This window comes from Bubalus kerabau, chromosome 4, assembly GCF_029407905.1.
Source record: "Bubalus kerabau isolate K-KA32 ecotype Philippines breed swamp buffalo chromosome 4, PCC_UOA_SB_1v2, whole genome shotgun sequence".
NCBI lineage: Eukaryota > Metazoa > Chordata > Mammalia > Artiodactyla > Bovidae > Bubalus > Bubalus kerabau.
The window spans coordinates 107154576-107221989 of NC_073627.1; the positions used below are offsets into that span (position 1 = coordinate 107154576).

The 67414-nt window shown below is 42.5% G+C and overlaps 1 protein-coding gene across 1 annotated transcript; it reads right to left on the bottom strand.

Annotated features, from left to right (window-relative positions):
• Window positions 1-3475: 3475 nt before the first annotated feature.
• Window positions 3476-17021, bottom strand: KCNV2 (potassium voltage-gated channel modifier subfamily V member 2). The gene is made up of 2 exons (XM_055578201.1): window positions 15603-17021; window positions 3476-3757 (listed from the first exon to the last, which is right to left on the bottom strand). The coding sequence occupies exons 1-2, from the start codon at window positions 17019-17021 to the stop codon at window positions 3476-3478; spliced, it is 1701 nt and encodes a 566-aa protein (XP_055434176.1).
• Between the last annotated feature and the right edge of the window lie 50393 nt (window positions 17022-67414).

Consider the following 67414-nt stretch of genomic DNA (forward strand, 5'->3'; position numbering starts at 1 on the left):
GAATTGCTGGATACTCCAGTGTTCTTTGGAGAAGGCGATGACACCCCACTCCAGTACTCTCGCCTGGAAAATCCCATGGACGGAGGAGCCTGGTAGGCTGCAGTCTATGGGGTCACTAAGAGTCGGACACGACTGAGCGACTTCACTTTCACTTCTCACTTTCATGCATTGGAGAAGGAAATGGCAACCCACTCCAGTGTTCTTGCCTGGAGAATCCCAGGGATGGGGGAGCCTGGTGGGCTGCCGTCTATGGGGTCACACGGAGTTGGACATGACTGAAGCGACTTAGCAGCAGCAGCAGCAGCATGGTAGTTCTATTTTTAATTTTTTGAGGACACTCCATACAGTGTGTGAGGGTTCCCTTTTCTCCTAATTCTCGCCAGCACTTGTCATTTCTTGTCTTTTTGACAATAGCCATGCTGACAGGTATGAGGTGATACTTCATTGTGGGATATATACACAGTGGAAAGTTACTCAGCCATAAAAAAGAATAAAATGTTGTCCTTTGTGACAATGCATGGACCTGGAAGGTATTATGCTTAGCGAAAAAAGTCAGAGAAAGAAAAATACTATATGTTTTCACTTGTAGAATTTAAAAAATGAAAAAACAAAAGCAGACTCAGATACAGAGAACAAGCTAGTGTTACCAGGGGCAGGGGTGGGGGAAGGGCAAAACAAGTGGAGGGGATTAAGTGGTACAAACTACTAGGTATAAAAGAAATAAGTTTCAGGGTTGTAATGCATAGCACAGGGAATATACTCAGTATTTTATAATAACTGTATGAAGTAGAATCTATGAAAATATTGAACTACTGTGTTGCACACCTGAAACAAATCTTATTTTACTAGTCAATTATACTAAACTAAACAAAACGAAAAATTCAGATCCCGAGTCCCACTAGCCACATTTCAAGGGCTCAGTAGCCACACATGGCTTGTGGCCATTATGCAGTATTAGTACATTGATCCATCATCATTGATGACTTTATTGGACAGACTGGTCTGGATTCTTGTGCACAGCCCTGGATGGCAAGATGGCTAGCAACAGGATTCTGACTAAACCCATAGAATTCTCTCCCTGATGATAAACAACCTTCTTTGGGCTGGTACAATTTTTCTATTACATATTTTTCTGTACATCCAGCAAAATAGCAGAGATAATGATAATTGCAGCCACATGTATTTAGTTCTTAATATGTGCTAAACAGGGTGTTAAGGTTTTTTAAAGACATTATGTCCTTTAATCACTCCCACAACCCTAAGGAAGACACCACTACTGTCTCCATTTTAACGTTGCAAAAACTGAGACTCAGAGAAATTAAGTGACCACATAGCTATTCAGTTACACCATATGAAACCACCAATATTTATCTTTTTTTTTTTTTTAAGAAAATAGCAATTTTATATTGTTAAACTTCATAGTGGTTAGTGGAGTCAGATTTTGAATCCAGTTTCATTGTCAAGGTCAATGTGACTGAACCTTTTTAAGGGACCACCTGGAAAACTGCTTTCTTAGGACTGTTCAAGTATTAAGTGAAATAACACTGATTCTGTTCCTGGTGCATGGTTGGGCTCATAAAATGATACTTCTTTTTGTTTTTTCACCCTTTGGTCAGTCCCGCTGTCTCAGGAGGCAGAGCACAGCTGTATAAGCAGATAGGGCCAGCGAGACTGGGAAGAGGAGGCCTCTGCCATTGACCAGATTTCCTCCCAGGGACCTGGAAAAGTTCATCTTCCTCATCAAGACCTCCCCACCCTTCCCTCTGCCACTCCTGCCCCTATCTCTCATGGAGCCTGTTCTGCTCGGAAGGGTCAGGGTCATTTCCTCTGGGTCTTGAGCAGAGGGAGGGGTGACAAACACTGGCCCTTCCTATCCCTCATGCCTCAACAGCCCCAGAACATGCATTTCATCAGCACACCCCTCCCGGAGAAGGGCTGGCTGTGGCACTGAGCCCATCAGCTGGTGTAAGAAGGCACACAATGCTTACTCTTATTTTTTTTAAACTTAAAAAAAAAATATTTAATGTTCTGGTCACACCATGTAGTGTGTGGGAATCTTAATTCCCTGACCAGGATCGAACCCATGTCCCCTGTATTTGAAGCGTGGAGTCTTAACCACTGGACCACCAGGGAAATCCCTTTTACTCTTATTTTTACAACACAAGTGGAGGTCTGATCCTGCCCTGAGACAAAATTGATGGTCAGCATGGCAAGCCCCTTGTTACAGAGGGAATTTCTTTTTGTTCCATTCAAAAGTGCCTCTAATGCCCAGGACTTTACTTGCCAACAGTCCTGTGCAGGGAGGAAAGAATTAAAAGGACAAGGGGACAGGGAGAGAAAGAACCTGTAGGAATTGGTTTTCTGACCCACAGAGTATACCCAGAACAGAGGGCCATGCTCACTTAATTCACTTTGTTCAGTGCTTAGCTCAGAACAGTTGTCCAAAGGCAGAGGATTTTTCTGTTTGCTTTTGTCTGTTCATGGAAAGGAGAAGGAAAGAAGGCTCTGAGAGGTGAGGACACGTAGGGACTCCTGTCAAGGGAGGGGGTTAACCCCCTCAGGCATGTTTCACAAGTCAAGTCTGGGGCGCCCACATTACAGCTAGCCCAGGGTTCTCAACTTTGGCACTACTGATGTTTTGGGACAGATAATTCTTTGCGATAGGGTTGTCCAGAGCATGTTGAGCAGTAACTCAGGTCTCTACCTACCAGTGCGAGTAGCCCCTCCAATCTTCTATCACAGTGTTGACAGTCAAAACCATCTCTAGACTTTGCCAAATGTACTGGGGCAAGGGGTGAGGAGGAGTTGTCAAAATCTCCCTTGAATGAGAATCACCAGTCAAGGATCAACCACACAATACCTGCTCTAACAATTTTAACAGCTACCATTTATTGAGCATTTGTAAGGATCATCTCCAGTCCCCATGCTGATATTGTAAGGAAAGCTTTCCTTTTAAAGTGTAATTTAAAGTTGAAACTGAGGCTCTGACAGTCAAAAGTAACTTGTCCCAAATCGAACAGCTGGGAGACCTGGACTTCTGACTGAGGTTGGTCTAAATCCAAAGCTCAGCGAGTTCCTGGGGCAACACTCCCTCTCTCTAGACAATTAGGAATGTTTTTTAATTTCAACCAGGAAATTCAAGTCAGCTCAAGTCCAAAAGTATTTACTGAAAAGCCACAAGAAGCTACAAGAGAAATACAAGGAACTGTTGCTCCTCTTGAGGAGTTTTCAATATCAGTGTCATTGAGCAGGCCAGACTCTTATACGACATCACTGAAGAGTAGCAGGAGGCAGTCTGAGTTTGGGCCAAAATGAACATTTCTAGAGGTAGAACTTTGCGAACTGAATGCCTTTTGTGTGTGTCTGCTTCACATGCCCTTTCACTGTCATTCCTATAATAAAAAACAACAAAAAAGGAAAGTGGAATGAAGCCTTGAAGTTCATGGCTTCAACCAGCCACATGTACTAAGAGATATTAATTATTTAGCCTTGGGGTGGCCTGTGAGTTGCTTCCAGCCAAGCACTCTGCTATCTTCTTTCTGGCTCTTTGCAAGAACTCCACATTCCCCCTCTCCCTCCGTATGGCTGTGTACTCGTAAGCCTTGAGCTTGCTGTAGTAATCAGAGAATTTGTTGTAGAGGATGGATATGGGCATTCCATTGAGGATGATTCCAAAAGCAATGCAGAGGAAGGCAAAAAGCCTGCCCAGGTGGGTCTCTGGGTACATGTCTCCATAGCCCACAGTGGAGATGCTCACCTGTGAGGGAGGGAAAGTAGAATGGAATTGTTAGCATCGAGAGGGAGAAGTAGGAGAAGAGAGAACCAGGTAGGAAGGTGCCTTCCACCCCCCTGAAGGTGCCTGTTGGTCGTGTAACAGCTCCCCGTGGGGCCAGCTTTCGAAGGTACCAGGAATTTTGCCTGCAAGACTTGTGTCATGGAAAGAATACAAGCTTTGGAGCCGAAAGGCTTGGGTTTAAATCCTGACCGTCATGTATACATTTTCTTACAATACAGCGGAGGTAATACCTTTAAAGGGTTGTCGTGAAGGTCACAGAGGAGCATGCGCATGAAGTTCCCAGCGTAGAACATGCTCAAGGAATGCAGGCCTCTGCCTCCTTCATCTGGGGCCAAATTTAGAACAGGGCCCCTGGGTTTGCCTACATGGTACATGTACTAGAAAGAGCTTGGGCTTAGAACCAGTCAGACCTGGGTTCAAGTCCTCACTCTGACCCTTCCCAGCTGAGAGACCTTGGGCAAAGCATTCGGAATTTCTAAGCCTTGGTTCTTGCATCTAAAACAGGAAGATAGAAGGTATGGTAGCGATAAACAATGGAATACTACTCAACCATAGAAAGGAATGAAATTGAGTGATTTGTAGTGATGTGGATGAACCTAGAGCCTGTTATACAGACTGAAGTAAGTCAGAAAGAAAAACAAATATCGTATTACATATTAACACATATATGTGGAATCTAGAAAAATGGTACAGCAGAAATAAAGACAGAGACATAGAGAACAAACATATGGACACCAAGGTGGGGAAGGGAGGAGGTGGGAGGAATTGGGGTTGACATATATACACTACTGTTATAAAATGGAGAACTAATGAGAACCTGCTGAGCAGCACAGGGAACTCAGTGCTCCATGGTGACCTAGAAGGCTGGGGTGGGGGATGGGTGCGAGGGGCCCTCGAGAGGGAGGGAATATATGCATACTTATGGCTGAGTCATGGAGTTGTACAGCAGAAACCAACACAACATTATAAAGCAATTATACTCCAATTAAATAAATTTAAAAAATAAAACAGGAGGCTAATAACTAAGTCTCAGGGTTCTCATGAAGGCTACATTAAAAAAATGATTATATGTATATATATGGCTGAGTCCCTTCACTGTTCACCTGAAATTACCACAACATTGCTAATTGACTACACCCCAACACGGGCTTCCCTGGTAGCTCAGATGGTAAAGAATCGGCCTTCAGTGTGGGAGACCCAGGTTCCCTCTCTGGGTCAGGAAGATCCCCTGGAGAAGAGCATGGCTACCCACTCCAGCTTTCCTGCCTGGAGAATTCCATGGACAGAGGAGCCTGGTGGGCTACAGTCCATGCGGTTGCAAAGAGTTGGGCATGACTGAGTGACTAACACTTTACTTCATACCCTAATACAAAATAAAAAGTATAAAGTTCAGGGAAAAAAGATTATAAAGTGCTTTGTACTATCAGGCACACAAAAGACATTAAAATCAGCCTCCTCTCTTGTCCTCCTCTCATCCTTAAAATAGGGGCAACTTTAATACTTCTCATACAGCATATTAAAAAGTAGAGACATTACTTTGTCAACAAAGGTCCGTCTAGTCAAGGCTATGGTTTTTCCAGTGGTCATGTATGGATGTGAGAGTTGGACTGTGAAGAAGGCTGAGCGCTGAAGAATTGATGCTTTTGAACTGTTGTGTTGGAGAAGACTCTTGAGAGTCCCTTGGACTGCAAGGAGACCCAACCAGTCCATTCTAAAGGAGATCAGTCCTGGGTGTTCATTGGTAGGACTGATGTTGAAGCTGAAACTCCAATACTTTGGCCACCTGATGCAAAGAGCTGACTCATTGGAAAAGACCCTGATGCTGGGAAAGATTGAAGGTAGGAGAAGAAGGGGATGACAGAGGATGAGATGATTAGATGGCGTCACCGACTCAATGGACATGGGTTTGGGTAAACTCCAGGAGTTGGTGATGGACAGGGAGGCCTGGCGTGCTGCGGTTCATGGGGTCACAAAGAGTTGGACACAACTGAGTGACTGAACTGAACTCATACTTCTCAGAGCTGTTAGGTAGTTCGAATGAGATATTTTATCTTTAAGGTGGTTTAATTGCCAATGTCTGGAGAAACACACTCATTATTCTTCAAAGGGACTTTTGTAAGACATCACCGACCACAAATAGGTTCACCCTGCATGAAATCCTTCCTATCACACTTGTTACTGCTTTAAATTCCACTAATTAGAGATTTATTTAGGTTAACAAGCTTCTGTTTTAAAATGCAGATACCCATGGGACTAGTTATCAGTCAATGTAGCCAGAGAAAGCCCAGGAAAATCTCTCGGGGCCTGTTTTTTATGCCTCATATACTAAGACTCCCGTTAGTCCCCAGACTCTTGGCAGAATTACTAGAAGTCTTTTAGGCAGGGCTGTTGATTACAGTTGAAAAGACTGTGGGTTGCACAACTCCAGGGGGCAGTGTCAGCTTTATTGATTTGTGTTGCACAATTTTCCAGCATACGGTATAAATGTACAGATCTGATCACCCTGTGGGTCTGTACAGAGACAGCCTCTAGCTTAGAAATGTAAACCTTTTTGTTTCGATGACGTAAGGGTCAGTTTGAACTTAAAGTGTGATTGATGAGTTAGAATGAAATGGACAAGTAGGCCAGCTGGGCAAATCTGGTGGCCCTGATAAGAACCAGAGCTTCATGCAGCCTATCAAAGAGGGAGGATGCAACTCCTCTTGGGACAGGTGACATGCCACCTCTCACTACTCCATCTCCAGAGAGAGACCTGCAGAGGGTGTGCGTGTGTTGGAGGGGTTGGGGGTGGAGTGTGGGAATGCTCCTCTCCTAGTAGGAAAATTCAAGCCTGCATTTGAGAGAGGCAGGAGGGCATAGACTAGGTTAGGAAGCAGATATGGCCCTAGGCCACAGCTGTGGGACTGGGGTAAGTGGCCTGAATGCTGTCTACCTCAGTTTCTACTTTTGAAATATGGAGAAGAATCATAGTGTGTACCTCTGAGGGTTGTTAGGGAATTAAAGGAGTGGCTGCTGCTGCTGTTGCTAAGTCGCTTCAGTTGTGTCTGACTCTTTGCGATCCCATGGACTGTAGCCCGCCACGCTCCTCCGTCCATGGAATTTTCCAGACAAGAATACTGGAGTGGATTGCCATTCCTTTCTCCAGGGGATCTTCCCCACTCAGGGATTGAACCCCCATCTCTTACATCTCCTGCACTGGCAGACAGGTTCTTTACCACTAGCGCACCTGAAGGAGTGTCTGGCACTGGTATATAAGGGATAATGTTAGTTGTGCTCATTAGTCCAACAGACTGGGGAAGAGACTCATGCTGAATGCTGTTAGGGGAGACTGGATGGTACACCATGTCTCCAGTACAGAGTCTCCTTTTCCTACCTTCTGGTTAAAGGGTGATGAGAGACAGTGATAAAATAAGATCATGGGCTAATCTTAAAAGTTTGCATTGTGTGTGTATGTTTCTTGTCATTGGCCACGCAGAACGTAAAAGAACCTGAGTAGTTAGGGAGTTTGGGATGGATATGTACACACTGCTATACTTAAAATGGATAACCAGCAAGGCCCTATAGCACAGCACGTGGTACTCTGCTCAATGTTATGTGGCAGCCTGAGGGGAGGGGAGAATGGATGCATGGATACCTATGGCTGAGTCCCTCTGCTGTGCACCTGGGACGATCACAGCATTGTTAATCAGCTGCAAGCCAATATATAATAAAAAGTTAAAAACTGCATCGGCTCTCTATCCAGGTGTGTGAACAGCTTCCATACGTCACTAGCCCCGTTACTCACACCTCTCTGTGAGTGTTTAGTCAGTCAACTTAGCTGGAGTCTGGATGAAAGGGTGAGTGACAGGAAGGGGTAGTTCAGATCAGGAAGCACCCACAAAAGGCCAAAGCAGAGACTTTGGTCTAAACCAGCCCCTCAAGGATCCAGGACTGAGAGGGTGGGGGTGGGTTTGAAACATGAGGATACACAGGAAGGAAAATCACTGAGACAAAGTGCCTGATTTAAACCTTTGCTCAGTCCCCACAGTTGGCTTTGATTCTCTCCCAACCCCAGCTTCTTTCTTTTTTAATTTTTCTTGGCTGAACTTTGAGTGAAAAGTCAGAAGCAAAGAGAATTGGCTGAAGAAAGATTAAATATTTGATGTGCATAATATGATCTAAATATTTTTGTATGTCTTGGATCTCTATTTTTAGACAAGAGATCTCTTCTGCTAGGAGACGGTATGACTGATTCTGAAGAGTTTGTTCCAAATGCAGAGCTAATTTATGCACTGCTTGTCTGGGGGATAATCTGATTTAACTGGTGATCTGGTTCTTGCTTCTTGGCTCCAGAGGAACCCAGGATTCCTTGGCTTATGGAAACTTCTTCTCCACATTCTACAGGCCAAACCATTTCTCCCTGAGAGAGCATTAAAAATGGAAGGTTTCAGAATGACTCCAGTGACCTCACAGAGCGAGTTCTCTCATTAGCAGGATTTGGGTTTGGACATGTGACCGAAATTTCCACCATCCATCTTAATATCCTGAAAATATTGGCTGGCTCAGCCACTCTACCATTCTGTTGAAAATTTACATATTTTTCCCAGCTCTTGGGTTCCCAAAGCCAGAAGGTAGCCTTTCCCCAGCAGCTCACCCACTGGTCAGCAAATCCTGACCTGCTAAATGTTACAAGGAGGACAAGCATCCAATTTGTCTCTGAAACTTTAGAATAACTATACTTGAATTTCTCCTTCAGCAAGGAATGTTTAGTTCCTTCATAGTGTCCTCGTCATAAATTACATCTTGTGTTCAGTCGCTCAGTTGTGGCTGACTCTTTGTGACCCTGTGGACTATAGCCCACCAGGCTCCTCTGTCTATGGAATTTTCCAGGGAAGATTACTAGAATGGGTTGCCGTTTTCTACTCCAAGATTATGTCTTAGCACCTAGTAATCCCTACATCCAGGAATAATGATTTCAAGGAACAAAACTGATTTCCCAAAGAATTAATTCCTCTTCTTAATTCCCAAAGAATTTGAGGTAGTAAAGACCAACATTTTCTGGCTCAGATTATCACATACTTCATGTTGTCCTTTAATGAATTTAGCTTCAAAGACTATACTTAGCCTACCCATGTGGCTGTGGCTACTACAAATATTTTAGGAATTCCTTCTTGGGATTATAATCTATACAGAGAATTCAGTGGTATGATTTTGAAACAAGTGTTCTTATCCACCTTGAGGATTAACCTTTGGGCTGGTTTTAAACTCAAGGATCTTAACTATTTAAAAACATTAAATCCAGCCTCATAAAGGGAAGGATGTAACTCCACTATGAAGAAGTAAGTGGACATGTCGCAGATGTTGTGGCACGTGCTCAGTGGAACAATTCCTCAGTGGAATTCAAAAAATGTGTTGATCAGTGGAAGCCCTGTTAGAATGAGGTCATGGGTAATCTCCTGGAAGAGCACAACCAGTCTCCTGTGTGTATGAAAGTTCTGAGATGTACATGAATTGTACCATCATGGGGAGGCTGTCCAGAGGCTAAGGCCAGTTTGGACTCTGTCCCTAGAAAGGCATACAAGAATGATGATGCCGTCACATTCTCAGCTTACTTGGCACTTCTCCCTATCCTCTACAATTCTATCATGTCCCACTCGAGTTATATTGGCCAACAGGGAGAGCTTACAGAGCTAAAAGGGGACCACCTCAAAATCAGGAGTCCACCAGACCAAAAGCCACAGAAGTGCCTAAGAGCCTTTGCCCAGTTGATGGCTCCTGTGCTATTTCTGAAGGAGCCAGGAGAACTTCAATGCCTTCTGTGCCAAACCTTTACTCCTTATTTCTCGGCTCCAAGCCCCATTCCCTTCTGTGCGCTTTTCTGTAATTCAGCAACTGGAAGGATGCAAACCATATTTTCCAGGTTCCCTTGCTTGCTGTCTCGTGGTGAGGTTCTGCCAATGAGAGACACTGTTGGGAGACCAGAAGATAGAATGAGGAAGTGAGGGCCTCTCTTGCTGCATCTGGTTTCTGTCATCATCCCTCAACAATGACAGAGAGCCACAGCTCAGGCCTCTTTTAGCACACCCAGCACCAGCCTCGTGGTGCCATCTTGGGTGTCCTGATGTCAGGACACAGCCATAGCGGCTCCTGCTCTGTACTCCTAGGTTCCAGTAACTCTGCTGCTGCTGCTAAGCCGCTTCAGTCGTGTCCGACTCTGTGTGACCCCATAGACGGCAGCCCACCAGGCTCCCCCATCCCTGGGATTCTCCAGGCAAGAACACTGGAGTGGGTTGCCATTTCCTTCTCCAATGCATGAAAGTGAAAAGTGAAAGTGAAGTCGCTCAGTCGTGTCCGACTCTTCGCGACCCCATGGACTGCAGCCCACCAGGCTCCTCTGTCCACAGGATTTCCCAGGCAAGAGCACTGGAGTGGGGTGCCATCGCCTTCTCCAGTAACTCTACCCTCTCCTATTTGCTCGCCTAATTCCGGGGCCAACATTGTTTCCTATACTCACCAATCTTTAGGTTATCTCACTTTCCCCCTTTTGCTCTTCCAGCCTATGTATCAATCTCCCTGTATCAAATGCCCTCTGTTTAAAATACCGTGGTTTTGTTTCTGTTTTCCTGATTCACCTTTCAAATGGGCCTTCTCCAAGAAAGCAGGTGATAAGAATAAAATGAATCTCAGTGATCCTGTAAGAGCCACCTATTTGCAAGGAAATGATAACAGACTTGAGGAAAACAGAAACAAGAACAAAGTCTGTGGGCCACAATTATGTGAAGCCTCAGCCAGAGATAAATTTTCTTTTTTAAGAGATTTTGTTAGTTTTTAAAGACATGAGTTCATGATATAATTTCCTATCTGGTTTCTGCAGCTTTGACTTGCTCTGCCAAGCTCAGAAGGAAACGGTCTGTTCAACCATCCCGTTGTTGCTTTTCTCCTCAGAAACACAGCCGCAACGGAGGCCGATGCTTACAGCTTGATCACAGAGCTAACTGTGCTTGTTAAGCTGTGCCATGCATTCCCCACACCCAGGCAACCCAGGGAGCCTCCACACGGCTGGAGCTCCTCTGGGCCTGGGCCTGTTTATCTGCATGCTCAGAAGCTCTCCCAGGATCGAACAGCTGACCCTCTTGTGCATCTTATAGTCTCTCTTTTTTCCCCAGGAGAGAAGGAATCACTTCTGTTTTATTTTCCCCCAAATGAATCTGGAAGCAGAGATGATTGTTTCCATGTGATAAAGACTATCAACTAGTCAGATATGGTAGCTTCTATTTACTGTGGATAGCGTATGAGCTAGTACTTTACATATGTTTCCTATTACATTATGCTTACAAATAACCTACATTTGACAGATGAGCAGGGACTGTCTTCTAATGCATGAGCATCTCCAGACATGAGTGTACATGAGGGATTTGTTCTGCAGCTGTAGGAGAATTCACAATAATGAAAATTGCCATGCTTCTCTTAAAAACCCTGAGTTGAATTACTAAGGAAAGTTGCAGGATCCTTGGCATAGAGACAGAGGAGATTATTAAAAACAAGTCAGATGCTGGGTTGTCTGAGAGCACTAAAAGCACATGGAAGGAGGGATTAGAGAACGCATTCCTAATGTGGGTGAGTACACCACAAAGGCTACAGCACTGCAGTGGGCCAAGAAAATATCAATACTAGTTTTCTTTACTTCATCTTTACATTTTCAATGTGGGAGTGTATGTTTTCTGAACTATATAATATATTTGAGAGGTAATATCTTAATGCAGTAGGTTGATTATATTGCAAGACTCTCTGTCTTCCTGTATCCAGGTTCTTTGCCATACAACTTTGTGGTGCTTTCCTATGGGGAGTGGGCTAATTTGCTCTGCCCTTTGACTCTGAGTTTGGCCTTGTGATTTACTTTGGCCAATGCGTTGAGCATGTGACAAGAACAAAAGCTTATCAGAGTTTGCATGATTGGGCTTGCACACTCTGTCTCTCTTGCTCTTTGCCACAGCCATGGATACATGCCACCTGGATGAGGAAAGACCTAGTCGCCCTCTTCATCCCAGATGTCAGCCAGGTGACCATCAGACTGGGACATGAGTGGCTGACATCAGTCCAAATGACAAGAATCTTGTGGTTGAAACCAGCCTGAGTTGCTGACTTGAAAACTCATGAGCCAAAAAGATGCTTGACATTTTAAGCCATAGAATTTTGGGGTGGTTTGTAATGCATCATTATTACAGCAATAAATAGCTTATAACTTATGAATAACTACACATTTATCATGCGTGTGTGCTCAAAATTTTTTAAATTATGAGATGTATGATCTCATAATCATACATTAGGATTCTACTTCTCAGATTCTTATGTCTGCTCAGTCATGCCTATTTAGATGAGCTTCTTCTCATCATTCAAGCTCTTTTTTTCTTTTAGTATATGTACACACTGTTATGTTTATGTATGTATTTGCTTTTGGCTGTGCTGGATCTTCATTGCTGAGTGAGGGCTTTCTCTAGTTGCGGAGAGCGGGGGCTGCTTTCTAGCTGCAGTGCGTGGGCTCCTCACTGCGGTGACTTCTCTTGTGGGAGAGCACAGGCTCTAGCTCATGGGCTTCAATAGTTGCGGCACCTTGCTGATTCTTGGGCCTGTGGGCTCAGTAGTCAGAGCTTGCTCACCACTCAAGTTTTAATAAATGTCATCTTTTCCAGGAAGGCTTCTCTGACTATTCCACTATTATATCAAAGGTAGATTCTACCACCCGGATCACTCTCTATCCTATAAAAACACACTAACCTCTGAAATAATTTATTATCTCTCTCCATGAGTCTGCAAACTCCATGAGGGAAAGAATTTCACTTCCCACCCCCTCCTGCCGCCCGCAATCACTCAGTATCCCTAGAGTTTAGAATACTCCTTGGCACACTAAGTGCTCAAAAAAAAAAAAAAAAAAAATCTTGCTCAGTGAATGAAAATGGATTTTGAGGGTTACTTGAAGATTTGGTCCTAATCTTTTGTATCGTTTTACTTTGCATCTTCTTTTTGCTTTATTGCAAATAAGGGCCCTTAGTATACAATATGCAGTGTCATCAGAAATATATAGATGAATTGGGTTAATAATATATTGGTCCTGAGGAATCTTCAAGGGGAGTTGTTCCCATTGTTTTCATAGGTTAGTTCAGAAACAAATACAGATAATCAGTCTTTTGTCTAATTCATAATGATTTTTACTAGTATAACTAATTCTTAGAGAACAAAATGGATGAATGCCAGTGGTAAAGGTTAAGGCTGGTTAATGGTAGGTTGACATGTGCAAATTCTGGCCTATGAAAACCATGTCTTATAGAGAGAAAAAAAGAAAAATCACACTGGTAAAAGTAATAATTGGTAAACTTTGTTATAGATAGAAACTGAATGATAATTCAATTTTTATTGTCAAATCTATAGAAAATACCAACTTTGAAATGATTTTAGTTAATATAAAAAGGAGGATAAGTTGAAAATTTTTAAGTATTATACATCAAACAGATCAAGACATTAAAGGAGATTCTTAGGCATTCACTTCAGGAAATTTTTTAAAGAGAAAAACTCATTAGCAACAGACTTCTCATCAAAAATTTTATATTAATATACAAAAGGTAAAAAAAAAACCTTTTGTGCATTAAAAATACAATATCAAAGAGTCCACTAGGTCCAGCTTACATACGCTAGCCTTCTAAAATATTTGGCTGAATGAAAACTTGACTTTCTACAACTTGGTTTTATGTCATCAGCCTGTGGATTTTCTCTTTTCCCTCCTTGCTTTACTCATCACTAACATCAATGATGTTTGCCAATGCATGTGTTTGGCCAATGCATTGGCCAAAACTTATAAACAATTTTTTTTATAAATAAAAAATAAATTTATTCATCCAATAAATTGGATAAATCCATTATTTATCCAATAATGGATAAATCATGCTCCATTTGTTCCATCTGTACACATGGTTATCTACTATGGGGATGACCTTTCATCATTTGGAATATGATCAGAGGAGCAGCATTTGGCTCAAATGTTTATTTGGAAGAACCGAACATCATCCTGTCACCAAGGAAAGCTCACAAATCCTGTTGTACACGTCAGTACTCTGCTTTCCAGGGAAGTGAGACTCATTGAATTGTAGAGCTCTATACCCTTTACAGAGTTGGACACGACTGAAGTTACTTAGCATAGCATAGCATAGCATATACCCTTTCCTCTTGGAGATGAGAAGACTGAGGCCAGGGAGAAAGGGGGCAAGGTTTCACAGGTAATGAAAGGGTCACACATTATGCAGGGTCACAGTTAATTATTAGCAGATCTGTGACTGGAACCTAATCCTCAATTTTCCATCCTACTATGCTACACTCTTAGTAGGAGCCCTGAGTAGGTTCACATCAGAACTTTACACCAGACTGTGGGTTATATCATATCCAATATTAATGTCAAAAGTATCTATTTTGTAACACAGCAAAAACTGGTTATATTTGCTTAATGTCTTTAAAGGCATTATAAACAAGCTAATTAAAAAATAAGGAAAGCATACACCTAGTTCTTTCCTATGTGTGTATGTGGCATGTGTGTGTGCTAAATCACTTCAGTCGTGTCCCACTCTTTGCAACCCTATGGACTATAGCCCACCAGGCTCCTCTGTCCATTGAATTCCCCAGGCAAGAATACCAGAGTGTGTTGCCATGTTCATTTCTAGGAGATCTTCCTGACCCAGGGATGGAACCTGCATCTCCTACATTATAGGTGGATTATTTACCACCGAGCCACCAAGAAAGCCCCTTCCTATGAACATATGTCAATTCATTCATTGACTTAAGACTCAATCAACATTTCCAGGAATTCAGGGATTTTCCTAAGGATTTAGTCTAGCACATGAGAAACAGATATTTGAGCAAATGGCATAAATTATTATAAAAGACAAACACCAAAGAAAATAATGACAAAAATAACTCATGCACTAACTTCAAATTAAGCAAGGAATGCAGAAAAACTCAAGCGTGAGAAAGGCAGTGCTGGAGTGTGGAAAGCGCATGGGTTTTGGTGGGGAAAGGGCATGGATTTTGCAGTTGGGCAGGCTTGCATTTCAATCCTCACTTTGCTATTATCTGTGTGTCTACACTCAATTTGTCTGCACCTCAATTCCTCTGGCTGTAAAATGGGGCAATAATGCCAGGTCCAGAAATAATTTTTGTGATACCAGAGCAGGTTTCAGTGTTAGATGCTCAGATTTAGCTAGAACTGGTGAAATTTCTGTGAGGGTTGACACTCTTCAGCCAAGCCTTATTTCCTCCCCTGCAGACATCAACAGTTTCCTTCAACACTTGAAGGAAATTTTTCCTCTTAAAAAATAGTGATCCTAGCCACTTCAAATGGTTGTGATGCTGAAATAAGCATTATAAGCCACTCAGGACAACAGGTGTTCAATAAGTGACAGATAACATGAGTGATGATGATGAAGTTCTCAGGCTTCATCCGTGAACAATCACTGTTCCTTAAAATCAGCCTCTAAGGGGTATTAAAACTAAATCTAGCTTTGGAGATTCCTAGAATCACGTCAGGACCAAGTCAAGCTCCTTGGACTTCGTCTTTCTTCCTGGACTATGTCTTTCGAGCCTTTTAACACCTAACCTATTCTGCTGCTGTTGCTTTATATTTTCTGGTTGAGGACAGTGAGAATGAGAAAGCAATGACGATTAAACAAGGCAGGGGAAAGATGATGGAACAAAGCAAAGAGGGCGGCATCACTCAGGAAGGAGAGCAGCAGCTTCTGCCAAGTTGGGGAAGGGGGAGGGAAAGCTCACGGGCCATGGTACTCACCGCGGCCCACCACCAGGCGTGCGGGATGCTGGTGAAGTTAGTGCCCTGCACGTCGTGCTCCACGGAGTAGACGGCGGCGGCGAAGGTGAGGATGCCCATGGTGATGAAGAGCATCAGGCAGCCCACCTGCTGGTAGCACTGGCGCAGCGTGAAGCCAAAGGCGCGCAGACCTGTGGAGTGGCGCGCCAGCTTGAGGATGCGGAAGATGCGAAGGAGACGCATGACGCGCAGTACCTGGCCCACCTTGCCCACGCGGCCCATCGTCTCAAGGTCGTGCTCCCTCGGCGAACCCTTGACGTGCAGCTGGTCCTCGCTGGTAAAGCACTCAAGCAGCAGCTGCAGGTAGAGCGGCAGGATGGCCACTAGGTCCACCAGGTTGAGGGCGCTGCGTGCAAAGCGCCGCAGGTCGGGCGTGGAGGCCAGGCGCAGCAGGAACTCGAGCGTGAAGAAGGCCATGCACAGTGTCTCCACGTGCTCCAGAAAGGGCCGCGGGTTGCCGCCGCCCTCGCCGCGCTCCGGCTGCTGCTGCATCTCTTCCACCGTGTTGAGTGCCAGTGCCACGACGGAGATGAGCACGAAGAGGCTGGAGGCCACCCCAATGGCCTTGGCGGCCACGGATGAGAAAGGCTTCTCCATGAGGTTCCAGAGGCGGCGCCGCTGCGCCCCATAGAAGCGCATGTCCTGGAAGAGCTCCTCTGCCTCCTCTGCCTGCGCCTGGGCGCGCAGCTCGCGCTGGATCTTAAGTTGCTCGCTCAGGTCGTCGCGCCGCTCCTCGAAGCAGATGCGGCAGCAGCGCGGTGTGTACTTGAGACGCACGCCCCAGTAGCCCAGCTCCTCCAGGAAGCTGCGCGGGCACAGCTCGTCACGCACCAGCAGTACCCCGGACGAGTAGAAGTTGTAGATGAGCTGGAATACCTCAGGGTCGCGGTCGAAGAAGTATTCGTCCGTTTGCACCTCGTAATCGTCGCACAAGCCCAGCTGGCGGCTGCGGCTGGTGGACGTGGCCAGGCGGCCCAGGCGCGTCTTGGGGTAGCAGGCCAGCTCCGTGTAGTCCAGGTGGTAGCTGTGGCCGCCCACGTTCACGTTCAGCGTGGTGGACACGAGTGGAGTGTCGGCGCCGTCGCCTTCCGCTCGCTCGGTGGTGGCGGCGGCCTCCCCTGGCTGTCGGTCCTGCTCCTCGGCCGGCTCATCCTTCCACAGCTCCTCCTCCTCTTCCCCATCCTCATCCTCCTCGATGTAGTAGTTATAGTTGCCCTCGATCCACGGTGGGATGCTGGCCTGGGACCCCGAGCGGCCCCCCACAGAGCAGATGCTCCTGCGGTGGGATTGACTCCCCGCCTCCTGGGCCACGTCTTCACCCTCTGTAGTATTCCAGGACCTCTGGCCCCAGGACCGTCTCCTCTCAGTCTGTTTCAGCATAGCTGGAGGAATGGGAGCCCTGGCTTTGCCCTCCTGGTCGTGGTCGGGTCCCTAGCCTGCTCACTGCCCCTAGAAGTTGGTCATGTGCCCTCTACTGTCTCGGAGAGACAGGCCTGGACCAGCAGACCTGGAGTCCCCAGCATTGCCCTGAGAACTGGCCTTCCTCAGGCTCTGGACAGCCCAGTCCAGCCTGTCTGTTCTGGGTACATATGCCAACAGCTGTTGACTGCTCTAATCTTGCTGGTAGGGAAGAAGCAAGTGTTAGGAGGGATTTAGAGACTCTTAGTTTCCACCCCACCCTCTCTGTGACGCAGAGGATGATTATGTGGCCTTAAATCTGTAGATAATCAGAAGGTGGCAAAGATGATTGCTAATAAAAGTGTCTGCCAACCCTGTCCTTAGGAAGCGAGCAGTGTCTGTGTGCTGAGATGGCATCAACTGAATTTGCTATAGACTGTAGACGCCTGTGTCTTGACACTTAACTGTTAAAGTTGCAGCCTCTGTCCTAGGTAAACCCACCATGAACAGGGACAGAAATGACAACAGAATGCTTAAAAAGTAGACTTCCTGACAAGTGTTTCCTCTCAGCATTTACCTTTTGTTTAGATCATCAGTTCAGTTGCTCAGTCGTGTCCGACTCTTTGTGACCCCACGAACCACAGCACGCCAGACCTCCCTGTCCATCACCAACTCCTGGAGTCCACCCAAACCCATGTCCATTGAGCCGGTGATGCCATCCAGCTATCTCATCCTCTGTTGTCCCCTTCTCCTCCTGCCCTCAATCTTTCCCAGCATGAGGGTCTTTTCCAATGAGTCAGTTCTTTGCATCAGGTGGCCAAAATATTGGAGTTTCAGCTTTAACATCAGTCCTTCCAGTGAACACCCAGAACTGATCTCCTGTAGGATGGACTGGTTGGATCTCCTTGCAGTCCAAGGGACCCTCAAGAGTCTTCTCCAACACCACAGTTCAAAAGCATCAATTGTTTGGTGCTCAGCTTTCCTTATAGTCCAACTCTCACATCCATACATGACCACTGGAAAAACCATAGCCTTGACTAGATGGACCTTTGTTGACAAAGTAATGTCTCTGCTTTTTAGTATGCTGTCTAGGTTGGTCATAACTTTCCTTCCAAGGGAGTATGTGTCTTTTAATTTCCTGGCTGCAGTCACCATCTGCAGTGATTTTGGAGCCCCAAAATAAAGTCTGCCACTGTTTCCACTGTTTCCCCATCTATTTGCCATTAAGTGATGGGACCAGATGCCATGATCTTCGTTTTCTGAATGTTGAGCTTTAAGCCAACTTTTTCACTCTCCTCTTTCACTTTCATCAAGAGGCTCTTTATGGAAGATCTCAAATGGTCTCCTTCCCATCCAGTCACATGATCATACTTTTTCCCCCCACATGTATTCCTCCTGGCAGCACTGCTCTAAAGTCTAGTCTGATCTTTGAGTCCATCTCAGTTTTTTTCTCTCTCTCTGTGTCTCTCAGTTTTTTTCTTTTTTCTGTCTCTGTCTCTCCCTTCCTTCTTTTAAAGAATAAGGGCATGTTGTAAGGTAGAATGTTCTTAAGGTCTTGCAGCCCTGCTCAGCTGCTGTATCAAGTAATGAGACTTCCTTCCATGAAAAAGTCTTCATCACTCTTCAAGACATCACTTAAGAAAAAAATTCTCCTGCTCTGTGTAAGACACTGTGCTAGATGCTGGAGATAGAAACTTGATAGAGACAGAGTTGCAGCCCTCAAGTTGTTCTTGGTTTTGTAGGTGATACAAATACATATACAAGCACAACAAATGAGTGAGTGAAAAATACAGGGGTAGCAGAGAAAAGGAAGGGATTAGTTTCAAGCAGGAATTTGTTGCTGAATTCAATTTATTAATATTTCAAATAGCTAATATATGTTCATGACAAAATATTTGAAAAGTACAAAGATGCATTTTAGTAGAAAATTTCTTTCTCCCCCAACTCGAACTTCTCGCTATTATTGAGTGTACCTCTGAGGTTTTGATTACCCTTCCAGAAATATTCTAAACATATACAAGCAAAAATCTGTCTCCATCTATATCATCTGAATAGCTCTTTATTATTAACACAAATTATAGTAGGCGATTCACTTTGCTTCCCTTGTGGCTCAGCTGGTAAAGAATCCGCCTGCAATGTGGGAGACCTGGGTTGGGAAGATCCCCTGGAGAAGGGAAAGTCTACCCACTCCAGTATTCTGGCCTGGAGAATTCCATGAACTATATAGTCCATGGGGTCACAAAGAGTAGGACACGACTGAGTGACTTCCACTTTCACTTTGCGATTTTCCAATTAACCATATATCTTAGAGGTGGTTTCATAGCTGAACATAAATATCTGCCTCATCTTGAAGGTAGCCACTTAGTAGTTTGATAGTAACAGATTTCAGGTTGTTTTCTATCTTGGTTCTTATAAACAATAATACAGCTAATAACCTGGTACCCACACTATTTTACATGTGTTAGGATGTATGAAAGATAAATTGTTAGAGGTGGAGCTGTTACCTCAAAGACCATGTATTTGTAATTTTGATTGATGGTGTCAGATTTCCTTTATGGAAGCTTTACTAATTGACAGCTCATCAGTGTATGAAAGTGTATTATCACACTCCTTGTGCTCTGCCATTTTATAGATGAAAGATGATGCATGAGTTAATTTTACTTTATATTTCTCTTATTGTGAATGCAACTGAGCATCTTTTCATGTGATTAAGAGCTGCTGTATCTTTCTCTATTTTTCACTGATTTGTTGGTATTTTCTTACTGATTCATTGGAGAGCTTTCTATATTATGAAAACAGACCCATTGCCTGGAATATGAATTACAAATACTTTCCTGTTATCCTTTGGTGAAATTCTTTTCCATGTAAGATATTTATTTTATGACTTCTGGGTGTTACGTCATATTAAAATCTCTTTGCCTCTCTGCCATTCTTAAAAAATTTACTTGTTACAGTTTCATTTTTCATGCAAGGATTTGATCCATCAGGAATTAATTTTGATGTTGACAGTGAAGTAGAGACCCAGCTTTATTTTCTGGGATTTTATCTGGATGTTCAAATGCATTAATTGAATAATCTGATCTTTTCCTCGTGGATTTGTTGTGTTATCTTTATCATGCAGTTCAGTTCTAACTGTGCTTCAGATGTGTTGGGGCAGGTAACATTGCCACAAGGTTTGCACTCGATAGATTAACATCGGCAGATGGTGTTCAGCTTCCAACAGGGCTTAGACTTACAAGCTTTCAGTAAAGCCTCAGAGGTCAGGCCTGGCCTCTTGAGTTGCTTAGTGGATTTCCAGGGTTCTCCAGCATACAATATTGATGCTTTTTCTCCAGACACACACTTTTCCATTTTCCAGCACCATCTCTTCTTTAGGCTGTACCATTACAAGAGTTTCCATGTGGTGCTAAAAGTCATCTTTTCCCTTCGGAAGAATTATGCTTTTATAAAAAGTGACAGCATCACTGTTTTTATATTTTGTTTCCTCAACTGCAATCATGTGCTACTTTTTACCTAAAACTTGAACACTCTCATGACTTTTTGCATTTAAAAGTTATAGAATTAGTAATGTTTATAAGGCATCTCAGAGTCAAGCTACAAACACCACAGCCATGTGGTAAATTGAGGAGTGTTGCCTTAATGGACCATACTTGGGTGATCAATACTCTCATGTGTGTGTAATGGTGTGAATGTGTGACTTGGATTTTCTCTGATATGTATGTACGCAAGTGCAGTGGTAGATGAGCGTCTAAATATGGAGGTGCTTCCTAACAAAGAACTATCCAGCCAGAGGATGGATTTGTTCTGGAAGCAGTGAGCTCCTCCTCCCTGGATGCATGTCAGCATCTGTAGGGTGTGCAGCAGAGGGAGACCCAAGTGGGTGGAAAGATGGGCTGGCTAATCTTCCAGCCCCCTTCTGCCTTAAGATTCCTAAGATTTTAAGTCTTTGATTGATGTTCCATTTGTCTAGAATTTTCCACTGCCCTTCTCCTCTCTACATCCTTGGTCTTCAAAAATCAGCTCAAATTTCACCTTCTCAGAGACCATTCTCTCACATCCCTCTGTTTTCTCAGAATGGGTGAGCTGCCTCGTCTCAGTGTTCTCATTTAAGGTAACACATACCACTAGCTTACAATATGAAGCACTTCTTTTCATGAAAAGTGATTTTCCCATTATAAAAGTCATGAAAGTGCATTAAAGAAAAATTTAAAAATAGAATGCTAATATATTTAACAGAATACTAATATTTATTAATAACCAGCATGCTGAGACACTTTACTATGATAATGTTTACAACAATCTGTCACATAGGTTCTATAATTATTCCTATTTTGCAGATGACTAAACTGAGGCACAGAGATGTGACTTACCAAGATTACACAGATAGGAAATGGTGGGGCTGGGCTCTGCCCCAGACTAAGTAAACATCATGCTATAAAATAGCATGTACATGAAAATCATCTGTAATCTCACTATCAAAAGACTACCATGCTTTCTTTGACAGCATACATACTAAAAAAAAAAAAAAAAGACTATCACTATCAATCTTTTAACTTGTCTCCTTCATTTGATTACGCTGCTGTGCAGTGCTTAGTCATTCAGTCATATGTGACTTTTTGCGACCCCATGGACTGTAGCCCACCAGGCTGTTCTGTCCTTGGGGATTCTCTGGGCAAGAGTAATGGAGTGGGTTACCATGCCCTCCTCCAGGGGATCTTCCCAACCCAGGGACTGAACCCAGGTCTCCCACATTGCAGGCAGATTCTTTCACTGTCTGAACCACCAGGGAAGCCCAAGAATACTGGAATGGGTAGCTATTCCTTCTCCAGGGAACTTCCTGACCCAGGAATCAAACTGGGGTCTCCTGCATTGCAGGTGGATTCTTTATCAGCTGAGCTACCAGGGAAGCCCTCATTTGATATATATGTGTATATATATATATATATAGCACAATTGTGGTCATATTAGATATAAAATTATGTTTCCTGTCTTTTTCATTCAGCATTTTAACATAAGTATTTTCAGTATTTTTTTTTAAAAGCACTCTAAGCATTATTTTAAATGGCTACAAAATAGTCTGTATTGTGGGTGTGCCCTCTATAACATAGCCAAGAATCTTTTACTGAAATAGATATTTTTAAATATTCTATTTTAACTAATGATGTGGTTAAAGTCTATCTATTTAAAAGGTTATTGGTTTGTTTGTTTTGGTATTCTAGGTTATTCCTTAGGATAGTTTTGCCAGATGTTTTAGGCCATTCTCTCCTCGTTTGAGCCTTCCTGTGGGCCATTCCCGCTGCTTCTTCCATTTAGGACACTCTTTCTCCACATGACACTGTCTCCTTCCTCTGGCCAGCTCTTGTTTATCACTCAGTGGATGGAAGGCTACCTTCCCTTGTCCTCTGCTTGAGGAATGCCTCCCCTAGTAGCCTAAGGCTGAATTCAGCTTTCCTCTTATGCACTTCTATAACATCTATACTTTGCCTATCATGACACTTCTCACAAAAGCATATCTGCCTATAAACAAGACAGGGCAGTAAAGTTCCAGAAGGGCTGGACAGTGTCTGCTCTGTTTACCATTTTCCCCCAGGGTCTAGCCCAGGGCCTGGCACATATGTAGCAGGGTTCAAAAGATACTGGCTGAAAGATGGAAATATTTCATGTGTATTGCCAACCTGCTTTCCAGTTTGCCTCACTTTACACTCTAAGCAATCAAATATGGGAATGTGTCTGTCAGCCTGCTTTTGCTACCGTGTTACTGCTATTATCTTTATTTGGTAATCGGAAGATGAAAATGGCATTGCATTTTTGTTTTAACAGGCTGTATATTAATTATTTATTTGTGTGCTTCCTGATAGCTTCTAAATTCTTCTAGGATAAAGATAGTCTTATAGTGGATCCAGTCTGAAGAAGATTAAAAATATAAATTGAAGACTTCCCTGGTGGTCCAGTGGTTAAGACTCCACTCTCCCAATGCAGGGGGCATGGGTTTGATCCCTGGTCAGGGAATTAAGATCTCACATGCCCTGAAGTGTGGCCAAAAAATAAAATTAAAAATAAATAAAATCTTAATAAAAAGCCAAAGTTTCCACTTGTTACAATTAAGACCCTGTGCAGCCAAATAAATAAATACTAAAAAACAAAACAAAAACATATTCAGTTCAGTTCAGTCACTCAGTTGTGTCCAACTCTTTGTGACCCCATGAATTGCAGCAAGCCAGGCTTCCCTGTCCATCACCAACTCCCGGACTTCACTCAAACTAATGTCCATCGAGTCAGTGATGCCATCCAGCCATCTCATCCTCTGCTGTCCCCTTCTCCTCCTGCCCTCAATCCCTCCCAGCATCAGAATCTTTTCCAACGAGTCAACTCTTCCCATGAGGTGGCCAAAGTACTGGAGTTTCAGCTTTAGCATCATTCTTTCCAAAGAAATCCCAGGGCTGATCTCTTTCAGAATGGACTGGTTGGATCTATTTGCAGTCCAAGGGACTCTCAAGAGTCTTCTCCAACACCACAGTTCAAAAGCATCAATTCTTTGGCACTCAGCTTTCTTCACAGTCCAAATCTCACATCCATACATGACCACTGGAAAAACCATAGCCTTGACTAGATGGACTTTGTTGGTAACGTCTCTGCTTTTGAATATGTTATCTAGGTTGGTCATAACTTTCTTTCCAAGGAGTAAGAGTCTTTTAATTTCATGGCTGCAATCACCATCTGTAGTGATTTATTAGATATATATATACACACACACACATATTGAAAAGCTCTTCAAGATCTCTGTCTTAATCCTCACAAATGCATGTGAATCTAGGATTATCTCAAAAGGAAGTGTTAAAAAAATATCTATTACTCTATATTACATGGCCCCAAGCCCTACTTTGAAGGGAAAGAAAACTAGTAAGCTCTGAGACCCAGTGGCTGGGAACCTTTACTGGGAGTCCCATTTCCCTGGTAACAGATCAACAGGCAGCATGGTACAATTGGAAGAATGTTGGGATTCAAGCAGACTTGAGTTTATATTCTGGTTTCTGAGTTTTGGGCAAACTTCTTAACACCTTTTTGTCTCAGTTTTCTCACCGGTAAAATAGGTTGCTGGAGGATTTCCTGTGAATATAAAAAGAGAAAGTTGTTAGTTCCTCAGTTGTGTCCAGATCTTTGACACCCCATGGATTGTAGCCCGCCAGACTCCTCTGTTCATGTGATTCTCTAGGCAAGAGTACTGGAGTGAGTTGCTGCTCCCTTCTCCAGGGGATCTTTCCAACCCAAGCATCCAACCTGGGTCTCCTGCATTGAAGGCAGATTCTTTACCATTTCAGCCAAAAAAGAGAATGCCCCTCTTTTTCAATTGGCCTGCCTCTGCCCAAATCAGGGCCTAATATACTTATCAAAAGAGAGTTGTCTCTCCCTCATCCAGCCACTTCCTACCCCAACTCTTGATTATATACTTATAACACACAAATATATTCATTTTTAGCACTTGTAGAGTTTCTCAGCCCAGAATTAATGGTCATATTTGCAACTCACCATTACAATGAATTCCTTTATGTGAAGGCAGTGCTGACTAATAGAACTTTCTATGTTGTTAGAAATAATCTTACGGCTTAAAACATGACTATAAACAGGAACAGAATTTTAAATTTTATTTAATTTAAGTGATCACAAGTGACTAGTGGCTACCATGTTGGGCAGGGTAGTGTTAAGATACTATCTGTGTCTGAATCAATCTCTTTTAAATTTGTAGAGCTGCAAAGAACAATGAAGACACTAACCTCATGGTTGTAGGAGTTTGACCTCATAAACTGGCCTACCACTTCCCAGCCTGAAAGGGAATGAGACAGAGGGAAAGTAATTTTGAGAGGAATGGATGGAGCCAGGGGATGGAGTGGAGAAGTGTGAGTAGGTAGAGGGCAGGCTTGAGTGTGGGGACATGACAGAAGGGATTCAGATGGCTTGGGAAGAGAGTAGTATTCAAAGGGAGAAACTGAGGCAAATGGAAAGAACAACAAGCTAGCCGAATACATTTTAGCAAATTCATGCAGACTTAATCCTAAAAGGCAGAGAGAGAAAAGGCAAGAAGTTTAGGATTTAGTTGGAAAGCTGTTTTTCTTGAAGATCTTTGAGGTCCCTGCTAGAATAGGACTAAGACTGTAATTGTTCAGTTGAAAGTTGATGTGAAAATGTGTATAATTAGTACCTGAGCCCAAACTAAGAAATTAAAAAACAACAATCTCCCCAGCTTATAAAAAAGAAAAAAAAAGTTTTTATTTATTAAGGTCTCTGCTAAGCCTAACAAATTTCTTCCAATAGTTGAATAGTTGAGATTTTGCTGACCTCCTCTTCTTTAACTTTACCTGTCTTGTCATAGGTGAATAGTGGAATGAATAGGAACAGTTGTTGATTGCAAAGTGTCTTAGTCAGTTGACATTCTTTCTACCCAAATTAAAGTTGTCTGTGAGTTTGGAGAAAGAAAGAATGAGTGATGGGAAGAAGAGAAGACTGTAACTAAACTTTCTTCTTGTCAATGTCTTGTAATCAGACTTAAATCTGGAGGGTACACCCCACTTTCCCAGAGCATATCTATCCTCTTTAATTTTTCTTTTAAAGAGAAGGAGCAGTTCAGAGATGTGGATTTTCTACCTGGTGTTACTCAGTGATTGGCCAGTAGACCTGGATCTGCACTCTGGGACTCATCTGTCTGCCACTCTGGGCAGTGTCCTCTCCTCTGTAATTCAGCGGCAGGTCATGCAGCCCCTAGCAATGTTTCTCACTCAGAAAAACCTCGCTTTGATATCTGAAGTCTGTTTATTGCTTCTACTAAACATACATAGACAGTCTTTCAACGTGGTTCTTTTTGTTCTTTTTGCTCCAGCTGATCCAGTAGATCTTGACATCTGTTATGCTATTTTGGAAGTGGATGCAACCAGTTCATCGTAAAATATGAGCATTCGTACTGTGCACAAGGCGTGTGCTACTTTCAGGCTGGGAGTGACCTAATAGTCATCTAGTTCGACTGCTCACATTAGAGATTAGGAAGCTGAGGTGTCAGATAAAACAGGTCACTTATCCAGGCTCTTATAGATAGTGAGCAAGTTAGTACATGCCTGATTCCTGAACCCTATTTTTTGGGGGCTTTGCATTATAGTTTATTATAGGATATTGAGTATAGTTCCCTGTGCTGTACAGTAGGACTTTGTTGTTTATTCATTCTCTGTATAAACATCTGCTAATCCAAAACTCCCTTTCCTTCCAGCCCCCCACCCCCTTGGCAACAACAAATCTCCTCTCTATGTCTGTGGGTCTGTTTCTGTTTTGTAGGCAGGTTCATTTGTGTCATATTTTAGATTCCACATTTAAGTGATGTAGTGTGATATTTATCTTTGTCTGACTTACTTCGCTTAGTATGATAATCTCAGGGTTCATCTATGTTGCTGCAGATGGCATTATTTCATTCTTTTTTATGGCTGAGTAGTATTCCACTATATATATCACATGTGATATATATATATCATATCTTCATTATCCATTCATCTGCTGATGGACATTTAGTTGTTATAAATAGCGCTGCTATATATCTTTTCAAATTGTAAATTTGTCTGGATATATACCCAGGAGTGGAATTGCTGGATCATATGGTAATTCTAGTTTTCGTTTTTTAAGGAACCTCCATACTGTTTTCCACAGTGGCCGTACCAGTTTACACTCCCAACAACAGTGTAGGAGGGCAGAACCCTGTTTCATACCAGGGCCTTTCCAGCATCACTGCAGCATGTAGCTTCACTTTGATATTGTGTTCACATGGAACAAGCAAGTTATAGATCTGGAAAGAGTGTTTTTGGATAATTTCTGTATCAGATCCTGGCAGTTAACAAATCAGTTATCCAAAATAATTGCCTTCAGTGATCTAACTCCATGGAAAAATTCTCAGTCTTCCATTTTGTTTTGAGTCACAGTTGTATTTCCACATATCTTCCAAACACAGTCTGTTCCCTTCTGCACAAATCAGAATGTTGCTTAATTTCCATGGCAGAGTAGACCCAGTTGACCTTTACAAAGTTGAGCCTTGACTTCCCTGGCGATCCAGTGGGTAAGACGCCACACTTCCACTGAATGCGGCCCTGGTCAGGGAACTAAGATCTCGCATGCTGTGCAGGGCAGCCAGAACCTAAACAACAACAAAAACTAAGCCTTGTATAATTCGACTTTGCATCTTGTTCCCTTTGGCTTTCCAGGCTTCTCTCTGGTTTGTGTCTCTCTGTCACCCTGAGAAAAGAGATTGATTCCCTCTGACCAGGTCTTCTCCAGAAGAGCAGAAATGAGGGTTGCAGACTGCATTTGACACAGAGGAAGCAATTGCAGAAAACTCTTGCACCCAAAAGATTTTTCTTTTTTTCCCATCTCAAAATTTGCATTCAGAAACTCTATGGAGGGAGGGAAATCTGCCTGAGAATATGGAACATCTGTTCTGATGCTGGTATTACTGTGATGACTAGGGGCTCCCTGAAGTAGGGGTGATGGGAGCCAGATGATGCTCCTGAGGAGATTTGCCAATTTAAAAAGTGGCATCTGTGAAAACCTAGTAAGAATATGAGGAATGTGCTTGAACAGATGGTATGTGAGGAATATTGGAATAGAACGATTTTCTAAAAACCTTTAAGGATTAATAAATGTGGCAAAGGAAAGGGATTACAAGTGATTAATAATGACTCAATTATATTATTCACATTGCCTGTGTAGTTTTTCTCCAGACCTTTTTTGGGAGGAGGAAGACAGATCAATAGTTAGCAGTCATGGCAGAATCGAATAGTGTAGGTAAGTACTTTCTGTGCAGCTTTCTAAACTATTGTATCTCTGATTGTAAAGGTTATTCATATAATTGGAAGAGAAGAGTTAGACCTTAAGTGATGAACATGTTTGTATGAGTTACACTCACTGAAAAGCGTAGATATTAGATGTAAACTGCTATGTTTGTGGTCATATTCTCAAGTTACTTTAAGGCATTGCAGCTAATTTTCAAGAACTCCATGAGAAAAGTCAGTATTCTGGACTTCAGACAAGTTGTAACAGGATTAGGAAGGTATTGCCAAAAGTGTCACAGAATAAATAAAAATAATTATAGTGGACATAGGAACTATTTGTATGTAACTCTGTGCTTGGTGCTGCTAAAGGGCTTGTGATTAATAAGTAGCTTAGTCTTTCAGCAAAGATAATGATTTTCCTTGCCCTCATAATTTCACTCTTGATTTATTTTTAAATTAATTTGGCAAAAATCAATTTTAGCTCCTGCTATATGGGGATATCACAAACTATGACTAAGCAAAGTCAATTTGAGGCAGTTTATTGCATGCAGCTTTTACAAATTCCTTCAGCTGCATATAACTGAAAGCATGCTAAGTAGGGGGTTGTATATGCAGGCATTGTTTTTCTCCTGGCAGAAGATGGCTGAAGCCCTGGAAGTCCAAGGCTGGTAGAGACTAAGTGTGTCATCCAGGATGCAGGCACCTTCCAATTATTTTAGGAAGTTGTATCATTTGGTCCTACATGCTGATTTGTTTTCCTATCCCTTTTTCTAGATGAGTAGGTCTTGCTGTGCTATTTCCATTGTCCATGTTCTATCATGAATATGTGTTCAACCCATTAGCATGCTCCTGATACTCGAAGTTATTCAGAAAGAAATCTATCTTTTAAATTTCATTGCTTTAGAAAAGATACTAGATCAATATTTTAAAAATCAACAATGGAGAAATGTACAAAGAAGAAAATAAAATCCGTCTCATATTCTAACAAATACTACTCTTAACAAACACTCATCAACAAACACTCAACAAACACAACAAACACTCATCCAGAAATCATTATATCTCTGCATATTTATATATACCTATACAATGGCATCGAAAAAGCAAGAGAGTTCCAGAAAAACATCTATTTCTGCTCTATTGACTATACCAAAGCCTTTGACTATGTGGATCACAATAAACTGGAAAATTCTGAAAGAAATGGGAATACCAGACCACCTGACCTGCCTCTTGAGAAATCTGTATGCAGGTCAGGAAGCAACAGTTAGAACTGGACATAGAACAACACACTGGTTCCAAATAGGAAAAGGAGTACATCAAGGGTGTATATTGTCACCCTGCTTATTTAACTTATATGCAGAGTACCTCATGAGAAGTGCTGGGCTGGAAGAAGCACAAGCTGGAATCAAGATTGCTGGGAGAAATACCAATAACCTCAGATATGCAGATGACACCACCTTTATGGCAGAAAGTAAAGAGGAACTAAAAAGCCTCTTGATGACAGTGAAAGAAGAGAGTGAAAAAGTTGGCTTAAAGCTCAACATTCAGAAAACTAAGATCATGGCATCTGGTCCCATCACTTCATGGGAAATAGATGGGGAAACAGTGGAAACAGTGTCAGACTTTATTTTGGGGGGGCTCCAAAATCACTGCAGATGGTGATTGCAACCATGAAATTAAAAGAGGCTTACTCCTTGAAAGGAAAGTTATGACCATCCTAGATAGTATATTGAAAAGCAGAGATACTGCTTTGCTAACAAAGGTCCATCTAGTCAAGGCTATGGTTTTTCCAGTGGTCATGTATGGATGTGAGAGTTGGACTATAAGGAAAGCTGAGTGCCGTAGAAGTGATGCTTTTGAACTGTGGTGTTGGAGAAGACTCTTGAGAGTCCCTTGGACTGCAAGGAGATCCAACCAGTCCATCCTAAAGGAGATCAGTCCTGGGCGTTCATTGGAAGGACTGATGCTGAGGCTGAAACTCCAGTACTTTGGCCACCTCATGCGAAGAGTTGACTCATTGGAAAAGACCCTGATGCTGGGAGGGATTGGGGGCAGGAGGAGAAGGGGACAACAGAGGATGAGATGGCTGGATGGCATCACTGACCCGATGGACGTGAGTCTGAGTGAACTCCAGGAGTTGGTGATGGACAGGGAGGCCTGGCGTGCTGTGATTCATGGGGTCACAAAGAGTCGGACACGACTGAGCGACTGAACTGAACTGAACTGATACAGTGGCTCAGATAGAAAAAATCTGCCCATAATGCAGGAGATCCAGATTTGATGCCCAGTCAGGAAGATCTCTTGGAGGAGGGAATGGCAACCCACTCCAGTATCCTTGCCTAGAGAATTCCATGGACAGAGGAGCCTGGCAGGCTGCAGTGAGGTCACAAAGAGTCAGATACGAATGAGCAACTAACACAAGCATACCCACACTATATGTATATACATACATATATATCCACACATATGTAATTGTGTATATAATTTTGCACATTGTATAATTTCACATACCTATATTTAGATATATACATGATTTTACATATATAGGATATGATAAATGTAACTAACATTCTATAATCTTTATTTAATGTTATGTCATAGTCATTCTTCCATATACAGATCTATTTCTAGATTTACATCATCTTTTTATTGACTGTTGGTATTCCCTTGTTTGGATGTATTATGCTCATTGTCTAACAAAATGGTAATAGGGTTTGAGCATCATCACAATGTCTAGTTTGTTCTCAAGTTGTATGCCTCTAATCATGTGTATATTAATTATATTATGAAATCTCCTGAAGTGCTGAATTAGACTACACTAAGGAGTACAGTCTAAACTCCCTCATACTATAATCTGAGAGGCAGTAGAGTATGCTGAGGAAATCAGGAGAACTAGTCCCAACTTACATTTACTAGTTGTAAGAACTTCAACAAATCACATCTCCTATTTGGACTTCAGTTTCCATGTCTGTCAATTAATGACACAAGTATAGGTGACATTCAAGGTGTCATTCAAGGTGACATTCATGATTTATTACTTTTATAAGCTGTCTTTTGTTACTATTAAATCATTTTCAGTTCCATGGATTATAATTCATGTGTAGCTGAGCATAGCTCTTATTAATAGAAAGTACCCAATAAGAATTTGCAGAATGACTGCAAGTGCCAGATTACCAGCATTCTGAATTATCCTCCAAATACACCAAGTTCATTCCCACCTCCTTGCTTTTAACCAGATATAAATGGACAAGAATTGTCCAGAATAGTTTCTCTTTCCTTCTGTTATATGGAAACACGCTTTGTGAATCTTGGTAAAAGTATTTTTACCATGCATGGCCTGTCTCTTTCACTTTCTTTATGCTTCTTTTTTTAATTTTTTGGTTCTTCAGTTTTTTTCATTTTCATGTAGTTAAATTTATCAGTTATTTTTATGGCTATCATTTTTATGTCTGCTTAAGAAGCCCTTCCATATCATAAGGTCACCAACTCATATTTGTATATTTTCTTTTGTGATTTTCAGAATTTTGGCTTTTACATTCAAGTTTTAAATTTACTTGAGATTCATTTATTTAAAGATTTGGTCTGAGGTAAAGACATAGTTTCATCTTCTCTCTCTGTGAATAAGCAGTTATGGCAGCATTATTTATTAAATACTATACTATTCCCCAAGTCATTTTCTGTGTTCCTTCTGGCATGCATCAAGTTTCTATGGCTGTATAGATCTGTGTCTGGGATTGTTATTCTGTCTACTGCAGAGTTCGTCTATTTCTGAGACAATCCCACACTATTTTCACTGCTATTGCTATCAAACTTCATGAGACATTTTGATGTATGTGGAGCATGTTCTTTTGCTTCTTCAGGAGTGTATTTTCCATTCTTGGGCCTGTGAATTTCCATATGAATTTCAGAATATGCTTTTCAAGCTAAAAAAAAAAAAATTCTGCCAGAGGCTTATATTAGAAACAAATTGATTTAATGTATCAATTTGAGAGAATTGCTTTTGAGGCTACCTAACATATATCTCTACATTAAGTTAGATCTTCTTTAATGTCTTTCACTAAAGTTTAAAATTTTTCTCCTTAAAGATTTAAGCATCTTTCATTAGATTTATTCCTAAGTAGATTAGATTTTTCTGCTCAAAATGATATCTCTGGTAGTTTTAAAAGTCTGTCAAGATGTTCTGTGAAGTGCTTGCCTTTAAAAAATGGAGCTTAATTTTCCTATTAGGTGTGAAATGGACTTAGAGACTTTCTGCTAATGAAACAATAAAGCAGAACTAATTTAGAGACTAATTCATAAGAGGTACTGCGGCTTCCTCCTTGTCTTTTCTCAGATCACCTTCTGTGCAGGAAGGCAGCTGCCATGTCCTGAGGATACTCAAGTAGTCTCATAGAGAGGTCCATCTGGAAAGAAGTGAGGTGTGCTAATACCCAGCCTCCATCCATGTGAGTGGGCCATCTTGGAAATGGATCCTTTAGCCCCAGCCAAGGATCAGATGACTAAAGCCCCACCAACATGTGACTGCAGTCTCTTGAGAGAGACCCTTTGCCAGAACCATCCAGATGAGCGACTTCAGGATTCCTAACCCTCAGATATAGTTGTTGTTCAATTGCTAAGTTGTGTCTGTCTCTTTGTGACCCCACGGACTGTAGCATGCCAGGCTCCTTTGTCCTCCACTGTCTCCTGGACTTCGCTCAAATTCATGTCCATTGACTTGGTGGTGCTATCTCACCATCTCATCCTCTGTTGCTCTTTTCTCCTTTGCTTCAATCTTTCGCAGCTTCAGAGTCTTTTTCAGTGAGTTGACTCTTCACATCAGGTGGCTAAAATATTGGAACTTCAGTTTCAGCATCAGTCTTTCCAATGAATATTCAGGGTTCATTTCCTTTAGGATTGACTGGTTTGATCTCCTTGCAATCCAAGAGACTCTCAAGAGTCTTCTCTAGAACTACAACTCAAAAGCATCAATTCTTCAGCACTCAGCCTTCTTAATGGTCCAACTCTCACATTTGCACTTTACTACTGGAAAAGCCATAGCTTTGACTATATGGGCCTCTAATAAAGTGGTGTCTCGGCTTTTTAATATGCTGTCATAGCTTTTCTTCCAAGGAGCAAGTGTCTTTTAATTTCATGGCTGCAGTCATTGTCCACAGTGATTTTGGAGCCCAGGAAAAGAAAATCTGTCTCTGTTTCCACTTTTCCCCCATCTATTTGCCATGAAGTAATGCAGTTGAATGCCATGATCTTAGTTTTTGAATGTTGAATTTTAAGCCAGCTTGTTCACTTTCCTCTTTCACCCTCATCAAGAGGCTCTTTAGCTCCCCTTAACTTTCTGCCATTAGCGTGGTATCATCTGCATATCTGAGGTTGTGGATATTTCGTCCAGCATTCTTGATTGCACCTTGTGATTCATCCAGCTTGGGATTTTGCATAACGTACTCTGCTGCTGCTGCTAAGTCGCTTCAGTTGTGTCCGACTCCGTGCAACCCCACAGACAGCAGCCCACCAGGCTCTCCCATCCCTGGGATTCTCCAGGGAAGAACACTGGAGTGGGTGATGTACTCTGCATAGAAGTTAAATAAGCAGGGTGACAATATACAGCCTTGATGTACTGCTTTCCCAATTTTGAACCCTTTCCCACTTTTGAACCCTCTGTTATTCCATGTAAGGTTCTAAATGTTGCTTCTTTACCTGCATACATGTTTCTCAGGAGACAGGTGAGGTGGACTGGTATTCCCATCCCTTTAAGAATTTTCCATAGTTTATTGTGATCCATACTGTCAAAGGCTTTAGTGTAGTCAGCAAAGCATTGGATATGCTGCTGCTGCTGCTGCTGCTTCTGCTGCTAAGTCACTTCAGTCGTGTCCGACTCTGTGTGACCCCATAGACGGCAGGCCACTAGGCTTCCCCGTCCCTGGGATTCTCCAGGCAAGAACACTGGAGTGGGTTGCCATTTCCTTCTCCAATGCATGAAAGTGAAAAGTGAAAGTGAAGTCGCTCAGTCGTGTCCGACTCTTAGCGACCCCATGGACTGCAGCCTACCAGGCTCCTCTGTCCATGGGATTTTCCAGGCAAGAGTACTGGAGTGGGGTGCCATTGCCTTCTCCGATCAGATAATAAGTGATAATAAATGTTAGTTGTTTTAAGCACTAAAATTTGGGATACTTTGTTTCAGAATAATATATTTCAAAACTAATAGAGGTTTTGAAAGCATTTATTTTTGTTGCTGCTGGAGAGAGAGACATGGAATTTATTTTTTTACATTATTCTTATAGCTAGCTACCTTGCTAAGCTCTCTTATTGCTGTTAATAATAATAAATTCTCTATAAACTCTATTGAACTTAGTGTAGACAGTCATCTTATATTCACTTAATGGCAGCTTTATTTCTTTCCTTCCAATCCTTATTCATTTTTCTTCTCTTAACGCATTTGGCTTAGTCTTTATCATGATGTTGACTAGAAACGATGATAGGGGATATGTCTTTCCTGGTCCTGATTTTAAGGGGATTTTGTGATACTATTCTACTTGTGAATGTTGCTTCCTAGACTTCTGATAGATATAGCCTTATTAGGTTAAAGGAGTTCTCGCTTATCCCTAGGTACTTCCCTTAACACACAAATGCGCACGCACACACACACACATACTTGTGCTGGTATATCTGGAGTTTACATTCCTTGCATGGAATTGATGAACCACAAGTCAAAAATATTTGAAATGCTGTTGGATATTGCCAAATCACCCTCTAAAAACATTGCATTAATATAAAACCCCACCCATAGTATATGTAAGTATCTGTTTCCATGTTTCCCCAACCTCTTTTTTCTCCAGTGAAGCTTCCCATTTTCTTAATAATAAAACCAACTAGTTACATAGTAGTTACTATGTCCAGGCACTGTTCTAAGGCTTGGTTTATAGTACTTATCTAATCCTCACAACAACCCTTTGAGGTAGGTGTTACTTTTATCTCCGGATGAGCAGCTGTGGCACAGATTCAGCAACTTGCCCAATTTCACACCAGTGAGTGATTCAGTGTCAGGATTCGAACACAGGCAGTCTGGCTCCCAAGTTCATGCACTAAAGCATTATGCTTCCCTAGCTGTTAAAGCTGACAGCTACTGAAACCTTGACGGGCGGTGAGAGCTTTTACAACTCAATCATCACAGCCACTGTCTCAAGTAAGTACCGTTATCATGCTGCTGCTGCTGCTAAGTCGCTTCAGTCGTGTCCGACTCTGTGAGACCCCATAGAAGGCAGCCCATCAGGCTCCCCCATCCCTGGGATTCTCCAGGCAAGAGCATTGGAGTGGGTTGCCGTTTCCTTCTCCAATGCATGAAAGTGAAAAGTGAAAGGGAAGTCGCTCAGTCATGTCTGACTCTTTGCGACCCCATGGACTGCAGCCTACCAGGCTCCTCCACCCATGGGATTTTCCAGGCAAGAGTACTGGAGTGGGGTGCCATTGCCTTCTCCGACTGTTATCATAGTACATGGCATATTGAATCGCAGGACACACTTTTGTTCCTGAGTAAAAGCATTGGATTGATAGTGGCTTGGCTGAGTGGTTCATCTTACTATGCCCTTTGACTTCCCAGGAAGTTGTTCCTCTAGGTCAGGGGTCCCTAACTCCCAGGCCACTGGCTGGTTCTGGTCTGTGGCCTGTTAGGAGCTGGGCTGCACAGCAGGAAGTGAGTGCTTGAGTGCTTACAGACAAGCGAGTGCTTGAGTGCTTTGCAGCAAGCAAAGCTTTATCTGCATTTACAGCCACTCCCCATTGCTCACTGCCCCCACCCCCGGCCCCGCCCCTCCGTTGTGTGGAAAAATTGTCTTCTATGAAACCAGTCCCTGGAGCCAAAAAGGTTGGGGATCACTGCTCTAGGACATCGGGATTTGCCCCAAGATTGGAGCTAGACAGAGACATATGGCATGTCTCTTCATTTATTCATTCAACAATATGGCATGATTTGGGGGAAGGCATGTGGTTGCAGTTTGAATTTAGTCAAGATAGCATTCATATCTGTGTTGAGTATGAGACAGTCTGAAAGAGCAAGGGCTTGAGGAAGAGAAAGACCTGGATTTAACCTTCCATTCCACTTACCAGCTAGGGTTGATTAAGCTCTCTGAGCCTTAGATTTTCCCCATCTGTGGAATGGGGACAATGATAGCAACTTCATGGTGGTGCGGTGAAAATTACGTACGGTAGCACGTGTGAAGGGTCTGACCTAGTGCCTGGTATGTGATACTTGCTCTGCAAGAGTGAATTCCTTTCTTATTCCTCAAGGGCAGCAGAGTATCAAGGCCACAGATCACTACGGCCTTGTAGCAGCTAAAACCTAAAACCTAAAACCCAGTGAATAATCCACATACAAACAGTTGAGAACTGATTATGTATGAGCAGATATTTTTACTAATGTATCAAGGAAATGTCTGATAACTTGCTGTGTGCCAGGTATAATTCAAAATACATTGCATAGATCTAATCTTTAAAATCTTCAACCAGCTCTGTAAGTTGTACTTGATTGTTATTATTCCAATTTTATGGGCAAAGAACTGAGGTGCAAAGAAGTAACCTGCCCTAGGTCACAAAGCTCATAAACAGCAGAGCTGGGGTTCGAACTCAAGCTTTCTGCTGCCGCAGTCTTCCTCACCATGCTGTTCTTCCTGTGGAACAGCTAGAAGACTAATGTCTTACTGAGAAAAGTCAAACTAGCAAATTCACATACTCAGTTTATGTTTGAAAGTCCATTTCCAATGCTGAGTTTTTCTTCAGAGTTTTTTTAAAAAATATTTGTTTGGCTGCATTTGGTCTTAGCTGCAGCGTGTGGAATCTTTGATCTTCATTGCAGCCTGTGATATCTTTTAGTAGCAGCATACAGGATCTAGTTCCCTGACCAGTGATCAAAGCGGGCCCCCTGCATTGTGAGCACAGAGTCTTAGCCACTGGACCACCAGGGAAGTACCTTGATTTAGATTTTGACATCATCCTTTGTTATAGCCAATAGTGTGTATTAAAGTTAATTGGAATCTTAACCATTGTGTGTGTTTCATAAAAGATCATCCACCCATCTATCAATTTATCCTTTCATTTATTCATTCAGCATTATTTGTTAGGCCTTTATCAAGGCAGGGCAGAGTTGAAATCAAAAGACCTGGTTCCAAAGTGGGTTTTCCATTTCCCAGCTGTGTAAACTTGTATAGGTCATATAACTACTTGAGCTTCAGCCTCTACAGGTTAACAAAGGAAATAGTACCTACTGCTCTGGGTTATTCTGATGATGAGATGAGATTGTATTGAAAGGGAAAGTGATTTGGAAACTGTAAAGCGCTGTACAAATGTTATTTGATACAACTATTCCACCAAGAGGAGCTGGTTCCACAAACCATTGCTTACTTAACCTTGCTTTGGGAATAGGAAGTGAATTTAATTGCTTGCTATCCTATTTCTATTGCTAATCTTAGGGTCTGAGCTTAGCTGCAACAGAGCATAAAGAGAGAAGCTGGTGCCAGGCTCCCACTTTGTCTGTGTATAAGCATTAGTATCTCCAAGGGAAAGTGATCGGTTTGCCTGTCAGCAGAGCGTTTCTTCCTTTTTGGTCCAGAATACAAATCAAAACATCATGCTACAAAGTTATTAGCATTTTCTTACACAGAAGAGATATTAAAAATAAACAGGTAGCTCATGGGAGTTGAGAGAGAAGAGGTGAATTGTACTAAGGGCCGGATGCTGTCCCTCTGCAGAAGACATCTTCAGACTTCCCAGAGACATTTCAAACAGCGAAGAGCTCCGATTTATTGCAAAGGACACTTTTCTTCCAGAAAACTGTCTCATGTGTCAGTGTCTGTTAAAACAGCCAGTTCCTGGAGTGATGGGTTGCATTAGAGTCAACTAATGATAGAGAAGTGAAAGCCTAGTAAATACCAATTCCTAGTTCCACTCTGCAAGGATGCTTATTCTTTAGATCTGACAGCAGACTTGAGAATCTGCATGTTCAAAAACTCCCAGGAAGATGCTAATTCCCAGCTGAATGTGAGAACCAGGGTCTGAAGATGAAGAGGAACATGGCAAATGGAGATGAGTTTTGGGCACCAAACTGAACGTTGAAATTTGTCTGTCTCGGGTCCTGTTCACCTCTGTAATCCGTTTTCTCCTCCCCCACCTAAAACCTGTTTTCGGAATAGTTTTCTGGACAATTGCGACACGCCAGTTTAAATCACTTTAGTCATTGCCTTCTTTGTCAGCCGCTTTATGAGAACATAGGTGAATGGTTTTAGGAAGTTATTTGCATTATCCTTTCAGCTCATACCCCTCAACCACGGTTGTATGACTAATACGCAGTATCACTGTTTGGGTAATAAAATCTCCATGCTCTACTCCTCCACTTTCTTTATGCTGTGAATGGCATGTATGGCTGTGTCAGGGTGGGCCCAAGTGCAGGGTGAGCGCTCCTGCCCAGTTCGGAGAGAGAGACAGTAGATGCCAGAACAATTGAAGTGTCCTGTTCTCAAGAACTTCGGGCGTGGTGAGGCTCAAGAAAAGCCATTGGTTTAGAAATCACTTTTCTAAGAAGCTGCCGAAAGACCAGGCCACAGGCACACCTGGGGCTTGGGGATGAAAGTAGGTTTGCTGGTGATTTGGCTGTTGCAGTTAAACAGAAAACAAAGAATGTCTCTGTGCTCCTATCTTGACAAATGACTTCTTGATCAATCAGACCTGTCCATTTGAATTCTGGTTTCCAACACAAACTGTGTGACCAAGTTGGAATACGTTGCTTAACCTCTCTGTCTTTTGTTTCCTCAACTGATAAAACGATTTAACGATGCCCTAATTGCATGGTTGTTTTGAAGTTAAGATAAGACAAGGCCTGTGAGTGTGCACTACATAATAAAAGCTAGTTTCCATTCAATCTGGACCTACTTCCGCCTTCTCAGTTTATACTGAAGTGTGAAGGGGAGGCTGCCGCAAGGTGAGTCAGTCCTGATAGGAAAGTCCGTTAAGCTGAGCCGATGTGTGTCAATGTCCTTTTGTACAGAAGTTAGGGTACAGGTCAGTGCATATAACCTCATAAAGTATGATGTGACAACACAGAGGAGAACTTGGTGATCTGCAGAAGGCAGCAAAGGAGGGTGTCAAAATGTGCCTGTTGAAGTGGCCATGAGTTCAGGAGGAGGTCTTGGTGGTATCCCCCCCTGGTCTACCCCAGGATGTATTTCATACTGACCAGTCAGCTGTAAGAAGTTCTCATTAAAATGATGTGATATCGTCATGGGTGAATTCCCACTTGCAGTGTCAGAGTCCAAAAGGCAAAGATCCCTGGTTAATATATTTGGAGCTAATCAGGCACGGAGCAGTCCTATTTTATGCTTGTGGCTGAAGATGCAACCAATGGCTAACATCCTGTCGTATGGAGGAAAACCATCTGGACAGGGGTTGACAATGCCTGGGCTCCAGATTTGACTTTCTTGCCTTGGAAGAGGGTCATCTAGATAAGAATAACTGATTGACCCAGAAGGGGCACCAGGAGTTTGGCGCTGAGCACTTGGACACAGGCTTGGTGCTCCTTGAAAAGAATAGAATTTTAGCAAAATGACTGAGGTTTCATACTCTTTAAACACTTTTCAAAGTTTTTTTTTTTTTTCTCAGCTACACCTCCCAACAGCACTGTGAGGTCAGTTTTTGAAATCTCTGTTTGGCTGTGGAAGGGCCAGGCATTGGACCTGGGCCGTCTTTTCCATCATGAAACAGGTCCTGTAAGGAATAAGAGTGCGATTTGAATAGCTTTATGATGACACGAAGGCCAGTCGATCCAGGTATACTGCTACCCTCCCAGCGACATAGATGCAGAGACCTTGCAACAAAGAATAGTGACAAAGAAAATACAAATATCATTTTACTTATTTATTATTGCTTGGATTTTTTTCCTCCAAATCCCAATACTGATCAGAACATGATTCCTGAGCTCAAAATCTGAGGACCCTCTTTCTTCCCAGATCTGACTTTTGTGGATCATGCCAGACCAGCTGGTAGTATGGGAAAACAGGAGAGAGAGAGAATGAGACCAGGAGACACTGATACCCAGGGCTCAGGCCTGCTCTTCCTAAAGGTCAGCCCACCACTTTCATTCCTTGGGTGGGAGGGAAGGAGGATGGCCAGAGTGATCAACCAGAGCGCCCTCACAGGGACCTGGCTAGGGGGTGGGATGGGAGTGGGGGTGGGGAGTGGGCAGGAGTCTTGGCCCTTCCACATGGAGTAGACAGGAGAGAGAGATGCACATTGAGAACTTGACCTTTGCACCCACCCACTAGCAAACATGGCCCAGTTAGTATTCTGGACTCAGTCTAACTCACAGAAAGTTTTCTTCCTTTGGGAGAAATTGAGGGATTGTGGGAGAAGAGCGAGTAGAACCCTGGAGGCAAAGTCTTGTAGAGCTCTTCCAAATACCACGCTGTACAGCATAGGTGCTGGTGTATGATGTGCAAGGTAGGGGAGTGGCAGGTAAGGATACTACAGAGAGGAGAGGACCAGGAGTGGAGGCCTACTGGGTCATGGTAGAAAAGCCCAGACTCTATCCTGTAGGGTAATGCTACTTAGTGTTGTAGCCCATGGAGATGCAAGTTCTCTGGCCCTATCCAGACCACTAAATCAGAACCTCAGGGCGGGGCCCATGAGTCTGTGTTTTAATACTCCCTAGGTGACTTTTATGTTGGCTAAAGTGTGAGAACTCTCAGTATAGTTCCTGAGAAGGGAATTGAAGTTTCTGGGTTGGATGGTACAGTCGGTAGTCTGGGGGTGGTGACAGGGCCTGCATCTCCTTCATAGGATGAATTCCATCCCTTTAGCTCCTCAGCAGGGGTGTTTTCTCATCAGCTGTGTGTTCTTTACCTGATAGGCCTGCCTGACTATAGCTGGTGGGCTGTGAAAATAATCTTACTCAAGCAATCAAATGATCTTGCCCACATTCCCCAATTTGCAGAAAGTTCAGTCCATCTCTCTCTTTTGTGTATGTGCTTATTTGCTCAGTCATGTCCGACTCTTTTGAGACCCCATAGATTGTAGACCACCAGGCTCCTCTGTCCATGGGATTTTCCAGGCAAGAATACTGGAGTGGGGTAGCCATTCCCTCCCTTCTCCAGGGGATCTTCTCGACCCAGGGATCAAACCTGGGTTTCCTGAATTGTAGGTGGATTCTTTTCCATCTGAGCCACCAGGGAAGCCCCAGACATATCCACATGTTTACTGGTGACCAGAAAGCCAGCTTGCATGTGTTGTCTTGTAGCCCTGGAGCTAGTTGACCTCCCTGTGTCTGGTGGCCTCCCCTCATCATGGCCAGTCTTGGCCTTAGTGATATGGCTGATGAGTCCCCTGACCCCAGGCATAGTGGTTTTCCAAGTTTGAGGGACTGTGATTTGTACCACATTCAGCTGAGGGGCTGCACCTGGGGTGACCTGGGCTGTCACTATTTCAGCCCTGTAGGTTCCCGGGAGGCCCAGCTGCTTCAGGGGGCATGGCTCAGGATCAGGAGTTCACTGCTTAGAGTCACATTTCCCTTCTGATCTCTGCTTTCCTTTAATTCTAGAAGCTGCTTCTTTTCTTTCTCCCCAAGTGACGCCCATTGAAACTCACCGAAGAGGAGACATTTCTTGCAGGAGAAAAAAAAAACAAAAAACTCTACCATCAGTTCAGTTCAGTCACTCAGTTGTGTCCAACTCTTTGCGACCCCATGAATCGCAGCATGCCAGGCCTCCCTGTCCATCACTAACTCCCGGAGTTCACTCAGACTCACGTCCATCGAGTCGGTGATGCCATCCAGCCATCTCATCCTCTGTCATCCCCTTCTCCTCCTGCCCCCAATCCCTACCAGTATCAGAGTCTTTTCCAATGAGTCAACTCTTTGCATGAGGTGGCCAAAGTACTGGAGTTTCAGCTTTAGCATCATTGCTTCCAAAGAAATCCCAGGGCTGATCTCCTTCAGAATGGACTGGTTGGATCTCCTTGCAGTCCAAGGGACTCTCAAGAGTCTTCTCCAACACCACAGTTCAAAAGCATCAATTCTTCGGCGCTCAGCTTTCTTCACAGTCCAACTCTCACATCCATACATGACCACAGGAAAAACCATAGCCTTGACAAGACGGACCTTTGTTGGCAAAGTAATGTCTCTGCTTTTGAATATGCTGTCTAGGTTGGTCATAACTTTCCTTCCAAGGAGTAAGCGTCTTTTAATTTCATGGCTGCAGTCACCATCTGCAGTGATTTTGGAGCCCCCCCAAAATAAAGTCTGACACTGTTTCCATGTTTCCCCATCTATTTCCCATGAAGTGATGGGACCGGATGCCATGATCTTCATTTTCTGAATGTTGAGCTTTAAGCCAACTTTTTCACTCTCTTCTTTCACTTTCATCAAGAGGCTTTTTAGTTCCTCTTCACTTTCTGCCATAAGGGTGGTGTCATCTGCATATCTGAGGTTATTGATATTTCTCCCAGCAATCTTGATTCCAGCTTGTGTTTCTTCCAGTCCAGTGTTTCTCATGATGTACTCTGCTGCTGCTGCTGCTAAGTCACTTCAGTCGTGTCCGACTCTGTGCGACCCCATAGACGGCAGCCCACCAGGCTCCCCCATCCCTGGGATTCTCCAGGCAAGAACACTGGAGTGTGTTGCCATTTCCTTCTCCAATGCATGAAAGTGGAAAGTGAAAGGGAAGTTGCTCAGATGTTTTTCTGGAACTCTCTTGCTTTTTCCATGATCCAGCGGATGTTGGCCATTTGATTTCTGGTTCCTCTGACTTTTCTAAAACCATAGTGTATGCACTATAGATTTCCATACTTAGCATGTAAGCCTGTTTGAGTGAGTTTCTGTTACTAGAGAAAAATGAATTTTTGCCAGGAAGACTAGGCTTGCCATTGAGAAATCACTGCCAGTAGGATAGATGCTGGAGTAGAGGGCAAAGATCTGATGGGCAACACTTTTCTTCTCCAGGTGAGAAAGGAGAGGGGCCTGCAGTAGAGATGGAGGTAGGTGAATAGATCTGTAATACACATAGATGTTAACATTAGCACAACATGGCAACCGTGATGAGGACGAGAGAGAGGGCTCACGGATGCTCAAGGTTCCTGTGAGTGTCTGAGTGAATGATGAAGCCTTTTTCAGAGACAGGGAACACAAGGGGAGGACTTGGAGGACCATGAACACTGCGGTCATCAAATGGTAATGATCAAGGTCGATGGTGACCTCAGGATGTGAAAAAGTCGGTGACACTCCCACTTGCCTCAGAACCAACTGAGAACTTTTTATCACCAAATCACTGCAGATGGCGACTGCAGCCATGAAAGTAAAAGGCGCTTACTCTGTCTGATCCACCCTGTAATTCTTTCTCTTCTCTCTCTCTCTCTTATTTCCCTTTCTGTTTCCACTCAGCCTCATCTTCTTCACTTAACCAACCAGAACAGAAAATGAAAGTACGACGTACATCTAGAATTCGTAGATTTGGGACACATCGTATGCGCCTTGCTTTTGTTTTAGAAGCAGTGTAGCGAATTACATAATTATAATGATCATTCCTATATAGACTCTTTGCCTATAAAAGTAAAAGGTGGATCCAGTTAATGTCTGTTTTCTTTTTCAGACTTAGGTGTAATCCCCCACTGGGCCTTAAGTAATTTATACCCTGCGAATATGCTTCTTGTGCCTCTTACTGACATTACAGATAGCCCCCCAAACACCAATTTCCCATTGGCTCCAGTTGTTCAAGATAGTAAAACTGCACATAAAATGCAGCCTTAAACAAATAGCCTAAATCTGGAATGAAATCAAGTGAACCATAGAATTGCCTCAACAACAAATATACTTTGTATCCCCTGTGGATTAACAGTCCCCAGTATATGGCTCAAGAACTGTTTTAGAACAGGACATCACATCCTTCTATTTTCCCCTTGTGGTTTATCTATTCAATCCAAGTAAGTTGGATAAACATATTTTTTTTGGCCATGCCACACAACCTTGTGGGACCTTAGTTCCCCAACCAGGCATCAAACCCAGGCCCTCAGCAGTGAAAGCACAGAGTCTTAACCACTGGACCATCAGAGAATCCCCTGGACAAACAGTTATGAGACATCTATTAAGTGCTGGGAATTTGCAGATGGTCAACCAGCTCTAAATAGCAAACAGGCTTCTCATTTAGCCCACACCTTCCCCAACTCCTCTAGCTGAGCTCAAGGAGTTGAAATGCATGGGGATATTAGCATTGGACAAAGCAAAGAGCGTGACTACAGGGTGAGCATCACAATGTGCTACGTGGGGGCTGGGTGCACTGTGCACATTAGAGTTTAGTCATCACAGCGATATTCTGAGGCAGGTGTTAATATCCCCATTTTACTTATGGGAAAACTAAGGCTTGGAAAAGTTAAATGAATTGCCACAGAGTGGCGATCGCTGCTGCTGCTTTTGTCTTTCTTTTTTTAATTATGGAAAAATATGCATACATACAGTTGACCATCTTCACCATTTTTAAGTGTGTAATTCAGTGGTATTTAGCGCATTCACAATGTTGTGCAACCATCCCCATTATCCATCTCCAGAACGTTTTTTATCATTCCAAGCTGAAACTCTGTGCCCATTAAACAGTAGCTCCCCATCCCAGCCCCTGCCAGCCCTTGTAATATCTAGTTCACTTTCTAATCACTCTTGTTTCAAATGCTACTTGGCTGGCATCGGTAGCAGGCTGTAGAATGCAGTGCTTAAGGGTGTCGGGCTCTAACACCAGAGGCCTGGGTTCAAAACTTGCCTTCTTTGAGGTTATTACTTATTTCTGAAAATTTAGCACCTTATTTGCAGATTTTTATTTTTCTGTTTCAAGCAAAGGAAGCAAGGTTTCAGTGGTATTTTGAAGGTTAGGAAGAAAGGGTAACTTCATATGTAGGACATGAAGAGCTGTGTGTAGAAGATGGAAGTTACGAGGACATACACGAGTTATGTTTACAAAGAAATAATGATGGGGCAGGGGGCCTCTTCACCTTGGGAAAGGATCCTGAAGTGTAGGTCGTGAGTCTGGTGCTATTTTAGCACCAGGAAAAAACTGAAGCTGCAAACTTTCACACATACATGCAAAGAAACACAGAACTCCAGTATTATGTGTGTATAAACACACACACACACACGCACACACATGCGATCTATATGTGTGTATGTGTAGGAGGACAAATTCATAGCTTAAAACTTTAGCATTCACTCTTCATTGATTCAAGGAGAAGGAATGTTCAGAATTGGGTGAAACAACTTAAAAATAGGATTTTGCTTGACTCAATGTAAGGAGAACAGAACTTAGTGCCAGCGTGCCCCCAAGCCCCTTTGAGTTGCCCTGAGAACTGCCGTGACCCAGCCTATCTTCAAAGTCATAGCTCTGCTGACTTGCAGAGTAGCTGAGTAATGGAGAAGTGGTGCAGGGTAGGGAAATAGCAGCATCCTTTGCCAAATGCCTTGACCTGGGCCACTAAAACCTCACTAAACCTGTCATCTGCTAGAAGAAGCCTTGGAGAGAAACTGATCTGGGGGTGAAAGCTAGAGCCACTGCTTACCAGCCAAATGACCTTGGGCTAATAATTGTACCTTTCTGAACCAGTAAAATAAAATGCCGTGCATAGGGCAGAGATGGGGATTACATGAGAGAATTTATGTCAACAGTACTTGGCCGCTGCCTGGCACACAGCATATGGTCAAGAATTTTTATTTCCTTCTTTTAATGACAGTAATATTTACAGTTTGTTTTTTTTAATGCATTCCATGTCAGAATTATTATAAATTTTCTTCTTTACAACCTCCAGAGAATGCATTATTATACTTTTTGCTGGTGAGGAAATAATCTCAGAGACCCTCAATGACAGCCAGAGCTGGCAGATGACGGGACTACCGTTAAATGCAGGGCCCCCACCAGCCCGCCTTCACATTTCTTCCCTCCCAAAGCCAAGTCTGGCCTTCATAGTAGGCACTAACCCATGAGGTCTTCCTGAAAGCAAGCTATTTCTTTCCTAGTAAGGGATCAGGAGAGAATACAGAAAAAAGAATTATTTAATGTCCTGACTTCACTCATCTTCTCGGGATAGGCAAGGTTATTGACTTTTAGTTCTCATTTCAGACTCTTGGCAGTTGTTTGCTCCCACCAAGAAGGGCAGTATCACTAAATCAGTGCCTCCCTGCCAGTGGAGGGAGCCAGGCGGTGATGCTGAGCAGCCTCAGTGATGACATATATCATGGCTTTGCACCCCATCAGTGTCGAAACAGGGACAGGCCAGAAAGCTAATGGGGCAGGGAGTCGATTGTGGGGAGGCCTTGGAGACACAGAGCTTCTGTCAGGACCGTCTTATCCTCCAGGAACTTGCTGGCCTATTTCTATGTTGCTTATCCTGGTGTTTCTTTGAATTCAGCAGGGGTTGTGGAAAGAATCTGGGACTGAAGATTTGGGGACACTGAGTTCACCTTCAAAGTCTGGGGCCTCATCTTGAATGGAAGCAGTTTGGACTATAAGGTTTTAATGTTTTCTGGCTCAAAACTTTGATTATGTCACCTGTTCCCAATAGCCCTTGTCCTACTCTTTTGGTTGATCTACTTTTTTAAAATTCTCCTTTAACCATGGTCATTTATGAAGATTCTGCCTTTGTTCCCAGGATTGTGTATTTTCTCACAGCTTTGGGGAGCTCGAGAACTTGAACTATCATATCACCTCATGCTGGGGTGTTGAAATGCCTCACAAGCTGTCCCCTGAATTTTCAGTCCTTTCCTGGGCTTGCCTGCCTTGATTGTGACACCTGGACTTTTCTCACTCAATCCTTTACTTAGTAATACCCAGTTATTCTCTATAGCTTAAGCTCAAGCCTTCTCGAGTTGAAGCGGAGACCTGCTTTTATCCATCTAATGTCTTTATATTAGAAAGAATATCTACTTAGAGTGAAAACTGAGGGCTGCTTCAATCAAATGAATTTATAATGGGTATAACTTTCAGGAATGGGATGAAATACTGCATGGATGGGGTCCACAGGAAGGCAAGAGTCAACCTGAAGGGATTTCAATAAAGGCAGGGAGCGAATTTACTTGTTGATCTAAGAAACCCAATATTGAAGTGATTAAATTATAACGTCAGGAGCATTCTTGGGAAGGGAGTCTTTAGTTGATAGCACGGAAAGTGTCACAGGCTCTATGTTGTTTACCTAAAGAAGGATTCATTTTTCATAGGGACCCACAACCAAAAGTAATTCATTCTCTTACAAAGAATGTGACATGTTCTTCCCATATCAGCCAGGAGTTTGGTGATATTTCCAGGAGTGATATGTCCACAAAGAAAATGCTCTTTCTACAGTAGATACACAGCTGCTGAAACCAACGGAAAGCTCAGATTAGAGAAGCAGAGAGGCCCTGCATCACACAGCCAGCCTAGGCTTAATGGAGATCAAGAGCAAAGCAGCCAGCATTTTTTTTTTTCTGCAGATGATACTGAGAATTAAGAAAAGCCTGACTTTTATAGAACTCAGGTGATGCTTTCTCAGTGAAAGACATTGAGATGATATGTTGGCAGCATCTATGAACTCTTCTGATAAGCAATTAGAACAGAGAAAAGTGTTCTCAGCCACACAGCATGGTACTTTATGGAGGAAAGTGTCGGTGGGACCAGAAAACAATTAGTCCAAGGCACACTGGTTGTGGTCTAACCCCCTGCTTAGTGATGAGAGCCTCAACACGGCTCATGAACCACCGGGTGTCCTTTTCCACTCAGTATGTTTAAGAATGAATCATAAATTGTCCACAGTTTCTACTACAGCCATTGTCAGTAAAAGTCATTTTGTTACCTTCTTTAAGCCCAAAATTCACTTTTTTTCCTTAATGTCATTGGATAGATGTATTTGGAAGAGATGGACCCTATTTGGTTTTCAGGGGATCAAGGAAGGTGATCAAAAGATCACTCTTTCCAGCTTCTTTCCTTCAGGGTACCACATCTCCTAGAGACAACTTTCATTTTACATGGTGACCCTCACTGTTACTATTTTAGCTGCCATGTGCTTTGTGTCTTCTCCAGAAGCTACTGTAGGTTTGTACTGTTAAGGGCTGAATTGTGTTTAGCCCTGCTGGTTGCTCAGAATATGGCTGTATTTGGAGATAGGGTTTTTTAAAGATAATTAAGGTAAAATGAGGTTATCAGAGTAGATCCTAATCCAATACGACTGGTGTGCTTAGAAGAAGAGGAGATTAGGACACAGGCATGCACAGAGGAAAGAGCATGTGAAGCTACAGGGAGGAAAATGCCGTGGACAAGGCAAGGAGAGAGAACTCTGAACAACCAACCCTGTCCACAATCTGCTCTCAGACTGCTAACCTCCAGAAGTGTGAGAAAATAATTTCTATTATTGAAGACACTGGTCTGTGGTCCTTTGCTGTGGCAGCCTTAGGAAATGAATACACTCCCCTTCTGCCCTCTGTCCATGATCCTGAGCATGGGGGCCAAGACAGCTGTGTTTGTTAGACACACTAAAAAGGGGGGGGGGACAGATGAGAGTTCTGTGGAGCCTGAGCATCTGCTTCTGTTTCCAAGTCCCCTTCCACCTTCTCCTCCTTCACCCCAGGATGAACGCTCCACCTTCATTCCCCAGGATGAACTTCCCAGACAGTTGGCCCACCTCACACTTAAATGCCATGAATGACACCAGTGGCAGAAATCATGCTAGTCTGGCTACAGATTTGGCTCCCTTTTCAAGAAACCCACTTGAAAAAGATGGAAACTTCACAGCTACCCAGTCCACACGGTATGGAAGCAAACTGACATCTCGACCCCTTGACAGTGGCCAACAGATGAGGTTTTATGAAAGCTCTCCTAGGGTTACACCAAAGCTGAACTCAGAGAAGGCAGGTACATGGATGCCGAACAGTGGGGTTTGGGGCAGAGTTCTTTGCTGATCTCCTTGAACTCAGGTGTAGATTTCAGAGGTCTTAGAGAAGGAAGGGGATAACATGCTTCCATCCTACTATTTTTCTCAAGTGAGCTTTGAATAAACACTAGGTAGCAAGGAGCAATGAATTCAGGGGGGGTTTGCTTTTATTTTTTAGATTTTTTAAAAGTTATTTTTAATTGGGGGATAATTGCTTTACAATGTTGTGTTGGTTTCTGTCGTACAGCAATGCGAGTCAGCCTTGAGTATACGTACGTTCCCTTCCTCTTGAACCTCCCTCCCCTCCCCACATCTCACCCTCTAGGTTGTTCCAGAGCACTGAGTTGAGCTCCCTGTACTATACAGCGGGTCACTAGCTACCTGTTTTACATATGGTGATGTGTATGTTTCAGGGCTGCTTTCCCAATTTGCCCCACCCTCTTCTTCCCCCACTGTGTCAAGTCTGTTCTCTACATCTGTGTCTCTATTCGTGCATCTGTGTCTCTAATAGGTTCATCAGTACCATTTTTCTAGATTCCATCTATATGCGTTAATATATGATATTTGTTTTTCTCTTTCTGATATACTTCACTCTGTATAACAGGCTCTACGTTCATTTACGTCAGTTCAACTGACTCACATTCATCCCTTTTTATGACTGAGTAATATTCTATTGTATATATGTACCAATTCTTTATTCATTCATCTGTCAACTGACATCTAGGTTGCTTCCATGTCCTGGCTATTCTAAACAGTGCTGCAATAAACATTGGTGTATATGTGTCTTTTTCAATTACGGTTTTCTCAGGGTATATGCCCAGTAGTGGGATTGCTAGGTCATGTGGTAGTTTTATTCCTATTTTTTAAGGAATGTCCATACTACTCTTCAGAATGGCTGTATCAATTTACTTTCCCACCAACAATACAAGAGAGTTCTCTTTTTTCCACATCCTCTCCAGGAATTCAGTTTTTATACAATGGCAAGAACTTAGGCTAGGTTGCCAACTAAATTTTGATTGCTTGTCCTAAAGGTGCCCCCAGCCAGGGAGTAAAGGTGCAATTCCGTTTGCCAGTGCCCCAAAGCCAGAGATGCCCAGGAACACACCTGCAGCTGAACTGGGTAGGGCTTTTTGGCTCATTGCATTGAGGGAGACTGCACGCCTGCAGGAACTGTGGCAGTCTTGGGAAGAAGATTCCAGAAGGTTTATATTACAGGATTGGAGCTAGTGTTAGGTGATTTGGGTGGGTGGGGGGAATTCAAGGAAGAAGGGACTGAGTGTTATCAGGAACTTGGGGCTTTTGTTTGACTGAGTACCTTAGTTTTTCTCTGGAACATGAGGAGGCCTGAAGCAGCTGTGATTGGAAGGAAGGCTCGCTGACAGGCTGAGGTGAGGGTAGTTGATTATTTTGGTGGCGTCTGCACCTCATTTCTGTCTACGCTCAGACGTGATTATTGAGTGGATCTATTTTTGTCTCACTTTATCACAGTGATAGAATGACTTTGTCTGACCTTGTCTTCTAGCCACACTCAGTTCTATTTGCTTCTGCCAGGCCTGCTGTCTGCCATCAGCGCCTGATTTTGTCTTTCTCACATTGCAGGGATAGAGGAGGCTCATCAGGAGGGCACCCCACTAGATGGGGAATGGCGCTTCAAAGAGGGACAGGATGTTCTCTTCAGACTTTGGCTTGAACCTGCTCAAACTCACAGGCTATTAAGGAAAATGAGGCCTCTTTTATTCCATATAGCAAGAAAAGAATTTTAATCCCTCAAAAGTTTTAGGGCAAACCCCAACCCCAGGCAGTGTCAATCTGAAAGATTAATGTTAGCATATTGATCCTGGAGCCCTGTCCATGTCATCTGGTCTAGCTGCAAGGCCTGTGCTGTAGGTGAACTTGAGCATCTACAGATTAAAATTATGATTTTTCATGTTACTTGTTAAAAATATACCTTTCTTATTTAAATGCATTTGAATCAGTTCTAATGAGGTGGATGAAACTGGAGCCTATTATACAGAGTGAAGTAAGCCAGAAAGAAAAATACCAATACAGTATGCTGCTAAGTCACTTCAGTCGTGTCCGACCCTGTGCGACCCCATAGACGGCAGCCCACCAGGCTCCCCCGTCCCTGGGATTCTCTAGGCAAGAACACTGGAGTGGGTTGCCATTTCCTTCTCCAATGCATGAAAGTGAAAAGTGAAAGTGAAATCGCTCAGTCATGTCTGACTCTACCAGACCCCATGGACTGCAGCCTACCAGGCTCCTCCGTCCATGGGATTTTCCAGGCAAGAGTACCGGAGTGGGTTGCCATTGCCTTCTCCGCATTGTAGTATAGTAGCAAAAAAAAAAAAAAAAGCATTCTAGGCAGATATGATTTGAAATCATGCCTCTGTCATTTTGTTAAAACCTCTATTATGAAATTCTGTGTGCAGTGTGATTAAAACTTTTTAAATCTATATGGAAAGGATAGTAGAAATAAAAGGGATAACAGTAGAGTAATTAATAGGATTGGGTATTTTTCCTTCTCTGTTTTATAAACTTTCTACAACATAATATCAATAATTTTTTGAGTTAAGTAACAGTTAATGTAAAGTTCATTTTTTTTTAAAGAAGAAAGTTATATTTTTAATTAATTTATTTATTCTAATTGGAGGCTAATTACTTTATAATATTGTAGTGGTTTTTGCCATATATTGACATGAATCAGCCATGGGTGTATCATAATTTTCTAATCTCGATCCCTGGGTTGGGAAGATCCCCTGGAGCAGAAAATGGCAATCTGTTCCAGGATTCTTGCCTGGAAAATTCCATGGACAGAGGAGTCTGGCAGGCTACAGTCCATGGTGTCGCAGAGTCAGCCAAGGCTGAGGACTCACGCACTTTATAATGTACAGCTTTACCTTACATCTATACTTGTCTATGTAACTATAGATTTTTAAAGTTTTTATTTATTTTTTTTTTAAAAAGTGAGATATAATTGACATATAACATATTAGTTTCAGGTGTACAACATAATAATTCAAAAATGTAAACACTGTAAAATGATCACTGTGATAAGTCTAGTGAACAACCATCACCACATAGTTACATATTTGTTTTCTTGTGATAAGAATTTTAAGATCTACTCTCTTAGCAACTTTCAAATATATAATCTAGTATTGTCAACTATGTAGACATCATGCTGTACGTTACATCTCAAGACTTATTTTATAACTTGGAGTTTGTACATTTTTTGACCCCCTTCACCCACTTTAATGATTGTTTTAAATGGCTGTATAAAATTTCACATAGATTATCATTTTCTTAGTTATACTTCTACTGATGGAAATCTGTAACTTTTCTTCACTTTTAAATAGTACTAAGATAAAAATTTTTCAAGCATGTAGATTTTCTTTTACTTTTAAGAAAACTGTTCTTTCTACCTGGAAGCTTTTAAGATTTTCTCTTTACTCTTGAAGTTTGGGAGTTTTGCCAGAACATGGATAAATGGCTCTCTTCTTTCAGTAATTTTGCCTAAAATTCATTAAGCTCTCTACTTCTGGAACTCAATTTTTTTTTCAGATTTTTTACTTTTCTTCTCTTTTTCTCCTTCTGGGATGCCTGCCATGAAGATTGGTTGGTTTCCTAGGTCTGTTGTCCACGCTTCTCCTTTTGTCCCTCGTGATTACGAGATCTTTGTGTTTTGCATTGTGGTTTTATTTACTTCACCCTTTTGACTGTCCAGGCCACTGAATTTGAGTATCAAGAAGGATAATCTTCTTCTTATGACGTACAGATTCTTTTTTGTTAATGAAGTCTTTCTTTGTGTGCTGAACTTGAATCTATTTAGTGCTCTTCTTATCATTACTGTTGGAAATTTTTATTGGGGCTTAGTTGCTTTACAATGTTGTGTTGGTCTCTGCTGTACTCCCAGTTCACCCCACCCTCTCCTTCCCCCACTGTGTCCACAGCTTGTTCTTTACTTTTGCATCTCTATTCCTGCCCTGCAAATAGGTTCATCCAAACCATTTTTCTAGATTCTACATATATGCATTACCATATGATATTTGGTTCTCTCTTTCTGACTTACTTCACTCTGTATAACAGACACATTTGTTTAAGGTTGCCCTCCATCTGCTCCAGTAAGCTTTATTTCATCAGTTCAGTTCAGTCTCTCAGTCGTGTCTGATTCTTTGCGACCCCATGAATCGCAGCACGCCAGGCCTCCCTGTCCATCACCAACTCCCGGAGTTCATTGAGACTCACGTCCATCGAGTCAGTGATGCCATCCAGCCATCTCATCCTCTGTCGTCCCCTTCTCCTCCTGCCCCCAATCCCTCCCAGCATCAGGTTCTCTTCCAATGAGTCAACTCTTTGCATGAGGTGGCCAAAGTACTGGAGTTTCAGCTTTAGCATCAGTCCTTCCAATGAACATCCAGGACTGATCTCCTTTAGGATGGACTAGTTGGGTCTCCTTGCAGTCCAAGGGACTCTCAAGAGTCTTCTCCAACACCACAGTTCAAAAGCATCAATTCTTCGGTGCTCAGCCTTCTTCACAGTCCAACTCTCACATCCATACATGACCACTGGAAAAACCATAGCCTTGACTAGACAGACCTTTGTTGGCAAAGTAATGTCTCTGCTTTTTAATATGCTATCTTGGTTGGTCATAACTTTCCTTCCAAGAAGTAAGCGTCTTTTAATTTCATGGCTGCAGTTACCATCTGCAGTGATTTTGGAGCCCCCAAAAATAAAGTCTGACATTGATTCCACTGTTTCCCCATCTATTTCCCATGAAGTGATGGGACCAGATGCCATAATCTTAGTTTTCTGAATGTTGAGCTTTAAGCCAACTTTTTCACTCTCCTCTTTCACTTTCATCAAGAGGCTCTTTAGTTCTTCTTCACTTTCTGCCATAAGGGTGGTGTCATCTGCATATCTGAGGTTATTGATAGTTCTCCCGGCAATCTTGATTCCAACTTGTGCTTCCTCCAGCCCAGCGTTTCTCATGATGTACTCTGCATATAAGTTAAATAAGCAGGGTGACAATATACAGCCTTGACATACTTCTTTTCCTATTTGGAACCAGTCTGTTGTTCCATGTCCAGTTCTAACTGTTGCTTCCTGACCTGCATATAGGTTTCTCAAGAGGCAGGTCAGGTTGTCTGGTATTCCCATCTCTTTCAGAATTTTCCACAGTTTATTGTGATCCACACAGTCAAAGGCCTTGGCATAGTCAATAAAGCAGAAATAGATTTTTTCTGGAACTCTCTTGCTTTGTCCATGATCCAGTGGATGTTGGCAATTTGATCTCTGGTTCCTCTGCCTTTTCATCAGAGCCCTGCCCTAATCCTTGTTGACTCTGCCTCTCTCTGACCACTCAGCTCTCTTACTGTCAGTTCTTTCTCTTTGCTGCTTGCTGGGGTTCAGCTGCGGGGATGCCTTTGCCTGGTTGGAGGGTGGGGTAGGAGCCTGAGAGCCCTGGAAGGTGTGGTGCTCTGACCCTGAAGGCTGGCAGAGCTGCAGCGGGAAACCATCAGTTACCTGTCAAGGCACTGGGTAGGGCAGGGAGGCTTTCCACAGCTGCCCTCAGCCCCAGGGGTGGGGAACCCTTAGTCTGCCCATTCCCCTTCTCCTCAGCCCCTTCATTCTTTGGAAACTGGCCCATGTCTGGGGGTGCTCAGGTTGACTGATGTCAGCTTTTCCTGCAGGGGTCCGGGGATCCCTGTGGATCAAGCTCTCCCCTAAAGCTGACTGCTTCAGAGCCTTGCTCTGAGACAATCTTGGGCTGTGCACCCCACTCCTTCCCTGCCTCTCATCTGGCACAGAGGGTTAAAGCAACGCCCTCCTGTCAGTTCCCTTATCCACTGCCTGAACTGATGCAAGCCTCACAGGAAATGAGATGAAGCTGCTATGAGGTTGTATGTGTAGGAAAGACAGGATACATCAATGCACTGTCTTTCCAGAATTCTCTGCCTCTGTGTCTTCCACAACTATTTCTGATATTTTAGCTCAATTATTCTTTTCTACAATTTTAAAATCAGTCAAGTTTTTAAAAATTCTATGAGTTTTTTAAAATTAGATAACACTTGCCCATTATATAAAAATTCAAAAATGGATAAAACTATAAAAAGTAAGTAAAATCGGTTTATCCTTCCTTGTCTTTGTAATCCCATATCTTTCCCAAGAGGAAAGTAGTTATTCTTCTAGAGCAAGGGTTGTAAAAGATCAAATAATAAGTACAACTGATCCTTGAATGATGTAGGTTTCAACTGTGGGTCCACTTATTTTTCAATAAGAGAATTTTTTTAGTAGTAACTACTGCAGTACTGTACAGTCACTTGAATCTTTGAATGCAGAGGAACCCAGGATATGCAGGGCCAGCCAGAAGCTGTATGTGGGTTAGCATCCCCCACCCCAAATTGTTCAAGGGTCAACCGTGTTTTGCTCTCTGAAGACTTAGTTTTTGTCACAACTATTCAACTCTACTGTTGAATACAAATGATCTGTCTATGTTCCAATAAAGCTTTATTCATGGACATGGAAATTTGAATTTCATGTCATTTTCATTAAATTGTATTAGCTTTCTATTGATTTTTTTCAACCATTGGAAAATGTGAAAACAATTCATAGCATACAGAAACAGATGGTGGGCTGGATTTAGCCGTAGCTCAGCTGTGAAAGAACCCGCCTGTGATGCAGGAGACCCTGGTTTGATTCCTGGGTCAGGAAGATCCCCCCAGAGAAGGGATTAGGCTATCTTCTCCAGTATTCTTGGGCTTCCCTGGGGGCTCAGACACTAAAAAGTCTTACTGGGATGTGGAAGAACTGGGTTCAATCCCTGGGTTGGGAAGATCCGCTGGAGAAGGGCATGGCAACCCACTCCAGTATGCTCGTCTGGAGAACCCCCATGGGCAGAGGAGCCTGGCGGGCTACTGTCCATGGGGTTGCAAAGAGTCAGACACGACTGAGTGACTAAGCATGCTATAGTTTGGTGACCCATGTTCTAGAGGCATTCTATACATACTCAATTTCACCTTCCTTCTGTTTTCTGGTATATTTATTTATGCCGGGAACAGCCTCCGTGTTACGTATGATGTTCTGCACTGAGATTTTTCTGTTCCAGTCTCCTGGTGGTCAACCCATGTCAGCTCATAGAGTGACTTCCATTTTATTGGCCACATGATACTCAGGCCCGTGCTGTGATGTAATGAGGAGCATTAGGTTATTTCTGATCGTTGGCTTCCACAGTAATGCTAAAGTGGATATTCTTATACACTGGTGTACCTCTGTGATTCTGTTTGTAGAATAAATTCACAAAGGAGTAATCAGTACTAACAATTCAGCATACATTTAACATTTCTGAGCAGAGATTTTATCACTTTCATTGCAGTTCATTACAGGGCATGTCCAGACCACACCAAAGCCCTGGGTGGCTCAGCAGATACCTGTTAACAGGGATCCTAGAGCAGCTGTCTAGGTGCCAACTTTTTTGGCCCCAGGGGCTGGTTTCGTGGAAGGAAATTTTTGCATGGACTCGGGTGGGTGGAGGGGATGCTTTCAGGATGATTCAGGTGCATTGCATTGATTGTGTACCTTATTCCTATCAGGGCACACAGTAGATGTGATGCACTTGAATCAGCTGTCTAGGTTGGCACCTAGACAGCTGCGTAGGATCCCTGTTAACAGGTCTCTGCTGAGCCACCCAGGGCTTTGGTGTGGTCTGGACATGCCCTGTAATGAACTGCAATGAAAGTGATCAAATCTCTGCTTATTGTGTACCTTATTTCTAGTACTCTCACCTGGTAGCTCAGACGGTAAAGCATCTGCCTACTATGCGGAAGACCTGACTTCAATCCCTGGGTCAGGAAGATCCCCTGGAGAAGGAAATGGCAACCCACTTCAGTATTCTTGCCTGGAAAATCCCACGGAAGGAGGAGCCTGGTAGGCTACAGTCAGTCTGTGGGGTCGCAAAGAGTCGGACACAAGTGAGCAACTACACTTTCACTTTTATTTCTGTTACAATTACATCAGCTCCTCTTGAGATCATCAGGCATTAGGTCCTGGAGGCTGGGGACTGCTGCTGTAAATGGACCCTTAGAAGTGCAGACTGCTGCTGCTACTGCTGCTAAGTCACTTCAGTCGTGTCCGACTCTGTGCGACCCCATAGATGGCAGCCCACCAGGCTCCGCCATCCCTGGGATTCTCCAGGCAAGAACACTGGAGTGGGTTGCCATTTCCTTCTCCAATGCATGAAAGTGAGAAGTGAAAGTGAAGTCGCTCAGTCGTGTCCGACTCTTTGTGACCCCATAGACTGCAGCCTACCAGGCTCCTCCATCCATGGGATTTTCCAGGCAAGAGTACTGGAGTGGGTGGCTATTGCCTTCTCCAGAAGTGCAGACTAGAGACTCCTTAACCACTTTCAGGGGCTGACTGGCACTGCACAGAGTTGGAAAGGAGAGAGGGACTGGATTTACAATAAAATATGAGAGGAAGACCTTTGAACTTCATGATTTAAAAAGAGATTACCTCGCCAGAAGGTTATGAACTCATTTTATTAATTAAATTTTATTTTAATAGCAGATGGATGTCATCCACATGAATCTTTTGGAGAATCATTTATAGCCTAAGTGGTTCTCCCTAAAGTGATTTGTTGTATTATAAATCAGTTTGGACCAATATCTGAAAACTTATTATACACATATAGCCTCCGTAGCCAGGATAATCACTGCCTCAAAAAGCGCAAACAGCAGATAATCCAAAATTAGGTGTATTCTTGGGTTCCCTAGTGGCTCAGATGGTAAAGAATCTGCATGCAATGCAGGAAACCCAGGTCCGATCCCTGGGTTGGGAAGATCCCCTGTAAAAGGAAATGGCAACTCACTCCAGTATTCTTGCCTGGAAAATTGCATGGGCAGAGGAGCCTAGCAGGCTACAAACCATGGGGTTGTGAACAGTCAGAAACAATGGAGTGACTAACACACTTGGTCAAGCAAATGACTTATGTCATTCCTAGTTTCTGTTGCTTCACCTCTAAAATGGGAGGGTTGAAATACTGGCTCCCCATAGTCACTTCCAGCTTTAGAGCCGTACAAACTATGGATAAGCAAGAAATGCCCAGTAGATCAGTAGGTCCAGGAAGTCAAAACTGTGTCTACTTTTTTTTTTTTGCTGTGATGTTCTCCTGATACGTAGAATGATGTGTGATATTTAGTAGGCTGCTGCTGCTGCCAGGCAATATTTGTTAAATGAATGAAAGATGAACATATCAGGTAGCTTTTGCGTTTGTTGGAGATTCTTGTTGTCAACCCAGTGGTCATTCCTCCATCCTTCTTTGGAACAGAACTCTGCTACCCTCCTCCACCTCCCTAAGTTTCAGGGGATATGCTCTCAAGACCCAGTGCTGAAAAGTGGCACTGACCAGTCCTAGTGATTCCGCATTTTTTGCCTGTGATTGGATTGGATTAACCATGGTTGTGAGATTTAATTTTGGCTATAATCATGTTAGGGGAAAATTACTTCAGGACTCTAGGAAAGTTTCCGCATTGATAAGAAGGGACTCCTTGAATAAAGCAAAATCCCCATTGTCGTCATGCCTACTTGACCTCCTGGGACAACTGAAACCAACTTATTAATACAATCATGAGGGAGCCTGTTGAGGACAAGCTGAGAAGCCTAGAGTGACAGAGCAGAAATATGGAAAGAATTTGAGTCCATGATGACAGTGTTCAAGCCCTGAGGAAACTAGCTTTTGGATTTTGTAAAATGTGAAACAATAAACTCTTTATGATTTGGACAGTCAAGTTTTTTTGTTACATGCAGTCAAAATCATCCTAATAATATGTAAATTATATATTTATTATACAGATAACTTTGGTGAGAATGAAGAGTCCTTTAGTGCTTATAAGTTAGAGCTCAATGGGTAGAAAATAAAGATGCATTTTTATTATCCTTTCTCATGCTATGGAAAATTGTAAAAAAGCAAAAACTTCCCTATTCCTTAGATAGGGGAGAGTCTAATATTAATAACAAAAGAAAAAGCATACCTATTGCAAATTTTATAAACCAGGTAGCGATATTACAGAACTGGGTGGCTTTAAAAATGATCTGGGGGGCTAGATATAATAGAATATTTCCACTTTCAGATGGGTTAACATTTGTAATTGGTTACATTTTTTTTTTACTTTAATTTTCCTTTAATGTCGTAGGCAAAAGCTCTCTGCTCCATATTTTATGTAAAATTCATGGCAAGAACCAGATTATAGCATTAATAACTGAATTAATAAAATACAGGCAAAGCAGCCACAGCTGTGTCAGTATCTTTAAAATAGAGAACAGTCAATTATGTACCTGGTGCCCCACCCATAACAGGAAGTTAGGTGCTGAGGCAAGCTTGCTAGAGGTTCAGACCTCTGCATGATTAGCTGTCATATTATGCGAGTACATTATAGGATTAGCTGAGGATAAACTATTATTAGACCTGTCAATATTGGTTAATTGCTTGGATACATCTCATCTCTGCCTCAGCACAGAATCTCTCTCTCTTTTGAGCCCAGACAGACAGACAGACACACACACACATACCTTGGGTTATAGTAACGGCAGTTGCTTGTGGTAAGGACTGGGCTCAAAGACTCTGAAAACTTAATTTTTGGTTACACTATATTTTTCTAGGAATCTACTGACAGGTATCCGTAACCCTCTCTTATTCCAGAGATCTCTTTGCTTACAGAAAGCACAGGCGAGGTCAACCACATGAAGAGGTTGTTACAGGAAAAAAGAGCAGCTAGATGACTGTGCTAGAAGAAAAGGTCTTTGAAACCTTGGTTGACAGGTCCTACCAGTTGCGGCAAAGAAGCCTGTCCATTCAGTTATGTGATCATAACATTGAGTCATGAGCTGTCTTCACCTTATAGCCACTCTTCTTTGTTTTGCTTTCTCTTCTTCCCCTGCATGTTCTTTCTCCTCCCACCCACTTCCCCTCCTTCTCTCTTTATTGAAGGTTTGAGGAAGTGAACATTTCATTTTACAATAGTGCAGAAGTGGTTTTGCAGACATAGATCCTATGTTAAGTGTAAAGCCATTACTTGGAGGTGTGATAAATGGCATATTTCATTCTGTTAAGGTCTAGAAGGTTTCAAAGGGGGCTAAGTCCATATTAGGCTTTCTTGAATGCCTCCAGTCCATCACTGAGGTTAGTTCTATGCAATAGGAGCGTGATGTAATAGAAGGAGATTGGGATTTGGAATGAAGCAGGCCTGAGTTCACAAAGCATCTGTGTCACCCAGTAGCTGTATGACTTCAACCAGATAATTAGCCAATAGATAAGAAGTCTCAGTTGGCACCTGCCTAATGGAATATTAATACAGATCTTGTAAGTTTTATATGGGAGGAGGCATGGGAAGCATCTTAACTCTCATCATTCTATAAACATTTCTTAAGTACTTCTTGTGCCAGGTAAGTGTAAGGTCAGGAAGTTCACAATCAAATATGGCACAGTGCGTGATCACAAGAATTCCAGAGAAGAAGGCCAGAAGAGGATGAGGATGGCCGTATAATGACAGCGAAGGCTTCATAACAATGAAAACCCCTGAGATGTGTTCCAAAGGATGAGCAGGAATTAGGTAAAAGGAGAAGAGACATGAAGTGTAGGGCAAGTTGAAGTGAAATGTAGTAAAGACAATAAGGTTTCCAGAGCATGAAGATTTACCACTGGAACTGAATGGCTGGATCAAAGGGATTGATGGAGGTAGTGGTAAGAGATGACACCAGGAAATTTATCAGGAATCTCACAAAAAAGGGTCTTGTGTGCCTGACATAGGAAGTTTGGACTTAACCAAGTCCCTTGGTCATATGGCCTATAAGGGGTATGTAGATCTAGAGGGGAACTCAAGTTTTCTAAATCCAAGACCAGGAGTTCTTCATTACAGCTTCTCCTTCAATATGAGACCTTACCTTTGTGAGCTTAACCTCATTGCCTACAGGGGTCACCTGTCAAGCTACTGTCTGGATTAGAGAATGGAGAGAGTATAGCCTAAGTCTCTCCTTGGGATGAGGAGGTATGAGTGTGTGACTGATTTGTTAGCTGAACAGTCAGTGGCAAGAGTGCGCAAAGCAGTTAGCCTGTGACTTCTAAAGCCAAAGGAATCTGAGATTAGGTGCCATGAAAGACCAATAGCAAGTGGGAAGCCCATCCAAAAGTGAGTAAGAACTAGGAATAGGGGATGATGACTGAGGACCCCCTGTGCTGCGTTTCCCAAAGACCAGCTGGGGCTGCACACATCCAAGACTTGCATTTGGGTGGATGCCAGTTGCTGAACCCTAAATTCATGCCTTTCGGGGAGCACCTAATGCTCCAGTTTGCAACGGCACCGATGCTTTTCAAGTTACTTCAGAGCCAAGAGATACACGGCTCTTTCTAAAATAGCTTGCAGATTCAGCAGTGTACTAAATATAGTGACGCCAGAAATTTTTTAGAATTGTAACAAGAAATGTACGAGGCTGTGTTTTTTCTATGGAGCCCAGTTGCGAAAGTCATCTCTCTTGATTTGTAGTCTGAAAACTTCCTTTAGAATCCTCAGTGGACACTGAGTCCAGCAGAAAATACCTGACTGTCATCTCCTAAGTGATTTGGTAAAATCACCGGGGAATCTAACCTTTCAAACCTCATAATGAAAAGATGCAAACACCCTGGTAGCTTGCTCCTGGAAATAGGACTTAGCAAAGCAAATGTACTAACGCTGGAACAGACTCTTGCCTCATTGTCTTCCTTCTTTCTCTTCCTAATTGTCTTCTTTCATCATTTCCTAGGATGGCAGGGGCTAAGGGTTGGGAGAGTGTCAAGTAATCACTCGATTCCTTCTGAAGGGTCCAAATCTTTTCAGAAGGACCCTGTCTTCCACCAGTTTGTTCATATTTAAGAAATGCATTCTTGAATAACTAACAGTCTTTTATCTTCTCCTCTCCCATAAAAACCATTCTTATGATTTGAAAATGTTCTAATCAACTTGGGTTACATGTGGAAACATATACACTACCATATGTAAAATAGATAGTCAATGAGAATTTGCTCTTTGGCTCAGGGAACTCATGCTGGGACTCTGTAATAACCTCGAGGGGTAGGATGGAGAGGGAAGTGGGAGGGAGGTTTAAGAGAGAAGGGACAGAAGTATACCTATAGTTGATTCATGGTGATGTTTGGCAGAAACCAACAAAATAGTGTAAAGCAATTATCCTTCAGTTAAAAATAAATAAAATAAAAAACTTGGGTTACAAAAAACCATAGGTGGGATAGAAGCTTAATATTGGCAGAGATCATGAATGGAAGTATCCCAAGCACTTAGAGGGCTTCCCTGGTGGCTCAGTGGTAAAGAATCCGCCTGCCAATGCGGGAGACATGGGTTCAATCCATGGGATGGGAAGATTCTCTGGATAAGGAAATGGCAACCCTCTCCAGTATTCTCACCTGGGAAATCCCATGGACAGAGAGCCTGGCGGGCTATAGTTCATGGGGTTGCAAGAGTCGGACATGACTTAGTGAATAAACAACAACAAGTACTTAGAACAGTGTCAACACAGGAGGAGTGTGCAAAATATTTGTTGAATAACATCAAAATGAGTGAATAAAGATGCAAGTGCGTTGATCATTAAGCAAGTCCAGAGAGTACGAGGTGCTATTGGAAATATGTAATTGCCTCTATTCTTCCCCCTGGGCTTAGAAGTTTGAAGCATGAAATGGGAGTGGAAGAATGGATCAGGTGAAGTTTGAGAAAACTTGGAACTTTCAGAGAACAAGGTGAAAGGAGAAGAAAAGGCTTAAAAATGAACAAACAGTAAATACCCTAAGGAATTGAAAGCAGGGACTTAAACAGATATTTGATCACCAATGTTCATAGTAGCATTTTTACAATAACCAAACGATAGAAGCAACTCAAATGTCCATCAGTAGATGAGTGGATAAACAAAATGTGGTATGTACATAGAGTGGAAATGGAAAATTATTCAACCTTTAAAAATTAAATTCTGATACATGCCATAACATAGATGAAACTTAAAAACGTTGTGCTAAGTGAAATAAACTGTAAACAAAAGAACATATTGCATGAATCCATTTATTTAAGATAGAGTCAGAAAATTCATAGAGAAACAAAACAAAATTAGAGGCTACCAGAGACTGGGGAAGGGGAAATAGGGAGTCATCATTTAAAGAGTGCAAAATTTCTATTCAGGATGATAAAAGTTTCCAGAAATAGTGATGATGGTTGTACAACATTGTGAATGTACTTATTGCCACTTAATTGTACACATATAAATGGTAAAAATGGCAGATTTTATATTAGTATGTTTTCACAATTAACAAACTGTTTTAAATTATTTATTGAAGTATACTTGATTTTTAGTATTATACTACTTCCTTTTTTGTTTTTGTTTTAATTTTTATTTTATATTGAATTATAGTTGATGAACAATGTTGTTAGTTTCAGGTGTACAGCAAAGTGATTCAGTTATACATATATATGTATCTGTTGAGGTCCTTTAATGGACCAGAACCTGGTGGTCCAGAGTCGACCAATAAGAAAGTAAAGGAGAGAGAAAGAGGCTGATATTTCTTGGTTTACACAGAAAGACAATAAAGCCCCTGCACAGGGCTTACTCTGTTCATGGAGGCCTCAGGCACCCTGTCGATGGGGTGAAGATGCAGAGCGCTTTCTTGAGAGGGTCTTAGAAGCCGGGGCAGAAAAGTGAACTCAGAGAGCCTCTGCTCTCCAGGGGATCAGCCTGAAAAAGAGAGAGAGAGAAAGCAAGACACGGGGACCCAAGCTCTGATGGAGCAAAGGTGTTTTAATCAACATGGTGTGGGCATATATACTGTAGTTATTCTCAGCAAAGATAAAGATTAAAATTCCAGACTTACAAAACATAGGCAATCCATATTAAAGAGAGAGAGAGTTGTAAATAATCACTTGTACCATATGGTTCATAAAAAGGAAGAGGGTACTTATCACCGTTTTGAAAAACTAACGAAGGAAATGCCTGGATCCCTCAGCCCCGGGAGAGGCTTGCCTCTTCTCTCAATTCCTGAATATTCAGGAATTAATAAGGAACAGAGGGTTTCTGACAGATCCAAGACAGCACACAGGAAGCCTCCTGTTAAATGCTTCCTGATATGTATCTATTTCAAATTCTTTTCCCATTTAGTAGGACTTAGAAGAGTCGGACACAACTGACCAACTTCACTTTCACTTTTCACTTTCATGCATTGGAGAAGGAAATGACAACCCACTCCAGTGTTCTTGCCTGGAGAATCCCAGGGACGGGGGAGCCTGGTGGGCTGCCATCTATGGGGTCGCACAGGGTCGGACACGACTGAAGTGACTTAGCAGCAGCAGTAGTATTGAGCTGACTTGCTATACAGTAAGTCCTTGTTCATTTTCTATTTTAAATATAGGTGTATGTATATGTCAGTTCCAAACCCCTAAACTATCTCTCCCCCATGGTAACCATAAGCTCTCTTTATAAGTATGTGAATCTGAAAAACCTGACAGTTTGATATACACAGAAAGCAAAGGAAACTCCATCTTTTTTTCTCTGACTCTTCCTCTGATGTGGTACAGAGGACTTTAGCATCAGACAGAATTAGCTCAAATTCAAGCCCCACCACTCACTAATGGTGTGACTTTGGTCAAATTAGATGACCTCTCAGATTTCCAGTTTTCTTATTGGTAAAGTGGAGATAACAGAAATACTGCATTATGATGATGTGAGAATAAATGTTATCATGTATATAAAATGTTTTGTGAATGTTTAGTCACTCAGTCATATCTGACTCTTTTGCGACCTCATGGACTGTAGCCCGCCAGAGTTCTGTGGGGGCTTTTTCCAGGCAAGGATACTGGAATGGGTTATAATTTCTTTCTCCAGGGGATCTTCTTGACCCAGGGATCAAACCCATGTCTCCTGCATTGCAGGTAGATTCTTTTCCACTATCTAAGATTGTGGCATCTGGTCCTGTCACTTCATGGCATATAGATGGGGAAACAGTGACAGACTATTTTCTTGGGCTCCAAATTCACTGCAGTCGGTAACTGCAGCCATGAAATTAAAAGGCCCTTGCTCCTTGGAAGAAACGCTATGACAAACCTAGACAGCTTATTAAAAAGCAGAGATATTACTTTGCCAACAAAGGTCCGTCGCATCTATGATTTTTCCAATAGTTATGTATTGATGTGAGAATTGGACCACAAAGAAGGCTGCGTGCTGAAGAATTGATGCTTTCGAACTGTGATGTTGGAGAAGACTCGTAAGAGTCCCTTGGACTGCAAGGAGCTCAAACCAGTCAATCCTAAAGGAGATCAACCCTGAATATTCATTGCAATGACTGATGCTGAAGCTGAAGCTCTAGTACTTTGGCCACCTGATGCAAAGAGCTGACTCATTGGGAAAGACTCTGATCCTGGGCAAGATAGAAGGCAGAAGGAGAAGGGGACGAAAGAGGATGAGATGGTTGGATGGTACCAGCGACTCAATGGACATGAGCTTGAGCAAGCTCCCGGAAGTGGTGAAGGACAGGGAAGCCTGGCATGCTGCCGTCGCAAAGAATCCAACATGACTGAGCGACTGAACAACAATAACCAGGAAAGCTATAGCACAGGCAGTAAATGGTCAGTTCATCTCTCTCTCTCACTTTCTGTCCACCTTTGTATGCTGACTAACCTTCCCAGCATCCTCTTTTATGGCTTCCGTTTTGCAAAATTCGGTTCTCTGATTCAGGGACTAGATCTCTAACAGACAGTGTTCTCCCTGGCTGGATTCAGGGAAGAGTTCCCGTAGAGAAAGCAGTTCCTGATCCTGGTGTGTGTTTTGAAAACTTGCTGTGTAGCTATTTCAACTTGAGCTCCTGTTCCTTTTGTTGTGCCTCTGGCATTGCTGACTCAACCTGTACATCATTCCTCATTGCATCAGGGAACTCAGAGTCCAACCTGTTTCTTGGAACATCATCTTATCTTCCTTATACCAAAGCATAAAGGAACTTCCTCAATCCTGTGGGTCGATGCCATTGGAGCCCTTGCTTCATTCTCTCTTTTATAGTGATTTTTATTTATAAATTCTGTAGGTATAGTTTTAAAAGTCAAAAAGTTCTGTAATGATTATGATGAAAAATAGTAGTCTCCCTCACCCCTGAGCCCAGCCCCTCAGAAGCAGGTGGTGTTGTTACTGCTGTTATTGTTAATCTTTCACTCTGCTTTCTAAATGATAAGACTTTATTGCTATACCCTGTTTTTTCCCCCTTGAGTTATACATTATCAATTGACTTAGAATAAACCATGAAGATTTTACTTACTTTCCCACTTTTCTACCCCCACATTCTCTCTCCATACATCTTTCCATCACACAACTTTGCCTTGTATTAATAATTAAAGTTCAGACTTTTAGAATGTAAATCTTATTCCCAGCAGTAGTATTTTTATTACTTTTCTTGTACAACTACAGTATTTTTATTATTCTTGTAAAACTACTTTTTATTTCCTTGGAAATAATAATCACTTAACTTTTTATTTATTTGATAAATCTTTTTAAGACCTTGCATGTCTAAAAATGTGTGAACTTCATACCCACATTTGACTAGTAGCTTGTGTACAGAATTCTAGATTAACCTTTCTTCAGCGTATTAAAGCCTTGACTACATTTTCTTTTAGTGTTAGCATTGTTGTTGAGAGGTTCCATGATATTGTGATGTCTGATCTTTTATATGTGACCTAGTTTATTTTTCTGGAAATATTTATAAACTTCACTTCATCCTCGGTTTTCTGAAGTGTTGTGGTGCTATGTCATGGTGTGTGTGTGTGTGTGTACACTGGGCTGGACCTTTAAGTGGGCCCTTTCAACCTGGCAACTCATGTCTTTTTCTTAGTACTTATTTCTTTGATGATATTCTTTAGTTCATTTTTCCAAACCTTCTATCTGAAACTCGCTCTCTGAGTGCTGGCTCTCTTAAACTCATCCTCTAGTTTGCATATATTTTGTCTCCTATTTTCTCCTTTGTCTTTTGTTCTACTTTTTGGAATTTTTTTCAACTTTGAGTCCTCTTTGAGCCATTTAATTTTGGTTACAGTGTTTAACTTCCAAGAGCTTTTTCTTATTCTCTCAAAGTTCTTTTTTTATATAGCACCCTGCCTTTGGTTTATGCCTGCAATATCTTTTGTCTTAAAGCTATGAATTACAGAAATACTTTTGGACAGTTTCATCTGTTTTCTCCATTGAAACTCTTTCTCCTGAAGTTCCTTTTTCCCCCTCTTTATTTAATTTAACAAGTTTTTTATTGTGGGAGATTTTTCTAAAATTTTTGTGACCCTTGGCTGTTTGTTTAAACATAAGAGTATGGGGATAAAATGCTGATTAAAGCACTCGATGAGCTGGCCGGCTGGTAGTTTTCCCCATCCATTATCCATGACTCAGTCCAGGACCTGGCCATTTTTAGAGGGAGTTCCAACCATTAGCAACTAAAGATCCTTTTTCTTGGTCAAATTAAAACTACCACATTTCTGTGATGCCCTCGTGTGTGCATACCCATGTGTGAGCATGGATACAGGAGTATAAATATGGCTGAGTCATTTTGGGAACAAACACAATTGGGATTCTTAAAAAGGACAATGTTGACTCTCAACTTGATTACTCTGTTTTCATCCAAAGTCTTTCTGGTTT

Bases quoted from the DNA above. Each gene is read 5' to 3' on its own strand.
- KCNV2 (XM_055578201.1), bottom strand. From the start codon at position 17,021: ATGCTGAAACAGACTGAGAGGAGACGGTCCTGGGGCCAGAGGTCCTGG. The intron at 3,758-15,602 runs GTGAGTACCATG...CCTCCCTCACAG, and splicing joins ACGCCTGGTGGTGGGCCGCG to GTGAGCATCTCCACTGTGGG.